This window comes from Streptopelia decaocto (genome assembly GCF_964273445.1).
Source record: "Streptopelia decaocto genome assembly, chromosome: 4".
Classification (NCBI taxonomy): Eukaryota; Metazoa; Chordata; class Aves; order Columbiformes; family Columbidae; genus Streptopelia; species Streptopelia decaocto.
This window is the reverse complement of record NC_138658.1, coordinates 73,204,991-73,277,079: the sequence shown is the minus strand read 5'-3', so window position 1 is coordinate 73,277,079 and position 72,089 is coordinate 73,204,991.

Genomic DNA, 72,089 nt, shown 5'->3' with positions numbered 1-72,089 from the left:
CTTTTGCTTATGAAGGCCATTTCCTGTAGTAATTTTGAATGTACTGATAAACCATACCCAGAAAGCATGGACTGTTTTTGTTCTGAGTGTTCATTACATGAAACATTATTGTCAATGTGATTTTATAACAATTGACAAAACCTTCAGAGGAAGAGCAGGATGAGAGAAATGAAGTTGAGGAATACATTAACCAATTTCCAAGAGCACAAAATTTGGAAGAAATGGAGTTTAATGGCTTAGATTCTCTCACTTGCTCAAAGATATGACCATCTTTAAGATGGCAAATTCGTGTTTGCTTTCCTTTAAATGCACAACTATATTTTAGAAAAAGCAATTTCATGAGCATTGAAATATTTTATGGTAATATACTTTTTAAAGAAATACAGCATTCCTGCAAAATATTACAAAATCATGTTAGCTTAATTGAAAAAAAAAAAAAATATTTGAAGTCATTCCCTTTGTTTTAACCTATTTATGTTTAAACGGTCAATAGCTCCTTAATTTATATTTTAACATTACCTAAAAATGTTGATATTGTTTTATGTGATTATAAAAATAGAAGGGCGAGTCACAAGTAAGTGTTATGGTTGTCTGGCGTTCTCCATGACACACTGTAAACTAACCCTATAACTTCCCCACTTTCCCGTTTCTTTGTTACGTGTTTCGCTTTTTCCTGAGCGTGCGTATTTGGATGGTGGAAATAACTAACCCCCTTCTTACAGCTTGAATTGCTCAATCTGAGCCTAGAAAAACTCTTGCCATATGTCGAGGGTTTTGATTGTGGGGTGACAATAAAACCACAGCAGGTGTATTGTTAACTTCTTTCTTTCTCCCCCCTTCCCACTCATGACAGGCGATCGGGAGGGAAAGAAGGACAGAGAGAAGAGAGTGGGAAAAATTAAAAATGTTTTACTAATGCCATTAATAAGAATAGAGAAAATAATACAAAATATACAAAACCAATCTTGAAAGTCTCAGCACCTGAGAGCCAGCACCCGAAGCCCTGGATTGGACTCTGCAGCCAACCAGAGCTGGATTCAGTCTGTCACTGGCCTCAGTTTGCAGGGATGACTCGCAAGGTCCTCTCCTAATGTCAGCTGTAAGGAAAAGGGATGAGATCCTTGTGATCTCTCACTTTTATATGATGTATTGACATTAATGGGATGTTATACTCCGTTGGTCAGTTTCTTGGTCACCTGTTTTCTTGTTGCCCCTCTCGCAAGAGGTGCATCCATGCTTATCAAGGACCTCACATTCCATTGCTGTGTTTACCAAAACATGTATCTGGTTCTCCAGGAAAATGCAGCTAATATGAAGCTTTAGCTGGCAGGCAAATTCACTAAAAGAGAAACTTGTTTTTAACAAAACCAGGACGCCATAATACTCTGCTTGTTCAAAGTATTTTTAAATACCGCAACTGTGTGCTTTTGGGCCCAGGCCAACGCTCTCTGGCAGTGGCTGAGAAACTCCCACCGACTTCAAGTGAATTTGATTCATGGCATGTAGCCCGCAGTGGAAGTAGCTGCTTCTTGTCGTGACTATGCAGCTACGCAAGGTTTTATTTTTGTATTTACTTTTCCTGTCTGTAAAGCCCATATCCACTAATCACTAGTGCTATGTAAAAGGACAGACAAAAAAGCCTGGACTAGACAGATATGCTCAGGTACATCTACCTGGCAATGCAATTGAACCCTTATGCCTGAAATTATTTGTGGTTTGTTTCTCTGAATACCAAATACATGTTCAAATTGGACCTGTTAACCAAGATGCAAACAAATTATGATCACAATCAAGTCACAAACCGGGAAGGCATTAAGCAAGAAGTTTACGATAATCACCTTTTAATTGTCGAAGTTCTTCTGGTTTATCTCAGTCTGAAGTAAAAGCTGCACAGATGAATAATGAGATAACTTTCTATCTTGGAACATTTGTGGAGGAAAGCTGTGTTAGCTTTTTGATAGGATTCTGTGTCAGTGTTCAAGAATGGCCTAGTGTGAGAAAAATCTTCCCTATGTAGATATTTTATAGCTGATCACTGCCTGGCATAGATAAAGATTAATGGGCATGCTTCAGGGCTCTCCTGACAACACAACCTGACACAGATCCTTTGGATTATTCTTTGAGGTATGCATATACTTGTTTTTAAAGAAAATTCGAAAAGAAAAAAACTAACGAAGCACTCACAAAACAAAGGAACAAAAATAGAACAAAAAATAAACCTCTAAGAAATCTGATTTTTAGGAGCCTGGTGCACGCTAGAATCTTTGTCATTTAGCTGGTGTATTTAATCTTTTTGCTGCAGGGGGAAAAACACACAAACAAAAACCACACACACAAAAAAAAAAAAAGAAAAAAAAAACGCCACCACCACCCCAAAACTGACAAAAACCCCCATCAAAGCAAACCAAACCAAAACCACCAACAGAACTGTGGAAGACAGATTTCCCCATGTTTTATCCTAAAAACGTGTCATCATCCACTGACTATCTCAGCCTGTTCTTTGGTAGTTTGTTGGTCAGAATATTTAATGAAACACAGATGTAAAGAAAAGGACAACAGCAAACCTAATATCTTCCAAGTCTCTCTTAAAAAAGTTATTAGCTATGCCCATCAGACTTTGAAGCCCTGAGGTAAAGGGGACATAAATATCATTATTTGCTGTTAGGTCTGTCTCAAATTACAGCAAGTCTCAAAGACCAAATACTAAGTCCTTGTTCATGTTTGAATCACCATAAACTATAATGGGATTCATATCTGCAAACATTTATTGCTTTTCATCACAAGGACATTTTTAGCTACTTTGGAGGCTGTTACCATGAAAAAATAATTTCTACAAGGGGAAAATGATGGCTGTTTTTAAATTAGATATTAATCTAGGAGCAACACTTAAACTAAACAGTATAATAAAGATAACTTTTCCGGGCATTTAAAACAAGAGCCTGTGATGTGCAATTAAAGCAAAGAGTCAAGTACTTAGGGTTTGCTTTCTGATTTTGTCCTTTGCTTGCTGAGTTGTGCTTTTTGAAAATTAACAATTGTGAGAGTTTGCTGCTTGCAAAGTCCACTTGGATAATTCAGCATGGAAGCAATAGCCTCTTAGGTAAAGAAGTATATAACATGGAGAAGGAGTAATGAACTCAGCTATGCTGAACATAGCATTTGCCTGTAAAAGGAGGAAAGAAGATAAGCAGGATGAAAATTTGAAAAAAAAAATGAAAATGTGTGGCTTCCCTTATATCAGAATCCAACCTTTTCAGTACTTTTGATGACTGCCTTTTTCCTGGGCAAACTGAACAGGTTCATAGAAGGACCTATTGTCATAGAATCACAGAATCATTTTGCTTGGAAAAGACCTTTAAGATCATAGAGTCCAACTATTAACGTAACACTTGTCATTGTGCATTGTCGTACCTGCCTCATAACATTGGCCAGAGAATTACTTGCAAGGAAAGAAAACATGGTCTTGAGCAATAGAATTTAAACTTAATTTAGAAAATCATCTGTGTGACAATGATGGGCAGTAGAAAAGCTATCCTGACCCTGAGGTAAATTGTACTGATTGATGGTCTGCTCAAGAGTAGAAATAACTTCTGGATTGAATAGGTCTGGTTTCCAACTCCAGCTGGTATACAGTCAGGGAACATTTCTGCTCTTTCCGTGATAATAAAATAAAGAATATAACCCCAATTTAAAAGCAGTGTAGATGTACGAAGAACTCCCTCTGCTTCCCTCATGATCCTTCATGACATGGATGGATGGACGGATGAGTCTACAATGAGCTGCTATTCTTCTGTGCCCTAATTTGTGTCATGTGGAAATAGCTGGGTTATCCCTGGGGGATGGAGAGTTTGTGGAGCTGTCAAGAACTGCTGGGTTGCAGGTTTGGTCTTATTTCTCATTCCCTGTCTTGGACTGAGCACTGTTAGAAAAAGGATATCTCCTATGCTTTTAGTCCTTTGCCAGTTTAATAGTGGTAGACAGAGTTCTTTATGCACAAACGGTAACACTTTTAGGCAAACATTTTTTTTGTGTAAAACAGAACAAAAAGCTAACACTCAGGGCCAAGCAGACAAATCATTCTGATGGCAGAAAGACAGCGGGGTCACTGTTCTTCTGCCTGGTCAACATTTAGTTCAGCTGATGTAGGCAAAGGATTGCTTCCAGCTCTGCATTTTAGGGCTGATTAGCAGAGTATTACTATTTAGGTCACAGCAAATATGTCCTGAGACACCTTCAAAATTACATCTTTTTGCGCCACCTTTGTATCACTGAGTAACTTCTAACAAGAGCGTAAAAGGGCTTATTTTGACAAGTGATTTGCCCATAGTTTAAAGGACTAAATTTGTCTGGTGAAAGATTGTTTCCTCCTGTCTTGTCTTTAATTTTTTTCCAAATCATGTGGTTACAAGATGGGACAGACTGAAGACAACCAGTTTCCCAGACAGTTCCCCTAGACGTTGCACAACAGACCATTCCACGGCATTGCGTGATGGTGTTCAAGATTCATTTTCACCGTGCCTCCCGAGTAATGGAAAGTATAGTTCTGCTGACTTTTCCTTGCTTAGAGAGCAGGAGTACGGAATTAGGCAGTGGAGCTGCTGCTTGAAATAGAATATTACCCAGCTCAAGGCAACAGTGAAGTTGCAAAGAGCTTCACCACTAAGAGCAGCACTAAGCTCTTCACAGCAGGGAGCAGGGCTGCTCAGAAGTCCTCTGAGACTGACTTGATTCCTTAGTAAGAAGCAAAGATAACATTTATCACAGACCAACAGACACATTCTTAAGCAACTTCTTTGAGGTAGACACAATCCTGTTATGTACATTTTTTTTTAAAGTTGATCTGTTTTCCCCATCTGCTTTTTCTTCTCAGCTATTTAAAAGAAAAAATCTATTCAACCTGATAATATTAAAGAATAGAATGGAGCAAAAAAAAAAAAGAATTAAATAAAATATAGAAGCAACTCCTGTGGTCTTTTAAAGTGAGTTCAAATGTTTAACTTGAGAATTCTCAGAAGCCTTGCATTTTAAAATAATGAAGGAAAACATCAAGAAGGGAAACATACAGAAAAAGGGAAGAAAAAACATAGATATTCCTAATACAGCATATTCCTTTAACAAAATTACAAAAATAGGAGGGTAAGAAATTATTTGAATATGAAGAATAATAATTTTCACATTTTCTGAAAGGCATCTAAAATTCAATTGTCTTTTTTTTTTCTTTAATTTTTCTTATTCGTTTGTTACTAGGTTGTTTTGAATGGTGCCAAATTTCCTTTCAAAACTTGTATTCAGATTTATTAGCCTGATGAACTTCTCCTTACATGACATTTGTTACGCTTTTATTTTCCATTTATTTTTAGCTGCGTGCCAAAACCCACCATTTCCTGTTAATCTGAAATATACGTGAATCATTCATTAATATTTGCTGAATGGCCAGTTCTTCCTCTTTCTTTTCCTCCATTTGCTTTCTAAAATTGAAAGAATTAGTTATTCCCTGGCCTCTTGCAACATTTTACTACAATGGATCAGAAAGGAACTTTTTGATACTTTTAAAATTATAAAACTATGAAGTTTTTAAAATAAAAAAGTTGTTAGGTTTTCTCTTTGGGTAGGGAGTGGAAATAGAAAGGCTTGTCTTAGAGCAATATAGAACAACTTTTTTCTTCTTTATAATATTTTGATTTTGACCAACATTTGAAGAGCTTTACCAACAACCTTTTAAGGTGACGTATAATTTGAACTATACATTACTAATGTAAGTTAATATATACTTAGAATGTTCACAGTGCCAAATTTTACACTTTTGTACATTCCCATAATTTTCGACAAAATTGTGGCTCCTAAAGTCCATATGTGCACATATATATATATATACATACATTTTTTGCTTGACACTGCTTCACTGGTATTTCTACAGACATCTTAATCATCAGCTAAACTTTCTCACAGTACAGGGTAGCCTCCTGAGTAGTCAGATATAGTGTACAACTGAAAATTAAATAACTGAATTAGGAAGATTTCATTACGTTTCATGTCTTTTGCTACAGTAGTACTACCTGTCTATCTGACTGGCACAGCAGTACTGCTTCTCTGGACTGACATTCTAGATAATCAACAGTCTAAGAAATAACCTGAGCCACCAAAAATATTGTGTTATGAGACTTTACATGTCCAGGACCATATGCAGTCTGAGTGTATTGCTACAAGGTCAGTTCAGGTCCATATGCCTAACCATAAACCGACAACCTTGAACACAAAAATGTCATGTTGTCTGTGGAGTTGGTCATGAACAACCTAGCCCAGATATGGTGAAAAATAATCAGATCTGGGAAATGAACTCTCACGATACTGCTGTGTGTGCAAATCCATCTATCCCCTGTCCTAACACTACTCTGAATTATCACAGGGAATGGGTTTTCCATTCAGAGCAGCAAAAAAACTCACTAATAAGTACCTTGGTCTCAATATCACTGCTTTTGTATTGAGAATTGTTCAGCTTCATCACTCTTCAGCCTCAATATTTCATAAAGATTGCCAATTTTGAATTCTGACGATTGCTGTCATTCAGATATATATTATGTCCTTCCAGTTGTGTGGATCTATCTGCAGGATCAGGACCTTGATTTATATATCTGAACAAGATAATTAGAAAGGATGTTATCTGGGTGAAAATGTGATGCTACCAATGTTGGATAATTTGCAAACAACATGGAGTTTCTGCCTTCTGAGCATTTTTTGAAAGGTAAGGGGAGCATCCAATAAATGATGAAGAGACTTCCCCATAGACAAACTAAACAAAAGGTAACAATTTATCCCAATGTTTTGGTTCACTGCTGATGAATTTTCTTAGCATCTGCTTAAGTGTTTGATTAAAGTATTCTACAAAGCCCATCTGTTTCCAACTGATACGAAACACTGTGTGAAGGGGGAATTTTTAAAAGCTTGCACACCTCATTTAGCAGAGAAGACATAAAATTAGTGCCCTGATCTGTTGAATTTTCTGAGGGTAAGCCCACTCTGATAACAGCATTAATCAATTCATTAGCTTCATGTTTTGTCAGCTAAGGCTTTACGGCACTACTGTGGGGTCTGTAATGTGCCAGTACCTTTCCATGTTTTGCTACGTTCCTCAGACAAGAAATTTGACTAAATGAGAGTTAATATTCAAATTAGATTTTCCTAATCTAGCAGCATGATGTGTTACAGGATATAAAATGGAGAGGGAATGTTTAGGATAGGAAGGGTCTTATTTTTTTCTAATCACATGCTTGAAGGTCAGACCAACACGATCACAATTTATGGGATTCACAGCTCACCTGACTTACATACCTGATCTATCTCATCCTCAACTTTATGACACGTAAACTATACTGTGAATTGGGTTCATCTTCTGACTGCCTTGCATTTCAAGGCTCCAGGCAAAATTGTCTTGTGGGGTGGATGCATCTTCTGTCAGTTGGCCATCTCTGCTATAAACAAGGAATGACAGCAGCAAAGTGGGTGTGTGTTGCTGCTTCCACAAACAGCAAGACACTGGAGAACTACACAGAAATATTATTCTGAAGCACTGAATGAGTTCAAAGATTGGGATACACATCAAGTCCCACAGAAAAGTCATGTCCAGTCTAGTTTAGAAAATCTCCATGGATGGGAATTCTGCCACATCTCTGGCCCCCTGCTCCCTATTGGAATAGTTTTAATTATAATGTCTAATAAGAATTTCTCTTACTGAAACTTGCCTGTTGAGTCTTGTCCTTTGAATGTGCACCTCCAGCTGAAGCTGCTGTGCATCTAACTGCAGGGCCAGCGAATGAGCTTAGTCCTACTTTATTTGCTGCTATAGATTAACTCCAGGAATTCTGTTCCTTTATCATGCACTCATTCTGCAGCCTTAGGCAAATTAATAAATCTCCCTCTGTTCCAGTTTCCTATCTGTAATGTCAACGTCATGGTACTACTACTTTTATAAAATCTCAGATACAAGATGCTTGGGCAAGTGATTTTTCCCTTGCAATAGTGGATTTTCAGGGGGTATAAAAGGTGACAGCTAACCCTGAGATTATCATGACCACAGGCCAATGTGTATTTCAGGCCACGCAGAAGTCGTGATCCTGTGCTGCTGTCTATCAGCAGGAGAGCTTTGTTCATCTCTTCCATTTGTACAGTTTCTACACAAAGGTCTCCATTTCAGGTGAAGCCCCTAGATACGGCTTTAATGTGAAGAAAAATCAGTAAAAACATTGTTGACGGGAGGTTCCTGTTGGGGAAAATCCTCCTCTCTGTGTATGCCAGTAAAAGGAAACCAAGTAGGATTTGCTCAAACCTGTCTTCAAAACTATACTAAAATATCCCCCTTGCTGAAGCGCCTCCTTCCCTCTGAAGCAGGTGGTGTGGCAAGGGCTCCACAACATTAGGATAAACTTTTCTGCCTGCTCAGATAGATTATGAATAGTGTAGCGGAAATCAAGGGCACATGCTGAGCTCACAGATTCCCTGGCAGGGTCTGAATTAGAGATGAGCTCAGCTTACTAAATCCTGATGCTGGACTGAAGCATATGAGCATCAGAGGGAACTGAGAAGTGGGTCTTTTTTTCTGGGGTCCTTCCTTTGTGCTGCCATCCAGAGACCTGGACAGGCTGGAGAGTTAGGTGGGGAAAAATTTAATGAAATATAACAAGGGCGAGTGTAGAGTCTTGTATCTGGGCAGGAACAACCCCAGGTTCCAGTATAAGTTGGGGAATGAGCTATTAGAGAGCAGCATAGGGGAAAGGGATCTGGGGGTTCTGGGGACAGCAGGGTGACCATGAGCCAGCACTGGGCCCTTGTGGCCAGGAAGGCCAATGGTACCTGGGGTAGATTAGAAGGGTCAGTAGGTCAGAGAGGTTCTCCTGCTCCTCTCCTCTGCCCTGGGGAGACCACACCTGGAATATTGTGTCCAGTTGTGGCCCCTCAGTTCCAGAAGGACAGGGAACTGCTGGAGAGAGTCCAGTGCAGCCACGAAGATGCTGAAGGGAGTGGAGCATCTCCCGTGTGAGGAAAGGCTGAGGGAGCTGGGGCTCTGGAGCTTGGAGGATACTGAGGGTTGACCTTATTATGTTTACAAATATGTAAAGGGTGAGTGTCATGAGGATGGAGCCAGGCTCTTCTCAGTGACAACCAGTGATAGGACAAGGGGTAATGGATACAAACTGGAACCCAAGAGGTTCCACTTAAATTTGAGGAGAAAATTCTTCTCAGTGGGGGTGACAGAGCCTGGAACAGGCTGCCCAGGGGAGTTGTGGAGTCCCCTAATCTGGAGACATTCAAGACCTGCCTGGACACCTTCCTGTGTAACCTCATCTGGGTGTTCCTGCTCCAGCGGGGGGATTGCGCTGGATGAGCCTTCAAGGTCCCTTCCAACCCCTGACATCCTGTGATTCTGTGATTCCTTAAGTACAAAAGGAGGCAGCAGCCCCATTTGCTTATGGCTTCTGTTCATGCACTTAGTCTTTCCACTACTGTAAACTTTACAGTATCAATCACATTTTTGCAATGAGTGGAAAGGATAAAAACAAATGGGAAGCGGACAATTTTTCTTCTCTCCTTACTGTGTTTCTAGTTACAGCGCACATGCCATTCAAGGTCTCTCTTTCACTTTTTCTGTCACACACACTGATATTTCCTGCAGTAATATATCATTTTGTACCTCTCCTTCTCATGGTGTGGCTTGTATGATTTCTTTTGTGCAGTCATCTGAAAGCAGCCCTAGCTTCCCTTCATTCATAGGGGTTAGTTAAAGCTCCCTTTTCTTGCAAAGAATAGTCTAAGATTAAATAGAAAGATTTTGGATTTTATTCCAGCCTACTGAATATTAAACTTCTACTAATGAAAATACAGATTTTTATTTTTTTTGCCTTTTTGTACTTTTACATTAATAAGAACAGGCAAAGGAAGGTAATCCCTATACTGAAATGATATACTCATTAAAATCATTAAAACCATTGTAGAATCTATCTTTTCTGAAGCTCAAAGTTTTTCCATATATATAAGAAATACTTTAGCTAATATTGCCAGCCTGAATAAAATTAATCAGAATCTTATTTCCTGTCATATGTCATGTGTGAATATTCACCTTTTGCTGTAGCCAGGAAAAATAAAAAAGGATAAAGGTTAAATTGGTAACTGAGCTGTAGTCATTGTGAATTGTCTTCTCTAACTGCAAACAAGTATGGATTTATCATCTTGAATCAGAAGAAGCACTGAGAGTCATTAACAGCTAAAGGATATTGCAAGACTACTATGTCTTTCAGACAATTATTTGTAGATACTTCCTCATCCTATCAGCATACTGTTAGTTGTTTCAATGTTCAGCTGAACAACTGACTTCTCAAAGGAGAAATAACGTTAACTTTCTCCACAACCAAGGACATTTTCTTGGCATTACAGATTACAAAAAAAAATAAAGAAAAATGATAATAAAACAATTGCTTCTTTAGGTGTTTGTGGGTTTCTCAGAATAAGTTCAGAATTTGCAGGTATTCCCTAAGTTTTGAAGGTTCCTAGATTTTAAGGCAATTCAATTTCTCCCTCAAAATCTGACATTCTGTGTTAAGGAGGGATAACACAGGATCACAAAACTTAAGTTTGGGGATCCAATATAGAAACATATCCCAAGTGTGACATCCATTTAGAAACCTTATTCTCTGCTTACTTATGGCATAAACATTTGCAGGTATATTTGGTTTAAAGTGGTGTGGCCGTAAGTTGTCAGTGTTATGCGGGAAGTACCAATGTTTTGAAGAGCACAGAAAATTTCTGAGTCAGTGAAGATCAGATGCATGTGACACCTTTGGAGAGAACTAATAAATTTACTAATTAATATTTTCAAGATCACCAGGACCACTGTGATCAACTGGTATGTTTTTCTGTGACAAAAAGTTGAAAGTATACAGTTGTCTTGTTCAAGAGAAAGAAAAGATGGAAGGAATAGAGTCTTCAAGGTCTTAATGAGTGCTTGTTATAAGTAACAATAGAACCACATATTCACATATTCACTGCCAATGAGCTTCAACTTGTGCCTTAGTTGTTAGGAGTTTAGAGACTGGGAAAACCTGTGCAAAAGTGTTGCAGCATTCTTAATTGGAGTTTTAAAGGACCATTTAGAAAAACAATTGTCAGGGATGATTTAGGTCTAGCTGATGCTGTTTGGTGGAGGGATCTGACTTCCAATGGTGGCCTTGTCTGTTTATCCATGTTTCTTTTCTGCAGATCATATGCTTTTTTTGTACTTATATTAACTCTATTATTATGATTGCACTAAAATATAAGTTTTAGACACACTTAAGGCAAGCGTGAAGGTAAGAAACTTTAATATGGTAGCAAGTATACACTGGAAACTGGTTAGTGTGAACATCAAATCATTGCAGAAAAAAGTCCTTGAAGTCTTTGCGCATAATTTACTATGTAGCTGCAATTAAAGAAACTAAACATAAGGGCATTTAAAGAAGGTCTGGAAAACAAACTGGAAGCTATAATAATGCTGTCCATTCACCATTATCTCACCTCAGAAATATACAGCATAAATGGAAGGGGTCCATGAAGCTCTTGAAGGCATGGAAAGACTGCTTAATTTTGAGGTGATTAAGGCAAGATGTTATAGAATCATACAGGGTAATGAAAGTCACAGAGATGGTAAATTAAGAATTCTTTGCTTGCTATTTCTTCTAATATAGCACAAGGGTATGTGCAAAAAATATGAAAATAAACCAGTATGAAACCAATACAATAAATGGGAGCTCTTACAGATTACATAATTAAACTGCTGAGCTCATTGTTATGGTACCTAATGGAGGATGAAGCCCTAGAAATCTGGATTTGCAAAAGAAAAGAAGGTCTGATTCTTTGCTGATGACAATGCTTACAGTTGCAAGAGAAAAGGCAGAGATTGGGCTTTGCTAACAGTCAGACAGAAATCTATTTGGGCAACAAGCTTGTCTGAATTTCAGTAAGGACAAGTTTTAAAGTCTGCCTTAGTATGTGGCTCTCACAACCCCAGAGTTCCTATTTCTCAGCACTTTTTTCTGGTAGATCTGGAAGTCAATGTATCTCAAGAGACTGTGGCTGAGAATCTCTTGAGTTGCTGTAAAAATTTAGCAGTTTCAGCATCATGCCATAGTGAGATAAAACACATAAAATCTCACAGGTTTCTTTGTGACATAAGCATCTGATTTCTTGGAAGTTCCCAGCATTTCTAAATGTGATACTTTGTCAACATCTGTGCTCGCACCAACTGTCACCAGTTCTCCACCAAGAACAAGAAGACTTAATATTTAAGCGTTATACTGCTCAGAGCAATGTAGTTTTGAGTCCAAAGCAAAGTGCTTATGTCTTTGAAGATTTTTGTACCTAGGGTGAGATTAATCGCAGCTGGCTTCATTTTTCTAGAAGTTTCTAGAATTTCCTATTCAAAGCCAAGCACCTTTGCAATCAGTGGCTAGAGGCATCTGCAGATAGAGGCTGTTATGACCTTTTCCCATACTCGTGCCTGAAACTTAGATTAATGTATTTGAGTTATATTCAGAGCTGAGCGCATGATAACAGCCCATCCCAGATATCAGAATTAGTCAACTTCATTTGGTCCTAGACAACTTTGAAATTAGTTCTTTGCACACCCAATCTCCTATACATGCTTCCAAAGTAACAGTAAAGATGTGTGCAGCCAGCAGTTTTTTAAGAAAACTGATTCTGCTACTCTGTAATAAAATATAATAAAAATAAAATAAATAAATATAATAATATAATAAAAATAAAAAAATATTACAGAGCACAAAAAAATAAAAACTGCAAAGCCAGCTGCTAAACATGTCCTCTTGGAAACACAGAAATGGAAGAAAAGCATTGGTTGTTCCCCAAAATGGGCTGTTCAGCTTGTAAAACTACATTTTTCAGCTTAAAGGCATTCTTTTGTAACTTTACTGCTTCAGATGATTGAAAATGAAATATTCAGTGGACTTCCACTAAAATCTCATAATGCATATTTCAGAAATATTGCAACTTCACTTTCTGGTGGATCAAAAAAAGAACCTGAATGTGTACTAAAATCTGCAGTTTATAAATTCATAGCTGATGAATTTTTGACCTCTTTTCTATGTGGTTCACAATTATATCATGATAATCTGCTGATCAACCTGCAAATACAGAACTCCAGAATGATGCTGCTATTACTAAGTTTGTCTGGCCTTTCACATTTCAAGACTCTGTTTATTACTTCTAACATCAAATTGTAATCATTTGGACTAAAGAGGCTTTTGTTCTCATTTTTTCCCATGCCATGAGTCTATCTCTTGTTTTGTTGCAAAGCTTTTCTTTACTGAAACAGAGTTTTAAACATAAATTTGCTCCAGTTGTTTTTGACAAAAATGTTAAGGACAAAATGCTTTACACTCACACAGTGTTAAATATAATTTCTTGTCTCATGTGTAAGTACCCCTGAAAGATAAATCATTTAACATCAAACATTTTAGGAAGGGGGAATCACCCTGTAGAGATGTCTGTGTCATCTTTGAACACAACGACAACCTATATGACTAAAGATTTACTACCTTTTGCCTGTATGTCTTGGGAAAAGACTTCAGACTTGACTTTGTGTCACTGACATGTTTGTTGTTGTTCCTGATGACACTGGTTCCAACTGGTCAATGAGTTTGGTTTTAGGAGAGGGATAGTTTGTTGTTTTCGATGAAGTCAGGCAAGTCCAGAGAGCCAACTGTGCTCAGAAACAAACGTCCAGGGGAAGTTTAGACTGCACATTTGGAAAAGGTTCCTCACCCACAGGGTGCTAGACCAGGAGTTCTGGAAGGACCCAGGAGATCGAGAGGGACCCAGGAGTTCTGGAAGGACCCAAGTATCCGGAAAGGACCCAAATGTTTGGAAAGGACACAGGTGTCTGGGAAGGACCCAGGAGTTTGGGAGGGACCCAGGAGATCGGGAGGGACCCAGGTGTCCAGGAGGGACCAAGGAGTTCCAGAGGGACACAGGTGTCTGGGAAGGACCCAGGAGTTTGGGAGGGAACCAGGATTTTGGGAGGGAACCAGGATTTTGGGAAGGACCCAGGAGTTCCAGAAGGACCCACGTGTCTGGGAAGGTCTCAGGAGGGGAGGGGAGAGGGAGAGGGAGAGGGAGATGGAGAGGGAGAGGGAGAGAAAGAGGAAGAGGGAGAGGAGAAGAAGAGAGAAGAGGAGAGAAGAGCAGGCAAGGCTCCGGGGAGACCTTACTGCAGCATTTCAGTTCTTAAAGGGGACTTGAAGAAAGATGGAGAGAGACATTTTACCAAGGCTTGTAGTGGTAGGACAAATGGTGATGGTCTTAAACTGAGAGGCAAATATAGATTTGACATAAAGAAGAAATCATTGACTATGAGGGTGATGAGACACTGGTACAGGTTGGCCAGGGAAGATTTTGTTGTCCCATCATTGGAAGTGTTCAAGGTCATATTGGACAGGACTTGGAGTCATCTGATCTAGTGAAAGATGTCCCTGCTCATTGCAGGGGGGTTAGACTAGATGATTTTTCATGGTTCCTTCTGACTCAAACTATTCTATGATTCTATGATCTTTAGTCTTAAATAAGTCAGAAATATGTTAGAAAAAAAAATAGCATTTGATTTTATAATTATCATCCTCCTTGTAATGCAAAATCATTACAGTGCCAATCTCTGGTAGCTGGACCAAAACTATTCCCTACATTTCATTGTATCTGTGTGGAATGTTTTGCAGGCTAGACTCCTTTCAATCTACTTTTCTGTTACTATGTTAAGCATGTGAGTGAATAATATGTCTGTATTAATGAGATTTCATAAATATTAATGTATTTTGTACTGCAGTGGTAAATATTTCACTGAGAGACTTAACACTTCATCTTCTATAGAAAACATAATGGCCAAAGACATTTGTGGGTGAAAAAATGAGAGGTAAAACCAAGCTTTCATGGTACAAGACTGGTTAGTCAAGGAAGAAAATGAAAGGATTTTTTGTCCTAAGTTGTTGGGTTTTGGTTTTGTTTTTTTTTCATCATAGTTATCTGTGATATTTTGTCACCTGTGGGAACTGCTGGTATGTCTTTGCAGACATATTTTCACCTCCTGTTTAACACTTATTGTTTGTTCTGGTTTCTAATGCGGTCAGTACTGTGCTGTGCTAGTCATCTTTTTTTGTCTGCCTTTTGGGATTTCTCTGATCTTTGGCAATTTTATCTCAGTGGTTTACCCATTGTCTAAGAATAGGAGTATAGCCATTGTTAGAACAGGTGATTTTGTAGTTTTTGTTTTATTGTTATATTCTTTCCTTTCTTGTATCCCCAGGGAAATATTATCTGGTGTTTTCCTCCAACTCTTCTCTTGGCATTGAATTGCCTTCCAAGTAACATATATTAACGGGATATCTGTCACCTTGATGCATGATATTTGCCAGGAGGTATGTAACTCATCCTATACACAAATAAGGATATATAACTCATTGTAGCTGTTTCTTGGATCAGTTTAATGTATCCAGCAGCTTGAATCATGTTCTCAGAGCGGATACATCAAGATGAACAGCTAAAAATGCATAACAAATATAGACTGGAAATGTAAATCTTATAGTAGTTACTTCATTCAGCACTGTGCATCATACCAGTGCACTTGCCAGGAGTGTTGGAGATTCAGGTTCAGAAATTCATTTTATGGAGTTCTGTGTCAGGACAATTTATCATCTAGTATTTCAGCTTAGATTGTACTAGAACCTGAATTTCATTCATTCAGGTCTGAGATGAGTACTCTAAGTATGTAGCTATGAAAGCAGTCTCTTAGCAACCTTTAGAGAGCAAACGAGTTTGCTATTTGAGGCAGCTCCATATTGCTGGCTTCATGACTTGGGTGTTTTCTACATTGCACTTGTAAGAAGCCAAAGGAGATTCATAGTATAGAGATAGATGGGTTTAGGAGGTTTAGATTGGATATTAGGAAAATCTTCACAGAAAGGGTTGTTGGGCATTGGGACAGGCTGCCCAGGGAGGTGGTGGAGTCACCATCCCTGCAGGTGTTTAAAAGGGGTTTAGAAGAGGTTCTTAGGGACATAGTTCAGTGCTAAAGTTAGGTTAGGTTATGGTTGGACTTGATGATCCTGAGGGTCTCTTCCAACTGAAATGATTCTATGATTCTATGAAGGGGCTCAGCATTTGCTCAATAGTTGGTATCCCAGTGACATGAGGGCATCACTGAGAGCTGGCAACATCATTGTGAGGTTAGATTGTTATCCTAACCAATCTATAGGGTTTTTGTCTGGCTCTAGAAAAATCTGGTTGGTTCAAAAAAATTTCTACATCAAGACAACTTGTTTTCTCTCAGCCATGTAGTCCCTCTCCAGGAGTCTCCTACTTCTTCACTATGTAAAGGAACTTCGTGTTGTCACACTGTTAAAAGGTCGTCCCTGCAGGGGTGCCCTCTAGAGTTATTAGCTCCAGATGACAATTTATTCTGTATATTTTAGCAACAAAGTGTTGGAAGGAGCTGCTTTTTCTTTACTGTAAAGGGATATACAAAATAAAAGCTCTGACTAGTTACTGAACTCTTAAATGGCTCAAATAAACAGACAAATCCCACCATTTGGCTTCTACCTCTGGTCCTTGACCATCCCATGTAAACAGTGTCTCTAGATGGTTTATGGCAAGACAAATCTTATAAGAATAGTAAAGAAACTTAGGAGTACAATGTCTGGTTCATTTGTTAATCAGAGCCTGTCAACAGATCAACAACTTGCTTTCAAACTCCTCACATCTTGCCTGGATGTTGTTTGGGCTTGGTAATGTTGGCTGCTCCATATGAAGCAGATGGTTTCACTAAATCTTTCCACTGGGATATTTAAATGTATGAAAAGTTAGCATTTAATCAGGTTTGCTGATACTTGAGTATATGAAATTCTCGCCATGCTATACTGCCTGAATAATATTAAGCTCACTTTAGATGTAGAGAATCTGGATAATTAAATCATTCGCATTACTGAAAAACAGCAAAACCAGCAACAAAACAGAACACCACAATGAAAAATAAATAATCCCACAACATCAACCAAACAAAAAAACTTCTTCCAGCTTCCCAAAACTTTACATCCAGACAAAAATGAATAAAGATATTAATCATAAATAGTTTTAAGTCACTTAAACACATCCAAACAACAAAAAAAGAAAATGGAAGTTATTCTCCAAGTCCCAACACATTCTTCACAAAGAAAATATTGCTTAAATTTTATTGAGAAATAACTTACAAATGTATGCAGTACTTTTCACATTCTCTGCATAATCAGGGCTCTTAAAAATTTAATCAAACCACCACCTGCCTCAAAAATTCATCATAAAAGTATTTAAACTTTAAAACACAATTATCTTTCAAAAGCACTTGAGCACTTCCAAATCCATTATAAGAAATGGTTAAAAAAGTGCTGAGTATGGTCTCATTAACACACTTATTCAGTGAATGAACGAACGAGCAATACTTACCTATTCTTCCCAACTTCAGGAAACAAAAACCTATATCAGTAACAGTGTTTCTGAAAATATATGTAGTATACTTTGATCTGGGATGTATTTGAGGCTATGTATCCCAGTGTATTTTAAGTTTCTCCATTGCAACCAAGCTACATATCTTAAAAGGTTTAATTTGTCTTCCTTAGCTCTAATTCCTGCAGCCATGTATCGATCCTGACTCTACAGATTTAATGCTTTTCACCTAAAGCCAAATTTTACACTGGAATTTTGCTGTCAATAAAACCGTAAGCAATGGTGAGTCCTGCTTAGAAGTCTCAAATACATCAACTGGCGCTTTCTAAAGATGACAGCCAATTTCACCCCTGTTTTAACCATTCATGGTAACCATAAATGAACCATAAAAAGCTGTAATCCCATTTGAAGGGAGGTTTGTCAAATTAAAAATGAGTCATAGTCTCAGATGGTGAAAATGTGCAGCTCTTTTCACTCTCTGCTTTTAAACAGGTTACACCATTGATGTTCCAACAGTTTTACGTGGCTTCAGGTTGCTGTGAAAACCTCTGAAATAGAGGGTTGATTTCAGTGAGGCCAGAGGAACAGATTTTTCTCACTGTTTTCAGATGTTATCCAGTAGAGAGACATACTGAAGGAATATTCTCCTATGGAATGCATTTAAGTGCCCAGCCTAAATTGTGCCTATTGCTTCCTTCTATAGCTAAAAAAATGGTGGTTCTCTTTGTCATTAAAGAACAATAGGAGGATAAAAGGGCCGTTGCTTTGCCCAAAATTTTAACTAAATATTAATTTGAGAAGCTATTATTTTTTCCTTTTCATATGGTGAGGATATGGTCTGTAATACTAATTAACATTTGCTTCTTTTTCTGATGGATTTTAAGTGAACATGATTGTGCTACATGTAAATTAGAAGCCATTGATCAAAAGTGTCAGAGGCACATAAAAAGCAGTAAGAAATAAACATACTTACAAGGATATAATAAAAAATTACATGCCATGACCTACATAATATATATTAGCTGTCAAGTAAAGTATAACTAGCATGAAGACACTTTTTGGGAAACTGGAAATCTGCCTTTTAGTATAAAACTGAGGGTATGAACATTTAATGGGCAACAAAAAGCAAATATAAAATCCTCAAAAATATTCAGTGTAAATATTTATTTTCTGTTTCTGCTGATAGGAATTGAGAGCCAAATCTCCTGCTGCATGAATAAGTGAAGGAAATGAACTGTAGCGAATTACTAAATAACCTGGAGGTACCTTATGGAAAAATCTAAATACTGAGCACAGGGATTTTGCCTCTGTCAACAGCAGGAAGCCACTTTAGTTTCTAACATACTGCAAAAGTGTTCTAATTTCCACAGTACACAGGATTCTGTGTTAACCTCGCAGTGTTACCAGAGCACAAGAGAAAATACATCAGTGTGTCATAAGGGACAGTGCATTTGAATGAGCTGAAATTTTATACGTGTAAATACGAGTGTGAATATTTCAAAAATATACCTTAAAATATAAAATGCAGTTTTTATAAATATACTTTATTTGGGATTTCTCTGTTTAAAACCAATAAATATGCATTTTACCTGACGTAAAATGTTAATCAAAATATTTAATTAACAGTCACTATATTAATATGGCAGCATGTAAAGTTGCAGAACATTGTACACATATATTAAAAACTTGTCATCAAGTATCAGGGTAGGTGGATGTAATGTTGACCATTCTACGGTGATTCTACAGGCTTCACCCTGACTTAAAATCTCTTGAAGTACTGCCTAGACCCGAGCCAGAATTTTGCACATAAAAATGCAGTATAAATCTTATTAATATTGATAATCATAATACTGCTTTTCTTATACTTTGCACAGATGGTATCACTCGTATAGGTCCCTTGAAGCTTGAAAACACAGAGAAGTCCATTAGAAATGTGCATGTTTAGTCTACTCCAGTGTCCTTGATAGTCCTGCTGTGGTGGCATATAAAGGGTCTGTTTCTAATTATCTAACGGCTTAATAAAGACTGCCTAATTCTGCAAAGAGAGGGGCTTAATGGCTGCATTAAGCAAATTGTGCCTGACAAATTGGGTGGCCTTCTATGACAGGTGTACAGTGTCAGTGGATAAGGGAAGAGTAACTGATGTAATCTACCTGGATATGTGCCAAGCATTTGCCACGGTCCTGCACAACATCCTTGTCTCTAAATTGGAGAGAACTGGATTTGATGAATGGACTGCTTCGTGGACAAGGAATTGGCTGGATGGTTGTGCTCAAAGGTCCAAGTGGAGACCAGTGACGAGTGGCGTTATTCAAATACATCAACTGGCGCTTTCTAAAGATGACAGCCAATTTCGCCCCTGTTTAAACCATTCATGGTAACCACAAATGAACCATACAGAGCTGTAATCCCATTTGATGGGAGGTTTGTCAAATTAAAAATAAGTCATAGTCTCAGCTGGTGAAAATGTGCAGAAAGGGACCTGGGGGTCCTGGTGTACAGAAGGATGACCATGAGCCAGCACTGGGCCCCTGTGGCCAGGAAGCCAATGGGACCTGGGATGGATTAGAAGGGGGGTGGTCAGTAGGCCAGAGAGGTTCTCCTGCCCCTCTACTCTGCCCTGGGGAGACCACATCTGGAATATTGTGTCCAGTTCTGGGCCCCTCAGTTCCAGCAGGACAGGGAACTGCTGGAGAGAGTCCAGTGCAGCCACAGAGATGCTGAAGGGAGTGGAGCATCTCCCGTGTGAGGAAAGGCTGAGGGAGCTGGGGCTCTGGAGCTTGGAGAAGAGGAGGCTGAGGGGTGACCTTATTAATGTTTACAAATACATAAAGGGTGAGTGTCAGGAGGATGGAGCCAGGCTCTTCTCGGTGACAACCAACAGTAGGACAAGGGGTAATGGGTTCAAACTGGAACACAGGAGGTTCCACTTAAATTTGAGAAGAAACTTCTTCTCAGTGAGGGTAACAGAACACTGGAATAGGCTGCCCAGGGAGGTTGTGGAGTCTCCTTCTCTGCAGACATTCAAAACCCACCTGGACACCTTCCTGTGTAACCTCACCTGGGTGTTCCTGCTCCAGCGGGGGGATTGGACTGGATGATCTCTTGAGGTCCCTTCCAATCCCTGATATTCTGTGATTCTGTGTGATTCTGTGATTCAGGGACCGGCACTGTTTAATATCTTTGTGGGTGACATGGACAGTGGGACTGAATGCACCCTTAGCAAATTAGCACAGAATGGATTGAGACCAATCCTGAGGAGAAGGACTTGGGGGTGTTGGTTGATGAGAAGTTCAATATAACCCAGCAATGTGCTCTTGCAGCCCAGAAAGCCAACTGTATCCTGGGCAGTATCAAAAGAAGCATGATGAGGGAGGTGGTTCTCCCCTTCTGCTCCATTCTCATGAGACCCCGCTTGCAGTACTGTGTTCAGCCCTGGAGCCCCCAGTATAAGAAGGGAATGGACATGTAGGAACAAGTCTAGGGCAGGCCAAGAAGATGATCTTAGGGCTTAAGCACCTCTGCTATAAAGGCAAGCTGAGACATTTGGGGTTGTTCAGACTAGAGAATAGAAGCTTCCAGGGAGAACTTGTAGCAGCCTTCTAGTACCTAAAGGGGACCTACAAAAAAGCAGGAGAGGGACTTTTTACAAGGGAATGTAGTGATACAACAATGGATGATGCCTTTAAACTGAAGGAAGGTAGATTAGCATTAGATATAAGGAAGAAATTCTTCTTTGTGTGGGTGGTGAGTCAGTGGAACAGGCTGTCCGGAGAAGCTGTGGATGCCCCATCTCTGGAAGGGTTCAAGGCCAGGATGGACGGGGCTTTGAGAAAGCTGGTCTAGTGGAAGGTGTCCTTGCCCATGGCAGTGGGATTGGAACTAGATAATCTGTAGACCCACTTCCAACCCAAATTATTCTATGATTTTATGATCTTACAATTCTATAACTGAGAATAAGTTGACTAAGCTCCCCACTCCTGCTGAGATTGAATGGAGTTATATTTGGGCATAGGCACAATAGCTCATATTAATACTGCAGCTCTGCTACAGCATGACCCTCTGAAATTGCTGTGTGACAGTTGGTAATGGCACAAGGTTTTGCACAGGGTAGTCCACAGCTGTTAACTCATGTTCTCTGCTTTACACAAAATGGTATTTTCAGTGACTTCTGAGACAAATCCAGGCTCTACGTTTTTGATACTGTATTAGTAGCAGTACTGTGCAGGCTATTTTGTCTAGGAAAATGGAGTTCCAGGTCTTTTTGATTGTCACACATCAGCTTTAATGTTAGAAATCTCAGCTGTCAGCATCATCTCATTTTCCCACTTTGAAATTATTAAAATTTAGAAGAATATATATTTGAATCCATGATATCTATTCAGAACTCAACAAAGACTCACCAAATTCTTAGCAAAAGTATCCTTCCATGCTCCAAAGACGTATACTTACTCCAGATGTGTGTAAACTAATAGAACTGAAATCTTTAATTCCCTTCAGTCCACCTTGAATATGAAGTAAACCTGCAGGTCTTTGAAAAAGAGGGAGAAAAGTCTATGGATTTATCAGAATTTTCTAAAACAGAAAACTAATCCAATTACGTATTATTTTCTTTCCACACTATTTAATTAAATTGATTACATTCTGCCTAATTTAAGGGCTCAAAACTTAGACGAAAGTCAATAAGAATTAATCTCTGTCTAGAAATGAATCTGTGTGAATATATAAACACTGATGTGAGTATTCTTACTTATTATGAATATTCATAAGAACTGAATGTAAACCAACTGTACAGTAACTGTAGAATCACAGAATCACAGACTAAGATGAAGAATCTTTACATTTCATGTCTAAACTATATCCTTGTTCCTGACGATGGATCTGTCTACAAAGAGAAAGGAATGTTAGAAGACATTGCTGCATTTCTAATGCACAGGGCAAACACTGTCCTAGGAAGAAAATCTGGTTTTAGTGAGTTACAAATGGAATCACTCTTGTTATCGGAATTTTCTTTCTAGAATATAAGCATTGTCTGCTCCAATTAGAGCTTGATTGTCACAAGTATTCAGTTTGTTCACTGTTGAGCATCACACTGGCTGCCCAGTTTTCTAGTGAATTCACAGCCTTGAATTGGTCCCTGAGGGTCCCCTTTTGGGAGTACAGAGTTAGTCACCCGAAGCAAAGAACACTTGCTAAATAATAATAATAGAGTTAAGCAGTGAATTCTATGAACTAGTCAGGAGGAAAACACAAAGAAAGAGGCGAGATTGGCCACTTCAGCAGCTAAGAAACTGTCTTGCTCCTTTTTATTTTTATATTTATTTATTTTTTTTTCTCAAGGTAGGTACTTAGAGCTTTTTATTTTTAATATGAAAGAACTTGCAAAAAAACCCAGTGTACTTGCTACACGCCCTTGATATGTGAGAGACATCAGTCAAGTCACACAGATTTTTGCAGAAAGAACTTGTACCTGCATAACAAGGCATGTTTTAATCAAGCTAGACATTGTAGCAAGAGATAAATTGAAAACTTTTCCACTGGGAATAGTGGATTAAATATTTATTTGGACAAAGATAAGCAAATTCTACTGAGCTATTTAAGAGGCCAGGTACCTCACCCAGGCATCAAGTAAAGCAGCTGACCTGAAGAAGAAAGTGTCTCCTATCCACAAGGACAAATTTTTAAACAACACTATAATCTCTTCAAGTTACAGCCTTTTAAAGATAGCCTGATTAGTGGGAAAAGGGGAGGTTTCCCTGGTAACAGCATTTATTAGCATAAAGTAAATATAGTAGTTGTGGAAAATATTCTAATGTGCTGGAGACATAGGGTGAATTGGATTTTTTGTTGCAGCAGAGAATGGATATTTAAGGTCAAATTATCCCTCCTGCAATGCCACTGTAGTGCCTTGGGTAATTTTCCCTAAACCCTTCACAGCTCCAGAGTGTCATGCTTTAACACAGTTGCCATGCTAAAGTCAGAACTGTTGAAAACATAAGAAATAAAAATAAAACAAACAAGGACTAGTGAACAAATAGTTCAGCAAATAAGTTAGGAAATCAGACACATCATTTACAAAAGGAAGAATGAATCAATTTAAAAATAGCCACCTGACTGAAATCTTATTTTCACATCAATAGCTCTGGTCTCAAATCTGATTTCGGTGCTGCACAAGGGGCAGACATTCATATTTTGAAATACAAGGGGCAGACATTTGAATTTTGAAATAAAATGAGACTTTGGTTATTCTAAGAAAATCCTGACTGTCTTTAGGGGCACATTGATGTATGTGAAAATCTATACAGTGTGTTGACTTACCTAGTATGACTTAATCACTTTTTGTAGCTAGCAAAAAGCAGTTTGGATTAAACATTTGATCAGAACAGAGACCTTGAAGGAAAGACCATGACTTTGTTACATTTCCTCACTGAAAAAGTGTTAGCTTTTTGTTTGTTTGTTTGTTTGTTTGTTTGTTTGTTTGTTTGTTTGTTTTCAATTGTTAATATTCCCTTTGAAATACTGAAATTCACAATGGAAACATTCACAATAAAGCCAAGGTTCAGCAACAAGTTTCGTCTTGCTTTTCACAAACAGGTTAATATAGATGTCAAATTAAGTCAGGAGAGAAGTATTTTGATTTCTTTAGAAAGCAGGAACCTCTTTAGGACATGTAAAGGCTATGTACCTTGACCATAAACATTTGAATATATTTGCACGTGCTAACCTATAGATTTGTACACATGTATGGGTAATACATATGGGGGTAAAGCTATAGTTAAAATTTCCCTCTTGGATTAGGCAAATGTCACTCCAGTCTTCAAAAAGGGCAGGAAGGAGGACCTGAGTAACCATAGACTGGTCAGCCTCCTCCATCCCTGGGAAACTGAAGGAACAACTTATCCTTGGTGCCATCTCAAAGCATATTAGGGATAAGAGGGTCATTAGGGGCAGTCAACATGGCTTCACCAAGGAGAAGTTGTGCTTGACCAACCTCATTGACTTTTATGAGGACATAACAAGATGGATGGATGATTGCAGAGAGATGAACGTGATCTACCTTGACTTGAGTAAGGCATTTGACACAGTCTCCCACAGCATCCTTACAGCTAAACTGAGGGAGTGTGGTCTAGACGACCGAGTAGCGAGGTGGACTGTGAACTGACTGAAGGGAAGAAGCCAGAGAGTCGTGGTCAATGGGACAGAATCCAGTTGGAGGCCTGGATCTAGTGGAGTGCATCAGGGGTCAGTATTGGGGCCAGTATTGTTCAATATATTCATCAATGATTTGGACAAGGGAATAGAGTAACTGTCAGCAAGTTTGCTGATGGCACCAAGCTGGGAGGAGTGGTGACACTGGAAGCTGTGCTGCCATCCAGAGACCTGGACAGGCTGGAGAGTTGGGTGGGGAAAAATTTAATGAAATATAACAAGGGCAAGAGTAGGGTCTTGCATCTGGGTAGGAACAACCCCAGGTTCCAGTATAAGTTGGGGAATGACCTATTAGAGAGCAGCGTAGGGGAAAGGGACCTGGGGACAGCAGGATGACCATGAGCCAGCACTGGGCCCCTGTGGCCAGGAAGCCAATGGGACCTGGGGTGGATTAGAAGGGGGGTGGTCAGTAGGTCAGAGAGGTTCTCCTCACCCTCTGCTCTGCCGTGGTGAGACCCCATCTGGAATATTGTGTCCAGTTGTGGCCCCTCAGTTCCAGAAGGACACGGAACTGCTGGAGAGAGTCCAGCGCAGCCACCAAGATGTCGAAGGGAGTGGAGCATCTCCCATGTGAGGAAAGGCTGAGGGAACTGGGGCGCTTGAGCTTGGCGGAGACTGAGGAATGACCTCATTTATGGTGATCAATATGGAAAGGGTGAGGGTCATGAGGATGGAGCCAGGCTCTTCTGCGTGACAACCAACAGTAGGACAAGGGGTAATGGGTTCAAACTGGAACACAAGAGGTTCCACTTAAATATGAGAAGAAACTTCTTCTTAGTGTGGCTGACAGAGCCTGGCCCAGGCTGCCCAGGGGGGTTGTGGAGTCTCCTTCTCTGCAGTCATTCAAACCCACCTGGACACCTTCCTGTGTAACCTCATCTGGGTGTTCCTGCTCCGGTGGGGGGATTGCACTGGATGAGCTTCTGAGGTCCCTTCCAACCCCTGACATTCTGTGATTCTGTGATTTCCACATCTCTTCAATCCTGCCAGAGTCTGACATGTGCTGGTCCTATGTGACTCCTAATGTTCAAGTGCTCTGACTAACTCATTAGGTTGGTCAAGCACTTGATCTCGTCATAGCTACTTTCCAAAGGGAGGCAGTTGTCAACACCAGAGGTCTAGCTGGTACTAATTAATCCTTTTCTTACTGGGAGCTCAGCTGGGCCAGGAGGAGGAAGGAAGGTCTGTGGGGATGGGAAAATGCTGTACCTTGATTTCCCGCAGCAAGAAGAATTTCTCACGGCCTTGCATGACCTTAGATTTCAACAGTGCAGGGCTGTAGATTCCAGTTTAATATATAGACTCCATCCGGAGGCCACTCAAATCCTCTTTGGGTGTTAACTCTAGAGATAAGCACAGGCAAAATTTTGGTTAATCAGAGCTGACTGCAGACGTGGGTAATGCTTGCAATGGATTGCTTGGGGTAGGGAAGAATAAAAGAGCAGTGTCCCTGTTGCCCATTTTATCTCTTTCAGAGCCAAACTGGCAGCAGCTGATGTTGCTGTGGAGGAACTGGGAGAGAGCAGAAAGGAGGCTGAAGCTGGGGGGCTGCGTGGCCGTACCCCTGGAAGTGGCTGCACTGGGCCTCTGTGCCAAACCTTGTCTGCTTGGAGAGGGCTCAAAACTGATTTTTGCATGCACCCATGAGAAACCCCAAGCCAGATTTGATTCAAAAAATGCTTAGAAAATGTGAAACAGAAGAAGTAACGTAAAAGTTACAGAAAGATGCTGCTTTTCTTCATGTCATAAAGTTCTCAGGAGGAGAAGATGAACATGTAGTCTTAAAAAAGCTTGTATCATGGGACATAGGCAGAAGGGTGGGATGCAAAAATAATTTTATTGACTAGAACAGGTAATCTACAACCTGATAAGATAGTACATTGATTTTATAAGTTACTATTTTGCATTGTAGTTTCTCTTTTCAGATTTTCTTTATTTCACTCAGAATGCTACAGGAAATAGATACGTATAAAAGCAATTACTTGTTTGGCCGTGACATGTATGCTTCTGACCACGCCATATTACAATGGACTTCCCTTTCCATTGTATTTAAAGCAAATTATTAGACAGATGAAAAAGAACAGTTTATCTTCAAAATTTTGCTGTGTTTTAGTTTTGCTGAACTAAAACCATGATACAGGGAGACTTTGTTCCAAAAAACTTTTCTATTTGAACATGCATTTTGGAACTGAGAAAGCCAAGCATGGTTACATTTTTCTACAAAATAAATCCAAATGTATCCTGTTAGTTGAAGATGCTACTTCATCAAAATGGGTATTTAGATATAAACATTTAACTAAGGTACTAGAAAAAACATGTCGAATGAGTTCTGTTTTAAAATAATTTATTTGTGGTTTTAATGTTTTGGGGTGGTTTTTTTTTTGTTTTTTTTTTTTTATTTTCATGCTTTCCTTGATTCTAGGTTTTTGTCTTCTGCTTCTCTATTATGCAGTCAATATGTTTGGAAGGGTTCACCGGTTATTCCAAAGTACCATTATCCGGAAAAGGTTGCACGATGCCTTCATAAGAATTCTGTACTTTGGTAGCGTATAATTTCTCTGATTGGAAGCATTGTTGTCAAACTAAAGCTCTCTGAGATGCAGCTTCAAGGCTTGTTGAATTTTCTCCTGAAATAAACATTTTTAGATGAAGTAATTTATTCTCTCAAAAGTTTTATTCCATACCATCCTCTGAGGAGATCTGGGAGAATGTAAAAGGGCCAGGTAAAAGTGTTTTTTATTCATGAAGTAGAAACTTGGTTTCTTTAAATAATAGACACTAGAATAAAGCAGCAGTCTACAAATAAACAATAGTGTTTTGAGCAGCCACATCATCTCAGCACAAAGCACTGAGAGCTGTGTCTGTCTGAGTTAATTAAACAACTTAGCTACTCCGTAGCACATAAAGTAGGAAGGTATTATTCACCTCATGAAAGGCTGCTGGATCTTGGGCAGATGTTTGAAGCAAATCAGAGCAGTCACTGCTGCCCAAAGATCTGCTCAGCCTCCCTCAGACAAGATAAAGCAAAGTCACTTTGTGTCATTTACATATGTTGCCACTTCTTTCTCATTAAAAATAGATCTTTGAAGGAGAAGGAGGTAAAGGTGAAAATATCCACTTTGCTGAGTCCCATGATCACATGAAACATCTGAGATCCATGCTAAAGGCAGCTTTGGGTGCTCTCCACAATTTCTTTGTGCTCATAGATACTTCTATTGTGATTTCAACAAGGATTTTTGTTCCCAAGTGACATGGTTGTTCACTGTGTCTGTGGAGTCTGAAATAGTCATGACATCCACTCTTAAAGCTGGCTGTGTTTCACTGGAGGGATGGTGAAGTTCAATCCTGTGGTTTTGTATTCTTTTCTAATTGTTATTGTTCACACAATCAAGCATTATGTACATATATCATATTTGTAACCATAATTTATGGGCTGATTAGATAGTGTATCTTTTAATTTTGCATCAGGCGTATTTCTGTTTTGGTATTTATTTTTTGTGAATAAAACATATATGTAAATAGCTGTAAAACCTTCTGCCTGGCCTACTTAATACAAAAGGCCATGGAAGTGATTTGTCAATCTGAAAGGCTAAATGGTTTATACTACATCACTACTAACAATACTGTATTTGTTTGCTGTCTCTATATCTACAGCACAGTGTTAATTCTAGTTCTTTCAATGGGACTATCAATTTGAAGGTTTCATGGCTAGGATTCACAGGACTGACTTGGTGAATTCATGCCCTTGGTGGCCTAGGACCAAAATCATCTGCTATAATGTACAAGTTTCTGGAGCATGTAGAATAGTTTGAGTTGGAAGGGACCTTCAAAGTTCATCTAGTCCAACTCCTCTGCAATAGATTGGCCTCTTGCACTGAATTTCCCCTGGTGATTATACTATACTCCAGCACATTTTCACTATAACGGGTAAAAGTATGAAGTTGAGGACTATTGAACACTTTTAATTTCCCCTGTGTATTGTAATGACTGAAGCATCTGTTCTAAATAACTTTGTCAATACCTGGAATGGAGTTGTTCATATTCACCGATTGTATTAGTAAACTCTAGCGGGATGCTTTGCCACCATCTATGGGGAAAATGCAGTGATAAATGGCTGTAGTAAATTGATCCCTGTTTTTCTGTTGAATTAATCACTTGTGAACAATTTATAGAACATGTTCATCAACAACCCTTTCTGATGAATGTGGTGAAGGCTGCGAAATGATGATCAGCTCTTCACAGGAAGGACTGAGTAAGGATGGTTCAATAGTTCAGCATTAAACCCATGTCAAGCATTGGTCCTTCAAATCATATAGTAGTGTTTGTTCTTTAAATAGATGATGTTTTAACCATAAACATGCATTGTTGCCTCTAGATAGCACATAGACGTATTAAGAGTAAAAAGTCATCAACATATTTGTTTTTGTGCTGATGATAGCATAGGTTTGTTTTTTTTTTTTTTCTTACAGAAGCTTTTCCCATCAATCAATAGAGTTTTACTTGAACAAGCATATGTGGGTGTTCACTTTAGCTTTGTCTCCTCTGTTCTGAATTTTAGGTATTAGGTTATTTTAACAGATGACTCATCACAACAGGATTAATATGTTGAGGAAACTTGGCATCAAACACAGAAAGATAATATAAGCATTTTCTAAGATTGTTCTAGATGTTATGAAACGCGACTGTTAGGAGGACATGTTCAAATTTTGCTATGTGCAGTTTCCATACAAATCATCATAATTCAAGGCATATAACCTAAAACATATTTATCTGCTTTAGTTATCAAAAATAGTGTTGATAGAGGAATTGAGGCATTGGATATAGGAGACTGAATGTGGTCAAAATCGTTGAAATTTGTTGAACATCAACAAGATAAAATCACAGATGTTGTTCTTAGATATCTTGGGAGAATAATTCATTAAAAAGTAAAAACTATTCATTAAAAAGTAAAAACAGCCATGACGTTTGTTACTCCTGTAATGTTTCCTGCAATTCAGGAATCCATGCTTTGCAGTCAGGTCTTTTTGTGCTGATCTGGAGTAATATGATGTGTTTACCAGACCATGGGAATCAAATGATGCAGATTTTCCTAGTAGTAAACTGAATTCTGACCTCCACCTGGAACAAAAGGTGGGTTCACAATGCCACAGCGCTCTCTTGCAGGGCTTTTTCTATCCTAGTTCCTTCCCATTTTGTCTCCTGCCCAAGTACATTTTGGTCGGCAAGGGCAGTTACACCTTTCCAGTGTTTCTGTGGATGAATGAACACAGACACAGGTAGAATAAGCATCTTAGTAAGAGGGCAGAGGAAATTTATCAACTTGTGGAATATCTGATGAGCACTTTGACAGAAAAGCGGGAAAGAAAGGAACAAAGGATCCCATCCTTGTTCTACCTCAGACAAATTGGTGTGTTGGCTCTCGTACCTGATGCAAGGGGCACTTTGTCACATAAAACAGGGAGTTTGGCTGGGTGATTGACTGACTTGTTCACTCAGAGTGAGCATTAAGCAAGCAGTCAGCTAACATCACTAGTCAGCCCTGAAGGATGTCCTGTCGACCTACCTGTTTGAAGGTCACTTTTCTGTGCTCTCCTCCATATTGAAGAATATTTCTTTATAAAGTTATCAATATCCTCTCTTAGTAATTAAGCACCTGAAGCCCTTTTGCTTGTGATGCTAGTCTACAGCATTTCATTGTCTTCCTTATGCTCATATCTCTGTTGATATCTGTTTGTGGACAGTTTTCTCATGTTTGACTTACTGCTTTTTAGAGCAAAGAAGACCATGTTCCTTTTCTTTTGTTGTTCTTGTATAGTGAAGTCCTGGTTCAGGGCTTCCAAGAACTGCTAAGATCACGTTGATGAAAACATGACAAAATTTAAAACAAACAAACAAACAACAAAAACACCTTCAGTAATTTCTTAAATGTAAACTGTCTCATTCTTTCATTCTACTTGAAGGTATATTCCTAAATAACTCTATAAATCAAAGTCCCGCTGAGGAAGGTGATGAAGTTCAGCATAGGTCAGAAGCTGCGGTCTGATTCTTTAAGAATGTATGAACTCTTGGTTTTGTGAAAAGATGGCAAAACTCAGATGAAGAAACTTAGGAAGGCACCTTTATAAATTAGACATCCATATAATTGTCTAAATCCTGTCTAATATTTTTATTGCATTTCTAAGTGATGAAAAATTGAAGCTCTTCCGGCTCCACTCCTCTTTCTTTTTCTCATAACATAAAAGAAAATATTTTGATTTTTCTCAGGACTTTTTTTCTATTATGAAAGATTTGTTTTTGTAAGAATAGTATTGGAAACAAAGGAAAAACAGTTGCTTTCAAGAACTTAATATGAACAATTAAGAAATAGTGTGAATACTTTCCCAAAGAGAAAACAAATACTTAAATAATGGAAAGATAAAATTAAAGTGCTGCAGCAATGTAAATACCTATTTTTGTGTCCCAGTATACATAGCCTTTAAGAGAAAAATACCATATTATTGTTTCCATTACATTCCTGTTAGGAGACTGGTTCAGGACAATGAGATGTAAGGAAGATCAAACTGTCCAGGTTTGGAATTTCTTTCTGTTTTGCTGACTGTTTCTGATATTGCTATAATGAAGCACCTTAGTTTTCCTTGTTGATAGATGTTACATATAGCAGAATATCCACCAGTCCCATGTAGGAAACCCAGCTCATGCACAAGCTCTTGAATGTTTTCTCCAGACTAAGACCTATTCCAAATAGTCTTTTATCACATCAGAGAAAGCTCTCAACTCTGTGGATCATGCACACTGAAAAAAACTCCCTTTTTTTTTTTTCTATATTATAAGTGATAATTTTTTTTTTCTTTCTTTTTGCAAACTGTTGTGATCTACATGAAATTTAGCATTTATTTAAAATCACCTGGCAAGAAAGTGAAAATTGCAACAAATAATACTCATCATTGAAATACAAATATTATCTGGTTTGGAAAACAAAAGCTCAGAAAATGGTCATTACATTCATCATACTCTGACTTACATTTACATAGATGATCATGAACCTGGTATTGCTATATGTAACTCATCCAGTGCAAGTACTAGTGGTCTTTGCTGGCACAGCAATATAGTTTATAAAACATTTAGCAGTATGGCGTATAAAACAGTTAGCAAGATGCATTCACTTTTATTTGAAGAAGCAGCCAGTTTTCTATACTGTACTTGGAAACTTTTTATCTCCCTCTTTAAGGTAAAGATGCCCTTTCCCTTGTCTAAAATGAGCTGACATGTAATTTGTTATTCTGCTAGTTAACCCAGGAGGCAGTCAATTTCTGTCATTTCAAATATATCTGAACCCAATGAAGCATGAATGGGATTTTTGTAGTTAGCTGGTGGCAGTTCTGCATTGCACATTTATACTGGAGTTTACTTCTGAAATACTCATCTTGCCCAAATGATTTACAGTAATAGCTACACCTGTTCATGTACATTGCTTACATGCAATTTACTGCAAAACTACAGTAATCGTATTAATTACAAATTATGGTTTATTTAATTTTTGTACACTCTTTTTTGACTTCCCTTCTTCACCATATTATGAATAAATCCAGCATTACAGACTATATGTTTTTGTCAGAGCATGTGTTCTCATGTCCACACAAAATAATTTTTTACACAGTATCCTTACACTAGCGGATGTGTCGTTTGCTTTTCACTGTAAATTTATGTGCACCATTTAAAACCAGAGAAACATAAAACGGGCAGAAGAGGAGGATCACTAAAAGGTAGTGAAAGGTATTGTGGCTGGGAAGAGACATAAGTGAAAAGTCAGTTCAATGATTTTATAAAAACAGGTTCTTATGGGACATGGAATCCTTGGGCAGCTGAGAAGAGCATATCAGTGTGGCAAGACCAAACAAGACAGTGTGGCAATCATATCCACAGTGGGATTAAACAAGATGATCCCTAATTAATTTCCATTTTAGGATAAATTAAGTGGTTATGTGTGTTAGGGTTTTTTTTGTTTGGTTTTGTGGTTTTTGTTTGGTTGTTGTTGTTGTTTTCTGTTTGTATTTTCACTTAGTTTCAGCTCAAAAATTCATTTCTGTGGGAAGATTCAACTATTTACATACCCAGCTAGGAATGTGAAAGATGTTACATATCTTATGAAATGACACGTTCACGGATCAGTTTGTGATATAAACTGTGCTATTAAGTCGAAACAAAGTACTTCGATCAATTTGCCAGAAAGTGTTCAACCACCACAGAAATGCTATAATACAGCCTCAACTCAGTGAAATATTTGGGCATTTTTTTTTTATAATACTTGTGATTAAAGTGATATTTTCACAAAACTTTTAGCTGTTGTTGACTATTTAAGTGGAAAATTTCTTTCTTCAAGGCACATTGTTGTATAATAATTTCTGGCCAGTTCCAGAGGTAACCTTTTCCTTAAAGAAATTGTGTCATATATAACTGCAGTGACAAAGAAATTACCTTCACCGTCATGCACACAACAGTTTCAACAAGGCTGTGTATTTCAGGATGTCAGTAATAAGTCCTGAAGCGTCACAAAATAACCAGTTTGAATGTAGTCCAGGTCATCTGTGATGGAAAGTTATTGCCGTCAGATAGTTGTTTGATTGCCTGTGTGAACTGAGTTGATGGGATTGATGTAACACATAGCGGGCAGTGCTAAAATACACTGCCATTGCTAAGGAATATTTCTTAAGAAAAGAGGTAAAGACTGCGGGAAAGAGAGTGGGGAAGACCTTGAAACAGCTTAGGAGACGTGTGGCAAAGCAACATGCACACTGAATAACTAAAGTCATCATAGCGACTGCTTTGGGTCTTGGGTATATGACTGCGGTAAGTGACACAAACAGATTTGTTGTTGGGAGAGGAACTGAACAGGATACTAAGACAGTCCAAGTTGGTGTCTTATCTAGGAACCATCCATCCCAATTAATTTTCTGGATTTAAAGGTCAGATCTTGCTCTAATACTTCTGTGTGAAGCCAAAAAGCATACAGACTCCAACAACGTCAAGATATAATGATTAAATCACTGCAGCATCTATCACCAAATCTCTAACAGGAAAGAACAACAAAAGAAGGGAACCAATATGTATGTCTGCATGCATCCCTGAGAAGAAAAATGTAATAAATAGTCTCCCTGTAAAGGTGACACATTTTTTCAATTATGGGAGGGTAGACTTAAAGGCTCTTATTGATAGCATTCTGCAGATTATTATATTACACCTGGGCACTTTCCAATGTGAAGTGTTCTTTGCGTATGTACAGTTCAGTAAAAAACATCTTTGAATCAATAACAATTTCAGAACTCTCTGAAATATATTCAGTGATCTCATTCCGAAGCTTTTCTTGGAATATAGATTTATTACATTATACCATGGACAATTAAACATAGGATGATAGACTTGTCTCCTCATCTATTCATATTATCTGACTGGAAATGCTCCCTTAGCTAATTGCACAAGGAAGATAAGCAACAATTGTTAGTCTCACAAGCATCATGTTCTTTTTCCTTTCACATGTGACTAAACGTGTTCTTAGCTTCTTTGTTTAGGTGACTGATTTCTTTCTTTAATATATAATCGACAGTTTGTAAACATCAAATATAGAGGCTTTCAATGTGTTTTCGCTTCAATGAAAAGTAAATGTAAAATGTTTTTAGGGCAGAATATAACACTTTGCCTAAAAGTAAATAATTACCCAAGGATAGCAGAGAATAAAACCTTTGAATTACAGTCTTTAAAACTTGCATAGCTGGGGCTGGGTCAAATGCCAGAAAATAAATTTTAAGAAAACAACAAACTGAACTGGTTAACTTAGTCTCTAGAAGGAATAAACTCCAGCTGATAGTCGTGAGACCATGACGTACTTTTATCTGTGGCTGCTACAGATCAATGGAATGTGAGGACCTGGACCTGGAGGCTGGGTGATTAGAGAGGAAAAAAAGATAGCAGAGACATATTCATACTGGGAATTAAGACCCAGGTACCACTTTGCGAGACTATTGTTACAGATGCTCTGAAAAGCTTGAAAGGCTGAAAATATTCAGCTGGCAGAAAACTTTTCCAGGAAACAACGATTAATTATTTCCATCAGATTGTATTCCTTATAAATCTCCAGTGAATCCTAGACATAATTCCAATGTAATCCTACCTGGATTACTGATGGATAACTTTCTGGCCGTAATTTTGGGCTACTAGACAGAGCCATGAGCAGAGTGACCTGGAAAAGGGACTCTGAGTTTGTGAATCTTAGTGGGGCTGTCCCTGGAAGATCTGGACACCACGGCTTTCCAGGGTCCATGGTGCCAAGAGAGCAAATTATAACAGGACTTCCAGGCTTCCCCCCCATCATATTGGAAGTCTCAGAGCCCCAGGCTCGGAGTCTCTAATCAGATTTCTAAATCCAGGGATTTGAGGCTTCCCTGGTTTTGTTAAAAACAAGTTTCTCTTTTAGTGAATTTGCCTGTCAGTTAAAGCCTTCATATTAACTGCATTTTCCTGGAGAACCAGATACATGTTTGGGTAAACATAGCAATGGAATGCAAAGTTATTGATAAGCATGGATGGACATCTCGCGAGAGGGGCAACGAGAAAACAGGTGACCAAGAAACTGACCAATGGAGTATAACATCCCATTAATGTGAATACTTCGTATAAAAGTGGGAGATCATGAGGATCTTGTCCTTTTTTGCTTGTGGCCGACATTAGGAGAGGACCTTGCTAGTCGTCCCTGCGAACTGAGGCCTAGTGAGAGACTGAATCCAGCTCCGGTTGGCTGCTGAGTCCAATCCAGGACTTTGGGTGCCGGCTCTGCAGTTGCTGGAACTTCCAAGATTGGTTTTGTATATTTTGTATTATTTTCTCTATTCTTATCAGTAGCATTAGTAAAACATTTTTAATTTTTCCCACTCTCTTCTCTCTGTCCTTCTTTCCCTCCTGATCACCTGTCGTTAGTGGGAAGCAGGGAGAGGAGGTTAACAATACATCTGCCATGGTTTTACTGTCACCCCGCAATCAAAACCCTCGACAGAGGCATATTTTTATCAATCTCACTGAATAACCACAGTTACAATGAAAGGAAAGCCTACTTGGCTGGGCTTCTGCAACAGTAGTTTTGCTCAGAATTTCATTTTCTCAAAATATATAATTTCCTGAGTTCAGCTAAAACTCAATTAAAAAAAAAAAAAATCCTAAGAAGTACTGGAAAACCTCATTAACAACTGTAACCAATGACCTCATATAAATTATGAAGGGAAGGAGTAGTGTAAACCATAATCTCTTTCCCTCAGAGAAGTGCTGCTTGCTCTCCACAGTTCCCTCATTAGCCCTACACACTGTTCAAAATGTTTAAAATTGGACTCATGGCAATTCCAGCTGTTCCCTCTTTCCCAAGAAACAGGCTGAATGTTGCAGGCACTGAAGCAGGATGTGATTGTCCTTGTCCGCTCCACGTGAAAACCTTGATCATCCTTCACTCTCCGTGCACCAACACTGCAACCATCAGCTCAATTGTCTTCTTTGAACTTCATGGAGAGGCACAGTTTGCAACTGCAAAATGCAGATAGATGGAGGAAAACGGAGATAGATTGGAGGTAGGTGTAACTGCAATCTGGATAACGAGCCTATGCAGGCTCTTCTGTATGTCATGACAAGTAGCATGGGCTACTCCAGTTGGCAAGTATGATCATGCCTGGGAGTGTCAGAACAGGGGTTTATATTCTACCAGTGCGAGACTAATTTTATTTAAAAAAGAAAAAAATTGGTACTATCACCCATAGATTCTCTACCTGCTTTTCAACACCTACTTTTTTGACACAGATCACTCTGTAATCAGTAAAAAGCACTTTTCATAGTCTGTCAAAAGCACTTTTTACTACAATTTTAGGATACTTTTAGCTTTGCAATACTATTCCCTTCACTCCCCTGATAATACGTTTCTTTATAGGTTTCTTTAAACAAACAAAAAACAGCAAAAAAAAACCCACCAAAACTTTTGTATTTTTAAATCTATGAAATGCTGGCCTTGTCAGATTGGAAGAGAAAAATGGAAAATGAAAGTTGGAATTTCTGAAGTTATTTTCAGGTACTTTAAACAAAAGTGTCTACTATGTTGTGCATTGCATGCTGTGAGGACCAGTGGGAGCTCCCAATATTTCTCTATCTCGTCTCCTTGCACAGCAGGTGTTATGCTATATGTATATAAAGTAGTAATTTTCAGCGCACAAAAACACAGGACCCTGTCTTTCTCTCTTGACAGCAGGAATTTAGAAAATAGCACAGACATTGTACCTGAATGTAACAAACATGCAACACTGACCTTTGTCTTTTCAAATCAAAAGGTGATATTGCACTGTTAGCAAGAGGCAACTTACAATTTTTATGCATGTGTAGAAGAAATATATAGGAAGAAATTTTGAAAGGAAAAGCAAGATCTGGCAAATTCCCAAGCTGCAATTACTTTTGAAATTGAGCAAAAAATTATTAAAAGTGGATGCGTTGGTGCTCAGAGATTAGTATATATTTACTCTAAGGAGAAAAGAATATTCCCTTTAGTTTAAATAAGACTTCAGAAACATTAATAGATTGCAATCTCCAGGAACAACTGATGATTTAGAGGAATCTTCCCTTATGATTGTAACAATCGACTATGTTTGTGCAACACTTACAGGACTTAGAGAGGTGTCTTTCAGTGCTCTGTCTCTCCATTATTTAATGTTGCATGTGCTCCTTTTCCCAGCAGTTAAATTCCTATGAATTGGCTATAAATCAAGCTAAAAAAATTATTTGTCAAATTTAATACTTCTGGGGAAAAAAAAAAAAAAATAAAGAAGAGTACTTTGCAACATCAAGACTGTGTGTCCATACAAATAGGAATCCAGAAACATACATCTGGACATTGTCCAAAGAAATACAGTTGTATTTGTTACTTCAGTCAACCAGTGCTCTGTTACCTGCCTGAGATGGAAAGGGAAAAAGAGCAAAAATAACTTCAGTCCTTTATTGAATCTCATTAAAGCCTTTGTTGTCCTAATCCCCAGCAGTATGAAGATTGGCCTCATCCCTGCTCTTAAAAGATTTTTTGGGGTCATTCTAACAGTCAGTTATGGTGAGATGCAAGCATGTTTAGGTTGATAGATGAGTCTTTTGGGGAATAACCTTGATTTGCTGTTGCATGTGCTGAATTTGGACCTCATTACTCAAACCTCAGAAATGAGCAGCTGTAATAATTATATTTTTTCATGTTGCAGATAATAACAACAGAAAAAAATTTCTAAATAGCCCTTCAGGCCAGAGATAAGATAATATACTTCATCTTTTAGGACTCTAAATGTAAATACTGGGAATAGCTTTGCCACACTCAGGCTATTTTACCTGAACTAAAAACATTGTAATGGATTTCTACCAGCAACGAACTTGTAAAAATCTCCTTTATTAATATAGTATGCTGCCCTCTACCTACACTTTTATAGTATCATGTAACATCTATTGCTGCAGTGTAATCTAATACAAATTCAGATAAGACATTAATTCTTTCATTCTGCTTGTGTCTAAGCTGACACTCAGTGGCGAAATGCTATTCTGTGTATACAGCTCTGAAACATCCTTTAACAAAGAATAAATTGCTTAAAGAGAAAACATCCTTGCAAGGTTCAAAGGTCATTTATGTTTTTGCTTCACCAGCATTAAAGAGTTTTAAATGGCTTATTAACTTCTGAAAATCTCAGCTGGAAGACAGCTCATATACATGTATATTTGCTGACGATTTATGAAAGGAACATGAGGGAGAATAACTTTGTTTCATTACCATATAACCTCCTTAAGAGAGAGCTCTCAATAACTTTACAGCAGTAACTGTGATTAATTGCACCTATTGAGAAGATCAATCTGACAGTTAAAATAACATTTGTTTTCCATCCTTTAATATTTCCCTGTGAAGAAGTCATCCCAGATATCAGAGCAATGCCATAGATGTGTATTCTACTCTCCTCTGAGCAAATAAATGTGAAGGGCCACTTCACAGCTCTTTCATTACTTCTATTCCCTTAATGCTTAAAACAAACAAACAAACAGCAACAACAACAAACCAAACATGAAAGTTAATGGTATGTTTCGGTTTTCCTTGAGATTCATATATTTATCCTAAATAGATTTAGAATTAAGCCTGGCAAACCGTGGCTGCTTTTCTCAAGTGTTACTCATCCCTTCGAATACAGTTGAGAACAAGTTAAAACTAAAGAAAAGCAAACAACAAGCTAAGAAGGACAATTAGATTAATTTCATTGCCAGCTGAAAATACTGAGTCTTCTGGGGAAACTTTGCAAAATATAACCACCCCCAGGTCTGAAGTTCTGCTATTGATGGAAGTCGCTGGCACTAAAGTGAATCCAGCTACATCTGTAACGTCAGTTCATCAGGAAGAATTTCTGTCTTTGCACTGTGATGATGCCAAATAACTCTTTCACAAGGTGGAAATGGTAGAAAATAATTCTATGACAATTTCTTCTGGCATAGAAAAAAGTTGATGGATTCCAAGTGAATCTGTCCTCATTTACTTCATTCAGTTCATCTAGTCTTTGTTGTCCTCCACATTTTACTCCTGGTTTATGCAGCTTTTCACCCAGCATATTTTTGAAGACTCACAATGCATCCAAATTTTGTCTTGCAATTTGGGTGGGAATTCTGAGCACACAAATCATAACTGATACCCAGAAGTCACCTATGAGGAGATCATCCCAGTCTCCTCTTGGGATGAAGCAACTGGATGCTCTTTTTTATTTTGTTACTGCAGTGTTTAACACAGTGAGGAAAAACTGGCACAACATTTATGCATGGGTTAAACGGATACACATTTTTTGTCATCTGCATGTCAATGTTTCTCTTGTGACGTGAAAGTCTTCCTTGAAGGTAGAGATTTGCTAGACTTTGCTGCCTTCTGAAAAGCTCAGAGTCAATAGCAGATTACAGGTTAAACACACTGTAATTGCAGATCATTTGGCGTCAATCTGAGCAGCAGGCAGACTGTGAAATGTTCAGGTGAGAGACAGCTGGCAGAAAATACATTTGGAAAGGATTTCCACAGCCTCAGAGATGGGGTGGTTTGTAATTTTGTCATCTGGCATCTGAAAGTTCAAAAGAGTCTGGCAGGGCCTTCATTTGGGATTCAAGCGGAAAGTTTGAAATTCCTCAAATAAATAGCATTGGAAAAAAGTATTTTATTTTCTTTTATCTTTTTGCAGGTGGACCACAAATAATTTGTTTGTTTGTTTTAACTTAATTCTATAAAATAACCAAAGTTAAAACAGTTAACTCTTTCCAGATAAAAAACACAATACACCCTTCAGACTGTGTGACATGATCCAGTGAAGCACTGAGAGCTGGAATAAGTTTTAAGGAGACTTTAAATGAGTGTTAAGTTCTTTTGTGGGTGGAGTTTAGAAGGCCATAGTCAGAGCTTGAATTTCTGCTTCAGGATTTGCCTGTTCCTGCTGTTTCTTGTTACCTGATCCTTGTATGCCCAAAGTATGCTCTTCTGTGCTAAATCTTTCAATTCAGAGTACATGGATTTAATGAAAATTTAAGTGGAATACAGCCAGAGTGCTCAGCAATTTGAAGGATTAAGGCTTTTTCATTTACTCATACTTCTCTTTATTAAAGCACCACCACTTCTTTTCTCTCATTTTCTTTGAATATTCATGTTCTGGAAGGATGATGCAAAAAATTGAATGATTTTTGGCCAAATTTCTATTCTAAGTGATGTCTGCCTCTGAAAAAAAAAATTCCTTATAATTCACACAACAGCAGAATGTGGATTCTTAGTGGTTTTTATTCTTCTGAGTTTCCCAAACCACTTACCCGTGTTTTGACATCATATAATTTAACGTTTTCTTCCTTTTAACAGCTAAAATCACAAATGCTTTTAAAGTCATCAAACCAGAAACTTTTGTTTTTCAGTGAATCATTCTTCCAAATCACAGCCCTAGAACCCTGAACCAACATTTTTACATTCCTTATTTGTCAAATAACATATCATAACTCTCAAAAGGAACTAGCAGGACATTTGGGATCACAAAAGATTGTAAAAATATCGGTAAGGGGGTGGTAAATCGGTGGTTTCCCTTACAGAAATAAAGAATAAACATAAAGAATAAGCACAACTGTGAGGGAAAAGAGCAGACTTGTGTGGTGGGTTTAGAAGTACCATGTGGCTGCTGACATGTGCATGTGAGGTACAAATTGTCATACAACCCTTGTCCTCACATGCTTGGATAAGATAGCTGAGCAGAAGCTTGCTCCAGCCCATAGGCTGCACAGTGCGGTGTGCTACATAATATAGAACTAAATTCAGATTGTTGTTGCCAAGGAATTCAAGATGGAGAGGCTCTGCATGTTCAGCTTGCAATAAAGCCACAGTCACTGGTGTGAGAGTAGATTGACATCATCAACATCAAGCTTGTCGGGCATTGGAATAGGCTACCCAGGGCAGTGATGGAGTCACCATCCCTGTAGGGGTTTAAAAGATGTTTAGACGAGGTTCTTAGGGACATGGTTTAGTGCTAGAGTTAGGTTATGGTTGGGCTTGATGGTCCTGAGGGTCTCTTCCAACCAAAATGATTCTATGATTCTAATCCTTGTGGTTGGAGACCAGTGGGAATCCTGGTGACCACGGACTTGCACAAGGATATTCAGGATCTCGGCAACATCAAAATGATAGATCAAGGCATTCAGAGAGAGGTGTGGATACCCAACATCTTTGCAGATCTAGATGCAGAGTGCACACTCTTCAATAAACAAGTGACTGGTCTGATGACTACCAGCTTCATGAAAGCTAAGTTTTAACCTTGACCTCTCTATGTCAAACTGTTGGCATTGCCCATTGTATGGATTCTTTACAGCTCAGCATGGAGAACAGTGGTACAGACATGCCTTAAATGGGACATTTGGGAGGAGCAGTTCTTTTAGGACAAGAACCCACATGCAAGGTATTACAGAATCACCGAATCCCAGAATGTTAGGGATTGGAAGGGACCCCAAAAAAAGAGCAGTCAAGGAAGCCAATTGCCAATGGCGGTAATACACTAATTCAAATAATTTGTGGATGAAAGTTGATTTAAAGTATTTTAATGAAACTTTCTCAGGAATAATTTGTTAATTTGTAGTGATAAAGTGATGGACTTCTTTTTTTTTTTTTTTTTTTTTTTTTTTTTGCTATTAGACAAAAACAGCACTATGATTCTTTTTAATAGGTTTTTCGAAACATCTGTTATGATACCAAAACAGGTAGTTAATCTTCAATGACACAGTATTTTCCATTTAGAATGCAGTCTGCAAAATGAATACTAATCTCTCAGTAAAGAATATGCCACCTTTACCTTATTTATTGCAGACATATTGGCATTGATCTTATCAGCTATGCTGAATCACTGCAACATAATATGGAGCATAACAACTGTTTGTTGTGTGAAGCATATTCCTTTGGATTATTACAACATGTTGAAGTAAACAACAGCTCCAAAAATGATATTTCATTTCAGATTGGTGGACATAGAAAAAACGCTGTCTTTAATTCATTTGTGCAGTTGAATGGAGACATTTATACAGACTTATTTTTTTTATAATCATTCTTTCATTGAGTGCATTAAAGAGGATTGAAAATTCTCCTGAAAATAGAGAGTTCAACAGTTATTTATTGGGACGTTGTTTGGTTTGTAAAGAAACTCTGTAAAAGAACTAAAGATGCTTAAAATGGCTTCACATGGAGTTAGTGAAAGTACAGCTGGGCTTACTAGCTTAAGCCCAGGATCAGTAAAACTGACTTTTTGTGCTTACATTGAAAGGAGTTCGCAGAGCATAAGGAAAAAACAGCTTACCTAACCACTAAGTGTATAGTTACTCTGAAAGGAAAATTAATTTTATACTGCAATTTAATTATTTTTTTCTACTACGCAGGGAATCTCCCTTACTGAAGAGGTGATTGTTCTGAACGAAAATCCTGGCTGCCTCCTTGATTGTACAGGAAACTTACGACATTCCAAATACCCTCTCTGACCTCCTGGATTGGAGCCTTTTGAGTCTTAAGCAAATTTTTTATGAAGCTTTAATGTACTATGTTACTGTTTTATCAGACTATTTTATCCGCATTGTAGGGTGGGAAACATTATGTTGCATCCAACACTTGCATTTAATTCCCAGCACTTGGGGAATAGGAACTTTTACAACCAATGAGTGAGACCCAGATCTAATTCCTCTTACATTCAACTTTTTTATCAGTACAGTTCCACTGGGTCTAACTCCTTTCTCTGAGCAGTGCAATTGCATAAACTTTAATACCATTCCTTCTGCTCTATAGCAAAGCTGAAAACATCAAGTATGGTCAGAGAAAAACCTTCTCTCTTCCCTCCCTTCTCCATTTCACTGTCATTAGCTCATGAAGGCTGATGAGCACTGTGCCAGATGACAGCTACACATGGCACATTTCTTCCTAGTGTTTACTATTTCTGAAAGCCATTTGGACCACAGGTCCAAATCAGAGCTTTTAGCTAACCCTGATTTGCTTGCGGAGGATTTCCAGGTGATGTGGTATCCAGCTACCGAAAAATCAGGACACTTCAGCTTCCAAGATCTGCAAATATCCAGTGCATTCAACTCAAGGTATTTTCAGAAGCCCTTGTACATTAGTGGTCCCTTACTGCTGTCTAGTGGCTCCTCCAGTGGTGTGTAACTCCTCACTACACTCTCACCATTTTCCTTTGCACAAGCAATAGCATTTAAAGTTGAAAACAAGCCCAAAACAGCAATATCTCCCCCTGCATAAAACTATGCTTTTTGACTTTCAAGACTAATTACTTTCTGTCCATTCAGTAGCACCAGGATCTGCATTAAAATGTCATCCTAAGTTAAAATGTCATTCTAGGTAGCATGAGATATGTGATGATATGAAATGCTTCTAACCTTCCTTAACACACAGGCCTGTGTCTTGTACAGTCCTTTAAAAAAATATTCTGACTTTATTCAGCAGGATTACCTTTATTTATATGTTAAATATTGGATAAAGAAAGTTGAATGTGATGTAATAAATAGTATCTGTGAACTGTCTGAACCACAGCTCTTGTGGCACATTGAACATGAGGAAAAAATGTGAGAAATAGGAATGAGCTACTGGGTTTGTGATTAATGTGACATTCCTAGAATTTAAATACCCACTGGAGCCCACTGAAAGTGAGAAGCAACTAAAATGGATGAAGCTGAATATCATCAACTGTGACCGTTCTGTGCTGGATCCCCCAACACTACAGAGATTTGTGAACACTCAGAGCAGTAACATTTCACATATAGCCATGTCAAAGGAGGAGTTACCTTTGCAAGACATCTATGCCTAAAATTTCTTCTGGTTTTCATCACAAAGATTCAAAATCCTCATTAGGTGAGCAATTATGATTGGTTTTACGGATAAGGAGTCCACATGTTTTGATCCCAGAACCACATTTCTGGGATTCATGGACATAGGCTAGCTCACGAAGTAAATACATACACTGTTTTTTCATGTTTAGAGGATGATCAGTTTATACACAGACTTATTTTTTTTTCTGTGATTCTGTGTTATCTAAGTTAAAGCCACAGCATAGAGAAGTTATAAAATATGTTAATAAGAGTTTTACAATACTGTCCATAGTCTCCTTTTGTTGTACTGCCTGCTGAAATATCTAATATATAAGTATTCCTGAAAGCATCTCCCTCTCAGAAAGAAAAAATATGGTGTTTGAAAGTAGACCTAAAGTACACAGAGAAATAAGAAATGGCAAGAGGACCTCTTCGTAGATACAGATTTTATATATATATATGTGTGTGTGTGTGTGTATATACATACTGTGTATGCCATTCTTGCTTTGAGCAAGTACTCTTATTGGATTATAAATAGATATATAAATGTCAGTACATATATATGAATGTATATGAAATGACCAGAATTCCTGCATTGTGTTGCATGTGTCTTTGCTATTACAAACTGACTGGTACATTCTATTTATTAAAAATCAATATGCCTTTTACAGATACATCCCCTAGACATTGCTGTCTTAATGTTCTACCTTTAAAGAATAAGACTCTCTCATTCAATGAAAAGGCAATTTTCTAGCTTGAACTCTTAGACTCAATTTGCTTTAAAAGGCAAGTCATCCATAACAGTAACAGATATGAAAAAAGTCTTCTTTTGAGATTTAAGGTACAGAGAAGATTAGAAAAAGTGCAGGAGTAGTGCACGTAAGCTTATTTTGCTTATTTAATTTCTAAGCAGCTGTTTTCATTATAGTTAGATATAGCATAACTAAATGAAGTACCCAGAACTGATATAATCCTGACTCTTGCACAGACTGCAACATTGGTTATAAATAAAAATAGAAATAGGTGTATGTGAGTAAAACCAGGGTCCTGACGAAAGTGTGTAGATTTTTGTTTTGTTTTATTTTGTTTTCTCTCAGGACTGTTGTTAAAGGCATGTATATAGAAATATCTTTGCTTTTCTGCCCTTGATCTGCTTTGGTCATATGAAAATCCCTTCTGGTCTGGAAGCCACATGGGGCAGGTCTACAGTCCAGGGTGTTTTCTATTTCAAGATACACATCCAGACACCTTGGGGAGCATCGTGCAAAGAGCATCGTGCACTTTGTCATTGGGAGTAGAGTGCTTCTGGGGTGCTGTGCCTGTGTTCACCAGGGCTTTGGCATCAGACATATATAGCTTATTTGTTCATTTATATGATCAAATATGATCAAATATTAGTGCTACGTAAATGAAGCAGTGCTGCTTCAGACCTTGGAGATTTGTTCAGTGGGTCCAGCTCAGAACTCATTTGTGGATGAGACTATAACACCTCCTGTATCGCATCAGTTCATTTAACACAATCTCACAAAATGAGCAGTAGCAGACACTTGAATGCAAGTGTAAGGACAAAGTAAATGTACAGAGATACTTTCCCCAAAGCATTCTGGTTTCCAGCAGTTTATGTTTCAAGGGCATCTTCTTATGGATTTTTCTTCTATGAATTTTTCCTATTTTTTTTTAATTTTTGCATGCATTCAGCATCCACACTACTTGAGGAAAAGATTTTCTCAGCTTACCTGTGTATTAAATTTAGAAATTTGTATATTTAATTTAGACACAGCATTAAGCTAAAGTTGTCAGGTTTTGAATGGCATTAGGGTTATCAACTTGAAGCCCAGGCAGACAAGTTCTTAAGGTTCAGTTATTCTTTGTAGTCGGAATTGCAAGTTTTTAAAATGTGCTAGTTTGAGAGGTTGACTCTCTCTTTTTAATTCTTGCAACAGCTATCCCACATGCAATTGGGTTAGTAGTTCATCTGTCCCAATCTACCCATTGTCTTCAGTTTGGTATTTGTAAGAAAAAATTCCCTAGCACAACAGGAGCCTGGTTGGAAAATGAGGCTCTTACATACTATCACAAATTGAGTACTAAAAGGCTGGCTGAGTAATCAGTCCCCAGCTTCTCTGCTGAAAATCCCAGTGTGTCTGTTGTCACGTTGGAAATTGGATTGCATGACTTGGACTTAAAGAAGTAGTTGGAAGAAAATAAATTTTAGATGTTATTGCCAATTCTCAAAGGTTTCCCAACTGCTTTGTACCAACAGAGCACTCCAACTTCTAAGTTTTCTAGTGGACCCCTGCTTATCATGTCATAGTGTTAACTAAGTAGTCTAGAAAAGCAGTAAGGTTGTAGTATCTGTACAAAATTATTGGAGATTGAGGATATAAAAGAACCCAAACAGAAGATACATTGAAGGAAAACAGGTGAGGAAAGATTGCAAATATCAGTCCACACAACCCTTTGCAAATGTATTTACAACACTTCTATGAGTATTTTTATTTGTATTGCTGTTATAAAGATGGGGAAAATACTGTCTTGGGAGTTCTCAGTGCCAAGAACTGAGACTTGTTTAGTTCTTTGTCCTAGGTGGAAGTTTCCACTGTCGTGAAATAGGAATACAAAGACAGCAAGAATTCATCTGCTCCGCAACCCAATAAACAAATATACACTTGGGCCCATGAGTAGCTGAAAAAGAAAAACAGCAACAAAAAAGCTCCTGCAAACTACTGACTGCTAATAAAATATACAGCAAAACAAACTTTTGTGCCAGAGGGTTCTTTCCAGTACTCAAAGCATCTACAGTAAATTTCCTACATGCTGCTGAGTTAAGTTCAAATCATCTGAATTATTGAGTATGACAGAGAAAACCATCCCCATCTTAAAAAGAGCTGCACACTCCTAGGGGCTGTTGAATTCAGGGAACAGAAGTAGTGCCAGGTCCTTCTGGTGCCATCCCACTGGTGCCAGCAGACTTGCATCAGCATGTCCGTCAGCAGAATTTAAGTCTTCATTTTTATGTAAAAGAAGCCTTTATGGTAGTATTAAGAAGCCAGGCCATTGCACGCCGAAGTTGAAAATGTCAGTGCCCTGAGAACTGACTGTGGACAAAATAATAAAATATGCATATAAAAGAAAAGCCATGTTTAAGCCTTACACTCATTTCAGACATTTAAAAACATGTTATGTCGTCTAACAAGATACTTGTAATTTAGTAAAAATGTAGGAAATCTCTTAAGGCAAAAATAAAATCAACAAAATATTTCTGGATATAGCTTTCATATACATGTTAAAAATGCTGGATATATACAGTTTATTGTGTTAGGAACCCTTCATTGCACTGAGTGATTGTTAGTGTAGCTTTATGTGACAGACACTTTATTCAGTCACAGACACTATATCCTCAGCCGGGATTAGAGATCTATAACAATAATCACTAAATAAATGTCTTGTAGGAGAAACCTTTTCATCCATCCCGCCTTGGGGAGTTTGCAGCCTGGATGGAGAAGGCAAACAGGACCACAGAGGAGATCCATAAAATGCAGAGTGAGGACATCAGGTAGACGTTACGGTTCCTTCTTGGGATCTGACCTGCAGATATGCCAATTTTTGGTCTTTCCAGTCCTTAACATCAAGCACATGGACCCATCTTCATATTACATCATTTAATAATTTCTTAAAAAAAAAAATAGTTAATCAGATATTAGGGACCTAGTGTTTTCTCAATAAAACATGGCAGTTTTGATGCCGTTGGACTGAAAATAGCTGGCTTCTAAAACAGTATGAGAACATGTCCTTGTCTGATGTATTCAACTGTAGCAGCAATTGAAAGCGTATTCTGTAAACCACAGCAAATATTTTTAAATAAGGTTTAAAAAAACCCCTCAAAAGCTGGACATATAATAGATGGAAACTATTATGACTGTAACATTTTTATTAAAAATATACTGTATTTAACAATTACTTTAATCAAAACCAGCTTTTCTTTAATATTTCATTAGGTATTTTATTTTTAATTGCACTGTTAGCATAGAAATCCTGTGTCAAAGTTTTGTCTGATATTTAGGGTGATGAATACTTCTGGAAAAGATGCAGTTAGTAACAAATAGCTGGTATCCTGTAGTCTCATGTAACAATTTAAGGCAAACATAGTTCTCAAACACATTTGATTAAGTACTATTTCTGTCTTGCATACGTACTTCTTAGATATGGTGGAAATGTTGAATTGCCTACTTCCAGAATATTTCATCAACTGTTTTAATTCAGAATGAGGATATATTTTTCCAAAATTTACTGCAAAATATGAATAATCAAAGAAAGATATTACTTAGAAATAATATTTTATAAAGGGTATTACTTAGAAATTATGTAGTTTGTTTCTGGATCCTATTTCATGTTTTCACTTGTTGTGTGTTGTGTATGATTAACAAAATGTTCCGTTATTATGCTACGCTACAAAACCCCGATATTGTTATGATCATATTTATTTTTAATCACTGACAGGACACTATTATTCTCTTGGGTTGAGTGCAAACCTCTTCAGTAAATCAAAATGTCTCCTCTTTATTTTTTTGTTACAATGGGTTTGGTTTTATACTGAGTTTTCTTTGTCTACTCTAATGACTCTGAGGATGTCCTTTGTCTGTCATGGCTCACATTCCATCTGCTTTTTATTTTCAGATTAGCTTCATCAGCCATATTTCAAACTTGGGGGCACATTCTGGAAAATGGGTAGGCAATGTGCCTGGAGGAGAAGCCTTCGTAAACAGCATAAATTTTGGTTTTGAGAAAGAATCATAGGACCAAAGAATAATTCATGATGGAGAGGAAATGAAGAGGTCTCTAGTCCAACATTCTGCTCGAAGTGCGGTCATCTCTGAGGTCAGACCAGATTGCTGAGGTCTTATCCAGTCAGGGCTTGGAAACCTCTAAGGGCAGAATTTGTAAAACCTTCCCAGGCAACCTGCACCTCTATGTGATTGTTCATATAGTGAAAAAAAAACTTTTCCTTATATTTAGTCTGAATCTCTTGCTTTAGTTTATGCCTGTTATCTCTCATCTGCCCACCAGGCAGCTCTATGATGAGTCTGACCTGTGTCTTCTCATTGACTCAGCTGCTATCTGATCCCACAAAGCCTCCTTTTCTCCAGGCTTGACAAAACCACTTTCCTCTGTTTCTCTTCCTGCGCCACATGCTTCAGTCCCCAGCCATCTTGATGGCCTTTTGCTGAGGACCAATATGGGCTTAAAAATACTTTTTAAATTAACATTTCTAAAGAGAAAATCCCTTTATAGATCATGCCTTTTTTTTTAATAGAAAGTTGTATCATTCTACCCATAGATGATATTGCTGTGAATAAATCAAAGATGATAACTGCCTCCTCTTGTATATGTTTGAAAGCACCTCATTTGTGCACTCTAGATCAAGTGTTACTCCACATCCCTTTCTAATTTTCCTGGAGATTCCTTCTTTGAGGTTGTAAATTCAGTGCACAAAGAGTAAATTTACAAGTATTGCTTTCATGGGGAAAAATGTTTTCATGTTCACAGAAATTGTAGTAATTACGCTCACTTTAACCTCCATTACATTAAATAATCCTCACTTATATTTCATGAGGCTGCTATCCTCTAAACTGAGTAGTCCCTCCCAAATCAAGAATGCTGTTGAGTATATGTCTGCAACCTGAAGGCAACTATGAGCATGCCAAAGATTTCCTAAGCAGATTGCTATGCCCTTTCCTGAGCTGAGCATTAAGGACACCTCTGGTTGTTCATCTGCCCACTCTTTTTTTTTTTTTTTTTTGTAAAATATTAGCAGCAAACATTGTTCTCTATGTGCACCTTGAAGCCACAAGAAGTACAGGAGAAAACTCGCCCACTGATCCAATGAATCGAATCTTTCATCCTTGGAGCCATTATAATTGAATTGGCTGTTATGGTGGGCTGTTTTCAATTATTGCTTCAGAATTTATTGGCTTGTCTTTCTGCTGGGGACCTTGAGAGTTAGGCAGGGAGTTCTATCAGTGACTCCCTTTCAGGAAACTGTTGCAGTAAGTAGTCTTAGTTACATTTTAATAATTAATTTAATTGTAGTTAAAAGTATACCTTGGCCTGTTGCCATTCCTGAGCAGCAGCTGAAGCAGCAGTCAGGTAGGATGCTCCACAGAACCTAAAATGACAGTAGATAACTACTTTCGAGCTATTGACTCATATCCCTGATGAATAAAATTCTTTAAGTCTAGGAAGTTATTCTTCCCATCCTAAGGTCAGATACCTCAAGATGCAATCTGTTTCTTGCTTCTAGTGGTGATGAAACATCACTACTGAATCATGGGTTAGCAAGGAAAAAACAAGAGGAAAGTCGCAGTAGGGAAATTTCAGGGAATTTGTGGCAAGTCTATACAAAGTAAACCTGGACTTTACTACAAATAATGGGCATCTGATTTTGGTACATCCATGGAAATCCAGGATGAATTTTGGTAATGATAGCTATAGAACTAACAGGAGCTCAACACATGTCAGTATCCGAATGCAATTCAAGGATGGCAAGAGAGCTTTGTAACCTCAGCTGCACAATCCACTGCAGGGATTTAAGCCAACTGATTTAAAGCTAGCTTGGGCATCTCGCAAACCCTAGTCACACATCTGAGCACAGGACACACAGACTTTTCACAGAAACCACCTGTTCCAACATTCTTTTCCTGCTGATGGCAAGATTGGAGGAGAAATCCATTCTGTGCATCCAGAGCAGTGTGTGACCTTTGCTAAGAAGAGAAGTTGTGAGGGAGGCAGGGTGTGAAATTGGAGTTACCTGCTGCAGTTTTGTAAAATTAAAACGAGATGAGTAGACAGTGTTCCTAGCCAGGTTCTCACAGATCAAAGACCGGCTTCTCTGTCCCAGCAGCTAACAGGCATGTTGGTAATGAAAGAGACTCACAAGATGACATCGCTTTCCTTGTGAAACGCCATCCTTTTGTAAATCTGTTGCCGTTGATAAAAGGGATCTGAGGCTCATACTCTTCTCCCTGATGGAAGTTTATTACACAGAAAGATGCTCAAGCAAAACTTATTAAGGGGATTGCTTCGTCGGGCATCCATCTCCTGCCAAATGTCCGGTTTGATTTGCCACCTAAATTGGCATGTGTTGAAGCTCTCTTCTTTAAAATTAAAAAATCCTTTTTTTTTTCTTTTTTTTTTTAAATACTGCACTGTGCACTTTTGACTACTTCATCAGCTCTCTCTTAAATGCTGATCTTTAATCTCTCTCTTTTGACCTCTACTAGCTTACCCCTCACTAACATCCTGACACTCACAGCTAGTATGATGTGCAGTGATGTGAAAGCAACTCTAAAGGGCAATGCCTTGTGCTTGTCAGATTACTACTCTGGACTCTGCTTAAATTGCGTCCGTAAAGTACAATATTTGCACTTAAAAGCCAAAAGGACTAAAAAACACAAGTGAAGTTACACCAAAATTTCAATGAAATTGTCTTTATGAGTATGATTACATTCTCTTCTAATACATAAGAAGGTAGCAGCAGGCCCAGGGTGGATTCAGTGTTTCTTGCTGACCTGGTGTAATCTGATTTTGGCCCCATGCACTGCTGTGACAAAAGTGAGGACTGTTCAGAAGTGCTCAACAATATTGATCAATTATAAATGATGAATTTGTAGTGTGTGACAGTGCAAATCCATGTGGTGCTAGATCTTTGTGTAGCTAACGGGGTAAATTTATGTGAGCCAGCCAGCCGAGTCTCCCATTGTTCTGCCAACACGATGCAATTAATTCTGTACTAATAGGTTATAGTGATTTCCAAGTTACCACATGAAGATATATTCCTAAATTAGATGTTTTATAGACTTTAATTCTCCCTCTGTTTTACCCATACATACACACATTTTTCATATATATATATCTATATCAAGAAGTGGAGCTTCAGTATATCATATGGACAGAATCTATAATTAATATGAATATGGCAACAAAATTCACACTAGGTGATTCTTTCTTTTGCTGAGAACAAGTAATAAATTCTTATTTCCAGTTTGCTTCTGATTCAAAACCAATCCAAATCAGAGATGAGAGATACCCCAGGCCAGGGTAGATGGGGCTCTGAACAACCTGATCTTGGTGAAGATGTCCCTGTTCATGGCAGAGGGGTTGGACTAGATGAGCTTTGAAGGTCCTTTCTAACCCAAACTATTCTATGATTCTATGACATAGAATCTTTAGTAGTCTACATATACTTAGAAATTAGTATCTGTATAGTTATTTAATTGCTAGAACAGTCCAGTTGGGAGGCTGCCTTGGAAAAACTTATGTAGTCCTACAGCTGATGGGACCTTCCAGAGCTCACCTAATTTAAGAATGTACAGTCACAAAACAGTAAAGCTATTTAACTTGGTTTAATTCCAGCTACAGATGGGAACTGCAAAGCACTGGAATTTGTGATGAGCACTGAGCACCTTAGGAGAACTTTCCAGGATGGGAAAGAAGAGCTCAAATGCCTCAAATTTCTTGAAAGGTACAATGATTTATTTTTCTCTTCTCTATTTGTATCTCACCTAAGGAGCTGTTATTTGACATCTCATTTTCTCCCATACCTATGGCTAACCCATTAGATTCTTCATTTCAATTAGTTTAATTTTCCTTTACTCCTCCAGGTATGCTACATGGTGGATTTAACCTAGTCTCATTTATCAAGTGCCACAGCTGTCTTGCCTTTCTGATTCTTTACCCTAAATACAACTACGCCTTGTTCCAAAAAATAATTTAATTTACTCTTTAACCAAATTTGGAGTGAGAGGACCAATCAGTCATTTGAAATGTGAGTTTATTTCTAACTTGTTGTTTCAGTCACTTGGAAAGGTGGATGAAGCCTGGTCTGGCTCTCTCCTCTCTCTGGCTCTCAGCAATGTTGTGCTCTTTGTTAAGACACTGACTCTAAGAGATATGTAGAATCATTTATCTAATGTATAACATGATCATCTAGATCATGAAGGCAAATTATTGTTTCAAATCAAAATTCACTTTTAGTGAACACGAAAGGCTGTTTGTTTGAGATACTCAGTAGTTGAAACAAAGAATAAATATGCCTGAGGAAGATCAGAATTCTCCATGTAGAGTAAATTCCTACAACTATCCTTTGCATTAATTGATTTTTATGAAATATGGGGTCCACACTTACTGTAACTCTGTCATTTAGTAACATGAAAATTAACCTTGTATTTATTTGGGAAGTAGAAACCATCCCAATGTGATTATTTTATTCCAGTAAGAGTCTTCATTTGGAAACTAAAGAGAAGTAACAGTTCTTGACATTTGTCATGAACTTTGTCTGTGACATTTCCATAGTAATGAATTCTACAGTGAGCCATAAACTCTGTGGATGATTTCATCCATATTATCTCAACTCAGAGGATTAGATTAAAAAAAAAAAAAAAAAAAATCTTTGAAGAGATCAGGAATTAATATTGAAGGGAAATTGTTTAACACAATGCCTTCTGGAATTTTCAGCTGCTGAAGGACAATTTGATTTCTAGATAAACCAGAATCTTTGCTGTTCTTTACAATTCAGGATAGATTCTGATCTCTTCCCATGCAGCCTAATTATTCTGAACAATATGTGGGTTCACTTCATTCCTTACAGAAGTATAATATTACTCAGCATGAGGATATTTTCCTAACATTCCAAAATCTGGTGAAAATTAAATAAAAGAAAGTAATTCACTATACACTATAGTAAATTAAAGAATGATGACTACATATTGAAAAGCATAAAATTGAGTCTATGCAGTCAAATAGAATATATCAATATGAAAAAAAAAAGTAGGTGTTTCTTAGACTGACTGTTCTGTGTAAGTAATAGATGAGTAGGGTTATTCAGTTAGCTTACTGATAAAGGGCTGGATTTTTTTTTTAATTATTATTTTTTTTATTATTATTTTCAAAACACCAGTTCAAACTTCATTATCCACCCAAGTAATTCTTAAATCTTCCATTAGGTTTTTTACTGAATTTTCTGGGACTTCCAGGAGCTGGCTAAGATGTAACATAGTTTCTTTTTTATCTGTCCTAATGAGACTATTGAAATGTCGTTATGCACATGAAAGAAGTGGTAGGGAAGTGTGAATGCCCCTCTGAAAGGGAAATCCATCCATCTATACCAGGAGAAAACACACAGGAATAAAAAAACACTTATTGGGAAAGAAATAGCCCAATGTCCTTTCCTGAGTGAATATTTTTCAAAGATCTTTAGACACTAGTGCTGAAAAGATGGCATTGAATTTAGAAATGTGCAACTCGTGTAATACCAAAGAAGAAAGGAAACTGCGAAAAGCAAAATCAAAACTACATCACTTCCCATTTTTTATGTTGTTGAAGGAAGCCTGGTTCCTCGTGGATATAAAATAACTAACTAAATGCATGATGTATTCAACTTGTAAAAGAGGGGGACAAGCAGAAAGGGCAGAGCAGGAAGGCTCAAAGCCTTCTCTGGGAGTACTGAGGGCAGCTGCTGTAGATTTTATACCTCCTGTTCTGCCTCCTGGTTCCCTTTGATTCCTTGGGAACTTCACATCAGCTACTGCTCCTGCCACTTAACGATAAGCCTCTCATTATTAGCTTATCTCTTTTGGGGGAGGAAGAAACTCTAGTACATATTTCTTTTTCAGAGCTAGTGGTTACCCATGTAACACCAAAGTGAAACAGCAAAGAGACAATTATGCCAGGTGGAGGAGGGATGCTGAGCCATGGAATGAGATGGAAATTGTAATTTCATAGAGCGAATGGGTTATGAGAGGGTCATTAAGGGAAGAAGCGAAATGAAGAGTATCATGGAAACTGGGGAAGTAGAAAGAAAGAAAAAAAACACTTTTTTTTTTAATTATATTTTTTTCCTGTACAACCAGCTAGACCATGCCAGAGGGGTTATTCTTGCAGTAAGTCTTTGAATATTAAGAAGAGATCAAAAAGAAGATCCCAGAAAGGCGCATTAGAGAAAAGTAACACTGAGAAATATTAGACTATGGATTTGTAGGTTTGACTTCTATGTTAGACTAATAGGCTCAATTAACAATTTAGTAAATTTTTAAAATGCATTTAAAATAATAGAATTAATAGTCATGTGTTTAACTATGATACAGTGGAAAAGAATTTAAAAAGATTTTAGAAGTAAGGTATTTCTCGCATGGCTATCAGTATTAAATCAGTATTCAAAACCAAAAACAAAGCTCCACCCTCCACCTCTCAGAAAAACCCAAACAAAATTCAAAACAAAAGCTATGGTGGTTTCTATAGTACAGGTGGAAATTAAAAACAAACCAAACCTGCTTACTTGAGTATATCCAAACAAAAAAAAAGGTGTCAGGAATAAGGGCGGAAGAATAATAACTGTTCCAAGATTTGAGAACAAAAGCCCAGTAGCCACAGTTGTCACCAAAGGAATCTGTGCAAGACTTATGTTGTTTGAAATATTCATAAGTGATCCACAGAGGGGAACAAGCAGCAAAGTGACAAAATTTGCAGATGCCAGAGAATGATTTAGGACATTCCAAACTGAAATACATTGTGAAAAGCTGCGGAAAGTTTTCATGAGGCTGAGTTACAGGGAGACACAATCACAGATGAAAGACAATTCTTGTTAAATACAAAGTAATACACATGGGAGAGAAATTCTCACTGTACACAAGTAGAGGCAACCTCTAAATTGGCTTTTGCCAAGTCACTGTTCCTGGTCTATTCAGAAATTCTGCTCAGCAATAAAGAGCTGTCATAACGGCAAATAGAGCTTTATTTTTAAAAACAGTAGAGAATATAATATAAAAAATATTAAGCCAAAGTAAAAACAAACAAACAAACAAACAAACAAACAAACTACTGTGCTTGTGTCTTTGTGCCCATATACAAATAATTTTATCTTCATCAAAAAGGAGGTAGAATGAAAAAAAGACAAGTAAGAGCAAAGTCATGAAGAACCTTCTCTAAAAAAAAAAAAAAACAGCAAGTAGTTTAGGACTTTTCAGATGAGAAAAGCGAGGGAGACTATGACAGGCATGCAAAATCATGAGCTGCATGGAGAAAGGGAATGAGGAATAGTCAGGAGAAAGTTCTTACATTATTCACTCTAAGAAACAGAAAATCGAGCGAGCTGGTCTGAAAGTAACAAAATGAAGCACTTTTTCATCCAGTATATGATTACACTGTGGAATTCAATGCCACAGGATTTTCAGAAGGTCAGACGCATAAATGGGTTCAAAAGCAGACACATTTGTGGAAGAAAGTTCCCTTAGCAGCTATGAAGCACAACGCTCTAAATCCATCCTGCATCACAGATTTCAACAGATGAGAGAAGGTACGAAGGCTTGGGGGATGAATGTACCACTCTGAACACTACTTTGCTGTTGAGCAGATGTTTTCTGTATCAGCTTAGGACCACAAACATCACTCCAGAGCCATTTGCAAAACTTTCAGCTTTTGTAGAGTTGACTTAGGCGATGCTGTCGCAGAACTTCTGAAATACTGGCCTGTGTCTTTGAAGCAACAGCCACCTGCACAATTATTCATGGTTTGTTTGTTTACTTATTTAAGGTGTGTGAAAGCAGCCTTTAATTGGCGAAGGGACACAACAGATGCTTTTCAAATCCATTAAGCGCCCTTCACCAAATTCTGCTTCTCAATATGGTGCCAATGGCCTGGAACTGAAAGTAAATTGCTGCAAGTTGTTTTCTTTCTATTTCAATTGACTGATTAGATGTGCTAAACAGCTAAAAAGCTCTCCTGGCAAAAAGTGTGTTCTGGTTTCACTATCTGCTGCTATCTAATTTATCTATCCAAATATCTACTTACAGCTTTTATTTCACGTACAACTGAAAAGCTTTAAAAATTATAGTAGTGAGTATTGTGTTTTTCCCTGGCCTGCCCTTTCTGGCTGCTTGGATAGACATTAATCCTACATTTCGTCACAGTCAGACTAAAGGTAAGTGGACAAAATGTATTTTGCAATATAAAAATGCAATGCCTATTGCCTTGTATCCCTCATAAGCACTTGTAAACTGTGATTTAATACCCTCTTAACTGCCTCGCACTAGTCCAAACATGTTCAGCTCTTGAATCCCTTCCCTGTAAGAATCCTCTTATTTGGAGGAAGCTGGGACATCATTTAGATGAGCAAGCAAATCTCGCAATGTTGTCTCAGTGAACTTAGTCTTTGGAAAGTTGCCAAATTCCAGTTTCAAGTAAAGGGCACCAGACTGAGCGGAGGAGGGTAGAGAAGGGAATTCAAAACACTAATTCAACTGCAACCACAAATGCAGGTCTGACCCAGGATTTAGCTTTGGCAGGGCCCTCCAAATAGACTTTCCTTAAACAGGTTATGGAGGAACAGTTTATTTTAACACATCCAAGTGATGAAATATCTAAACACAGGGGTTGTTTATTGTACTTACCAGGCACAGAGAAACACTGATTTAGTAGATGTGGCACCTAATGTTTTGTGTGTGATATGCTACAGTCACACACTTTAATACTTTCTATGCTGCAGTCAGTTTTGCATACAACAAATGTTCCCTACCAGCTTTCATTTCTGTTCTTCCCTCTCACACCCCCCACTCCATGCTATTCCAGGAACAAATGTTCTGTTACTTCTTTAGTAAGCTAAAGAAGATTTATCTTTTTTTTTTTTTTTTGGTGCTTCTTTTGCTTTAATTTTGGCTAGTGTAAGCAGGAATGCTGCAAAATATTATATTCATCCTAAATCTGCTTTCTTAGTATTTAAATTTGCAGCAAATCAACCCTTGGCTTCAGACTACCTTGTAAAGGTTTAAAGACGTACACAGCTGGCTATATATAACCATCAACTCTGTGTTTTCTGTCAGCAAAAGTCTTGGCTAACCTTTATTTCAACTTCATTCCAAAGTGCCTATTAATTTAGAAGATTCAGATCTGTAGCTTTCCATTCTCCTTGGAAATAGTATAACTGTTTTCTAAATTGTAGCCAAACTGCTTTCATCATTACCTACGGTTCTTGTCACCAGCACTAGGAGCTGGTCTTCCAAGAAAGAAATCCCAGATACCACTGAAATGAATGGGACTGAACCTGTTCTAAGTAAAGACAAGAGGAATTTGCTTCCAATACAGCAAATCAGAGGTGCTCAGAAGATCGGCAACATTGAGTTTTGGTCTCTAATTTGGTGTGACCTTCTCTCACTTCTTTCAGCTGTTCCATAAATTGAATCTCAGCTGGTAATTACTGAATGGCTCAGTTCTTTTGTGCTCATTTTTCTCTCTCTCCCATTTCACAAATGGAATCGATTGTTGCCAAATGCTGCAGGGCTGTTTGGAGTAAGAGTCTTGGCATTAACAGTCCTGTTAGAATTGTTTAGTTTCCCTTCTAATCTCTGTACCCAATCCCAACTTCACAATTTGCCAGTCCAGAAATCTTCAAAAAACTCAAACAAAAAATACCCAACAGTGAAATGGTGCCATTTCTTTAACTCAATAGATATTTTTTTTCATTTATTCTAACTCATTCACTTATTTTATTTTCCTAGATGGTTAAGCCACCTGTGTTACCTATGATCTGCCTTCTCCATGCATCTTTCATGTGTCACCAAGTACACACTTCATGAGGCGGCAGCAAGGCTTTGAGATACCATTCCGCTTGTTGTGCCTGTTAATCTGCCCCAGGAAAAGGAAGACCATGTCAAATTATTGTGTCTAAGCGAGAGTTTAACTCCTTGGACACCTTTCTTGAAAAAGACCTGGCACTGAGATTAAAGCCCTGGCATCTACCAGGGTCTGATGTTCCCCAGTGCAACTGCTGCAGGGGAAAATGGTGAGAATGATAAGACCCAACTGGACAAATCACAATGTCTGCAAACTTCAGTGAACAATCTGGATAATGTTTGAAATTTGTCCTCTTTACAGGGGTGTCATGTGTTTTAATTGTGTCAAAAGCACAATTAAATTATTGCTTTATTAAACTATTTTGAATAGGCTTCTATCTTCACTGGGTCATTTAATCAGCTAAATGTGCATAATTTCTCTCCAGAAAGAAAACAATAAAAATCAAAACAAAAGAAAAGCAAGGATTTGGGATTAAACTGTTAGAAAATTTGGGACTAATTCAGAAGAGATTTTAAAGTGGCCATTTCTATTTATCTGGTCGGGTATTCAGCTCTGTGGAAATCTGTGCAAGATCTCTGCCAATCTAGGATTTAGCAAGGTTAACCTGCTTTCAGTCCAACATTATTTGAGACTGACAGCTCCTTTTTATCTCCCAAAGTTATTACTGCCTGTTAATAGAATCTTTCTCAAACAGAAAATAACAGCTTATTTTAATCCTGATTCAGGAAAAGTTAACTTTATACACTCATTCAAGTTCCACTGGGATATAACCACATTCTTAAAAGCTACTCCAAGTAGAAATCCTGAGTCGTGGTCTTCATAAACATTTTATAAACTAAGTGTAATCTCCCAATCTGCTTAATAACATGCTGAAGGAAACAGAAACACTGTAATCTTAAATAATGACATTTTGCAGTTAAACATTAAAAGAAAGTAAATGAATATCTTGGTCAGTTTATTTCAATTGCATCCCTTTTACTTGACACTAGTGATTTACATCTGATTTGGATTTTAATGATATGTATTTGTAAGTGTCACGGAGGGACCCCAAAAGTCAGTTTTAGGTGGACAAGTTCCAAAACAGATTTTATTCTAGATGGAAAAGTGTAGCAAATAAATTGACTAGAAACAGGGATTATACAATTATTTAGCACTCTGACAACATAAAATACAGGTTTGGATATCATTTGAGGAAATTGTTGGGGAACGACAACATAAGAATAATGAGGATCCACAGTGTGCACACACTCACTCACAAGAAACAAAAACCAGTGGCCCCTCACTCCAGGGCACCCACAAGAAATAATCACTCGCCTGGGTTAGACAAGGGCTCATTCAAGGATATATCCAGTAAGTAACCACTCACCCAAACGAGGAGGTGAGGCGCTCTCAGTCCCGGGAAGTCTCCTTAGATAGCATCCCAGTCTAAGGGGAGGGCTTCGGTTCACAGTTCTCGCTGCTCTGAGAAGACAACTCCAAGGGGGTCTTCAGCGGGGACCCCGTTTTATAGCCTGGTCAGAACTGCTGTGGGTGTTACAACATAGTCCAGAAGCTTCTCAGCTCCTCTGGGCACGTCATTTGTTGAGGACCCTGTCAAAGACTGAGGGTCCCACCCCTCCCGCCCCCCTAGCTGGGTGGAGGTGAAGTCACCTTGCCCCAGGGTAGGGGACCTTGGGCCGCCTCAGTTGTGTATGTTGGGACAGGCACAATGAGGCACAAAAGGTGCTAAGGAGCCATCAACCACCCTATTGAAGGCTGCAGATCTCAGGAGGATGTGCAACTGCCACAGTAAGTGTTGGAGTAAATTTCTTAGCACATATCTGAGATAAAGGCTGTTCAATTATTTCGGATTCTTCTGCTGACAAGCCATTTTGATTTGACTATTTTAGCTTGTCCAACTAGGATCAGCCATGGTTAAAGCAAGGTGACATTCCACTGTTAAAGACAGTAGTCATGATTCAGGAGACTTGTCAGTAACTACAGGAAAGCAGACCTACACGTGTTGAACAAGAAATCCAAGGGATCCAAAGCAGTAAAGCAAGCAAGGTAGGGGGTTCTAGGCAGTATTTTATGTATTTCTGATCTGTGCATATCTTACTCTATCAAGCTAACATACAGAATATATTTTTCATCTATGGAACTTCCCTCAGCTATTTCATCTCATTCCAGCCTCAGCTGCTATTTTTTTTCCTTCTTATTTCTTTTATTTCCTTTTATTTCATTTTTTTTTCCTTTTTTTTTCTTTTTTTTTTCTTTCCCCTTTCTTTTTTCTCTCTTGAGGTAGCAACAGCCATAATAGTAGGCAGAACTGATAGAACTTGTCTAAGCTCATCTCCATTTTGAATATCTTGCTTACACTGGAATTTTTTAATGAGTACAGATATTTTATTTTATGCTTGCTCTCGTAGAGGAAGAAAGGAGAGGTGAGCTGTCATGTTGTGGAAAGTTTTATTTCTGGTATATTTTCCATGGTTATCTTTGGTCCTTCATGACCTCAAGCACACCGTATGCCTTTAACTCAGTCTTGTGTTTGTATCATACAGCTATAAAATTTTCTCATACTGCAGTAGTTGCCTAAATCCTATTCTATCAGCTGTCTAAAATCTGATAGGCAGAAGCTTGAAACATAAAGAAGAAAGTAAGAAAACAAAGCAGTTCACGTGTTATTAATTTGCTACACAATTAACCTGCAAAAGCTTCTAGACACTTGTAGGACTACATTTCAGCAACTGTAATTAACTAATGTTTAATGTAAATTGATTTATTTCATTGTTTGAACACTCTAGTACTGGAGTATGATGCTTCAGTTAAATAACACTGAACTTCAGGTTTTGCTAGTGATTACAGCTGTTGTGCATTTTTTTCTTTTTGGAATTCTTTAAGTATTAAGTCCCTTTTGCTTATCTCCAGTTCCTTAGACATGAAAGTAAATACATGTGGGACAAGAACTATAGAGGAGAAATTTACAGACTACAATAGAGGTAAAAGGAATGGAAATAGGAAATTAAAGAGAAAGCTGAGTAATACTGAAACAAATATTCTTTATAAATCACACAAAATTCAGGTCCATATGAAATTACCTCATTCAGATTGTCTTCTCATGTTTCCTCACCTTGAATAGTGATTTGCTGTTCTGACACTAAGAGAGCGATATTGGGCTGAATTTCACCAAAGTGTTTGGTGAAACAATATTCAGTTCTGATTTCTCTCCTTCAATTCAGGTAACCAGCCGAGGAAGCAAATAAATACATAAAGGTGATTAGATTAAAAATGGCATTGAGAAGCAGTAAAATCTAGAGTTATATGAGTAATTTCACACCAAACAAAAGATTGTCAAATTTTATCAGCTTGCTTTCTGTAAAATGAAAATAGCATTTTTTGACAAGTCAAGAAGCATACATAGGCTAAGAGGGCAATTTCTCCATTCTGTTGTGTAAATACACTTGGAAAGAAAAATGATGGGGGAAAATACTGTAAGGAACTTCATGTAAAGCTTAAATCCAGAGTAGCGTTCATCTCTATTACTGTTGTTTCAAAGTTAGATGTATGATTCCATGCTAGTAATCAGGTTTCCCCAGTGAATTGTCCATCACACATTAACACATACATTTTACATATTCTGGATTAATTTCTTTCTGAGGATTCTTTATATTTTTTCCGATGGTTATGAAAGAAATATAAGCTAACTAGCTCAGATTTAGGCATCTAACTTTTAGATGACTCTGGGTTAGATTAATTTCTCCCTTCACTCTTTAAAAACTGTTTCCGGATAATTCACAGTATTTATAACTGTATTCAGACTCTGACCACAAAACTATTTATTGTCAGAGAAAAACAACGCCACACCACTACTTGCTTTCTTGGTGTGTGTTTCTGCTCCCCAATTTATGGTTTCTTCCGTAATATCATACTGCCATAAGTGTGATAAAGGCTGATAAGGGATTGGTTACTGTGTTAAGGAAAATATCCCAGTTTGTATCCCTCCATTCTAGGTGGACCACATCACTATTATTTCTATGTGACCCAGAATCCCAATGTTATTTCTCTTCTCAACATTGCAATGAGGAGAGAAAGATCTGTTGTTGCTGAAGATAACAGGAATCATTTTAGGAACTGAAACATGGAGTTCAAAAGGGCATAGTCTGTTCCAAATCACCAAATATTTCCTGCTTTATGCAGGTGGCCTGTATTGTGCATGAACCATGGTTATGAGGTACCAGCTTAGACTTAGCCTAGAAGCTGTAAGTTAGTAAAGAGGTGTCCCAAAGCATCCCTTGCTCTGGGGTTGTAGACTGTAGCCTGCACACAACCTTCAGCTTCTTTGGTTCATAAAGATCGAAGCGCTCTCAAAAATGCCATGTGTTCACCTTGCACAACACAGAATCCCCAACAATCCTGAATTTAGTTACTGCCCATGGATTTATTTGAGTCCTGTCTGTGGTCCTCGGTTAGTAAAGACAGTCTAACGTACAGGTCAGTAATGACATACACATTTTGTCCCTTATTAAAGGTTAATATTCAGATTCACAGAGAAATTAAAACAATGTGTACTATTAAAAAAACAGTTTTTAACTACAAGTATTTCAACCAGAGTTGGAAAGAAAAATATTGTAGAGATTGAGAATGATTAAAAACCAGGAGAACCATTTTCTCTTGACCATACATTAAACAAGAATATAGCAGAGGCTTTGCTTTACTTTATGTGGAGTACCAAATATATGTTCAAGTGTATTGGAGAAAAAAAAAAAAAAAGAAAAGAAAAAAGCTTTTTAACAAGGAGAAAAAGGCAGAGAGTAAAAAACCATGCTCAGGAAGGAAGACTTGAAGACTTGTTGAAGTATGAAAGGACAATTTGCCAAAAGAATTATTCTTCTGAAGGAAGCAGTGCATGCCAATTTTCAGTCCAAAGCAAAATGTCTGTAGCTGAGGTCTTAACTCCTGGAACAAAAGGATTGTATGCTACATAATGTTTGTAAAACAAGAAGTAATCTGTGCACACGCCTCTGTTAGAAATGAACAGAACATTTAGAAATGAACAGAACATTTCAATCTTATAAATGGGTAATAGTGAGTCCTGAATATTTTTAATTGTTTAGTTCAGTTACACTACAAGGAGACCAGAAAAGGAACAAGAATGGCATCGTAATAAAACCCTGTAAACTAAAACAAATGAAAATAAATAAATAAACCAAACCAAAACAGAAAGGAAAAAAATCAACCAAAAAAAAAAAAAAAAACACCAACAACAAACCAAAACAAACCAAAAAAACAAAACAACCCAAAAACTGGCAGAAAACTGTCTACATTCTGCAGCAGAGTAAATCTGAAATTATATAATTCCTAGATCTGTGTAGGTATCAAACTTCCATTCATGTTCTTGGATGCTTCACAGTTGCCTCTTTTAGAGCATGTGGGAACCAGACTAGGTCACTTGGTGCTTTGCAAGACCCAGAGAGCTGAGACAGACACAAGACAGAAAATGCTATTTTGCAACCTCTCTTGGACTGCCATCTTCAAAGGGGATAGACATTGTTAATGGCTTGCTGCAGAAGACTTTAATTGTATGGTCTAGAGAACAACCGACATAAATAATCAGACACTGTTATGTACAGAGCAGGAATTAATAAAGAAACTAGTGTGATTACAAGTTGCCTGGTTATTACAGTAGTTTGAGGAGTCATGCAGTCCCTCTTCTTCCACAAGGTTATTGAAATGCTTGTAACCTCGGAGAGCTTTAGAGCAAATCTGAATTGTTTAATGAAGATAGTGTTGGACCATAGTATGCTGCCCAGGAGCTCTGTTCATTGCACATCATTCCTGCTCCAGGCAGAGATGCTCCCTGTACTCTATAATACTGACTCAGCATATTTCCCCACAGATGCTCACATTTCAGGCCCCGAATCTCTTTCAAAGTGACCATGGTGTACCAGTATTACCTAGCCATTGTCACAGCCTTGGCCACAAATGTTTCCATGTCCCTTTGAGAAAATCTGTGTGGTCTCTCATGTGTTAGTGTCATAAAGAAACATTTTTTCAGATACTGCATAACAACAACTTAGTCCAGTCCAGCCCTTATTAACAGTGCTAGCTTTATGAACTGGCCTTATGGTGATCCTATACTAAGAAAGAAGTGGGACAGGCACCACTCCATGTTGAGGGGTCTGTAGAACCTCTACAATGGAATGCTCTGTTTCTCCTATGGGCGCAGTGGCTGGATACTCATTTTCACATCCTGACAACTTCACCTGGGCTTTCAAGTGAACTCTGCTGAGCATTCACCGCTTAATCAAAACCCTCAGCTGAGTATGATGATCGCTAAAAATTATAGACCAGGTATCTCTTAGCGGCTGTAAAGGGCAATCAGCAATTATGTGGTGGTGAAAGTGTATGATTCTTGAGATGGGGTGTATTTATCTATTTGTTGACTCCTACACACTGATGATGCACAAATTTCATAAAAACAAGCCTCCTGTTAAGGGGATCACTGTGGATCCTAGCTATGTTATCACAAAGTGTGTTCATATGTCTACTGTGGGGTTGGTATATATGTTCTTCCCCTCTGGTCCATCATACTGCCTGAAAATAAATCAGTTAAATACTTAAGTCCTGCAGATAGGGTGTTTAAATGGCAGGGCTGCTATGGTACGCTGTCAACACTGGGATGTCATGTGGGGCTGTGAGAACTTCAAATGAGTCACTGAATTTGCCGGGATATTTATTGGAGAATTTGAGATAATCCATAATTATCCACATAGATTTAAGAGAGTGTGCCAAACTGGAAGGTGTATACACTGGGTCATTTGAATCCCAAGCCCAGGGCTTAGAGTAGCCTGAATACAACCTTAGAGCTGCTCTGAAATTTGCTGAATGAACGGTGTGGTCACAAACCTTGTGGTTGGTGTGAAAAGAACAACCCAGCAACCTAATATCTTTCTCTGATGCCAATTTTAAAAGAGTGTTCTCTTTTCCAAATGCAGCGGTTCCACATTTTTCTTTGGTGGAAAACTTAAGGGCCATTTTTGTACTTCTGAAGAAAACAGCTTAGAGTTAACTGGCAATTCAAGTCCTTCAGGGCATTTGTTTTGCCGGCAGCAGTTTAATAAAGAGTCTTGGCTTATCTTCCCTTCACCTCCACAGTGTATGCTCTTATTGCCAGTCCACAGATAAACTCAGGTTTGTCTCAGGAGGCTGGAGTCTGCACCTGAGTCATGGATAAAAGGAAAAGAAAATTCTTTTTGAGAGTTATATGTGATTAATCACTGGCTGATATTCCCTCGCCTTCTTTATAGGTTTATTGCATAAGAGGCCTGACTAATCCCCCTAAAGGGCTGTAATTTGTAACGAAGTTGAAGTTAACAATATTATTTGAAAACAAAACAATGTAGCATAAAGGAACACAAGCCAATAAATACACACAGGGTGGTTTCTGTGGAAGCAAATAGATAAAATTTCAATTTGATGAGGTTAATTATGCTCAGAAGGGCTTTTCTTGCCTTTAACAAAATCTGTTTCAATTCCCTGTAGATATGGATAATGCTTAATGGAGGCCTATGGGTAATGGAATATAGTTACTTCATGGCTGTCTATGCTTCTCAGTAGCCTAGTCATAGGTGTGGAAAACTCCTAAAATAAAACAAAATGAAGTTCTTCAAAGGCATAAGTACTTTCCAGGGCCTACCTCTCCCTTTTCAATAAGAGAAAAAAATACCAGTCTGTCAAAATTATGGCATTGCATTCATGACATACACAGCTGGCTATCTACAAAGCATCTGCATAACTCAGATTGGAAAAAAATTTCCACCATTTTAAAATGTACTTATAAACTTTAAAACTTATTCTTAAGGAAAAAATCTTGATCACCTGATTGAGAGAAATCCAGGAATCTATTCAGTTTTGGTTTGACAAACTTTTAGCTCTGTAAAAGTAGTTGCTTTCTAGAGGTCATGTCCTTGCGACATGCCTTGCTATACTTAGCATGTATCTCAACATCAGCTGAGAGCAAGTTTCATTAGTTATGATTGCTCATAGATGACATAGGCATGCAAAGGAATATAGTTTGTGACAATAGTTCAGCCACCTTTGTAAGTTCAGATAGTTCCATCACATGCCACATATAGGACAACCAGGTGATCAGGCCCAGTCAACATGTGTTTATGAAAGGCAGGTCCTGCTTGACCAACCTGATCTCCTCCTGTGACAAGGTGGATGAGGGAAAGGCTGTGGATGTTGTGTACTTGGACTTCAGTAAGGCCTTTGATACCGTTTACCACAGCATTCTCCTGGAGAAGCTGCAGCTCATGGCCTGGATGGGTGTATGATGGATGGATGAAGAACTGGCTGGAGGGCTGGGCCCAAAGAGTTGTGGTGAATGGAGCCAAATCCAGTTGGCGGCTGGTCACGAGTGGTGTTCCCCAGGGCTCAGTATTGGTGCCAGTCCTGTTTAATCTCTTTATCAATGATCTGGGGAGGGGATTGAATGAATCCTTAGTAAGTTTTCAGATGACACCCAGTTGGGTGGAAGTGTTGGCCTGCTCGAGGGTAGGAAAGTTCTGCAAAGGGATCTGGACCATCTGGATCAATGTACCAAAACCAATTGTATGGGGTTTAACAAGGCCAAATGCTGGCAACAATCCCAGGCAGCACTACAAGCTTGGGGAAGAGTGCCTGGAAAGCTGCCTGGCAGAGAGGGATCTGGGGGTGTTGATTGACAGTGGCTGAACATGAGCCAGTGTGTGCCCAGGTGGCCAAAAAGGCCAACAGCATCCTGGCTTGTATCAGGAATAGTGTGGCCAGCAGGACCAGGGCAATGATCATGCCACTATATTCGGTACTGATGAGGCCGCACCTTGAATCTCATGATCAGTTTTGGGCCCCTCACTACAGGAAAGACATTGAGGTGCTGGAGAGCGATCAGAGGAGGGCAACGAAGCTGGTGAAGGGTCTGCAGAAAAAGTCTGATAGGGAGTGGCTGATGTTTAAAAGACAAATAGATGTGGTACTTAGGGACATGGCTTAGTGGTGCACTTGGCAGTGTTGGGATAATGACTGGACTCGATCTTAAAGGTCTTTTCCAACTCACATGGTTCTATATGCAGAGGCCAGCTATGTGTCTAAACTCGATGGCCTTCAGATAAGACATAAAGAGATCAGTGAGATAAACAGCAGAAGTCTGTACTTATTTGCTTAGCTGTCAGGAATACACAGAAGAGAAATCCTGATGAACTAGAATGACTTTATGACAGTTGATGTGTAAAAGATAATTTACAGGGATAACTGATTGGTAGAAATTGATGAAGCAGTATTTTGCAAAAATCTGCTTCCATGAAAATGCTGATGAAGTTCTTCTTTCTCCTGAAAAATAGATCTTAATGCAGAGAAATGAAGGAGACAGCAGGGAGAGAGGATTTGCAAATGGAATGGAATATACAATTTTAATATTTTTGAAGGAATGTTTTGATTTTTTACTTCAAAATTATTTTTATGCTAGGTCTTTTTTTAAGTTTCTGTAATAAAATACATGTTCTAATATGTAGGAAAGTCAAAGTCAATTTTTTTAATCTGCCCTTCTATATATATATCTTTAAAACTGGAGGAACTGTTGATCACAGAATATCTGAATCTTGAAATGTTCACTGTTTTGTTGTGAACTCATTAGAGAAATATCTAACATTTCCTTCTGTGGAGGGAAAGAATTATCTGCAGAAGTCACCAATCCTGTTTCCTGTAGGTGCCTGCCTAGTCTAGAATGGAACAAATCTCCTTTTGGAGATATCTGTATTCAACAAGTTTTGATGGACAATAAACTAAACTTCTAACTTTTAGGGAGCTAATCTTAGATGAAATAAATTCCCTAAAGGACCTGAGAAATACTTGCATTGGTTTCAAATCAGTTTTAACTCAGAATACCCAGACTTTAACAAAAATGTTTGTAAGGAAACATAGGGTAGTGAACTTAGACCCATACCCCGAGGAGTAAGAAATGAAAAAAAAAATAATGATGAACTTCAATAATGGAAAGGAAATAGTTTTTAAAATTATTGCAGTGTGTATTCCAACTCAAATATATTTTTCAGGTACAAGGGAAGAAAGCATCTTTAGCCTTAAGACACTGCACATAGCTTATGGGACTAAATTTGACAGTCTAATTTCTTGTTAAATTCAGTTTAAGTGCCCTGAGTTGCTAAATAAATTGCAGATAAAATATTCAAGCTTTTATCTGAGACCTTGACACCTAACTGAAGACTTTCCCTATGATCCAAAGGAGATTTGCGCTTGCCCAGCTCAAAATGGTCCTTCCTCACAAACTGCGCATCTTCTGCCATCACAAGTTTCTTTCTGCATCTTCTATACCTCTTCCTTCTACATTTCCACATTCACTTTCCATATTCTCTTCCTTTCTTCCCTGATATTTATCCCAGTGCATGTGTTTTATTTACACAGAGTAGCACCCAGGTGGTTTAATAATTTGAAACTTTTAACATTAAAGTAAGTTATCCTTAAGATTTTTCAGCACATTAAAACTGAATACAGATTCAAGCTGTAGGATATCAGTTTTTCTAGACTGCATGCTTTATTTGGTTTGGGTTTTTTTCAGGTGTGTTTAATGTAAATTCATTCCTAACATAAGTCTGCTTCCACTGACAAATTTTTATCAGAAATAGATTTGGTCTGTTTGTGCAAAAATAGACCCATTTTCTCCAATAATCCTGTGTGAAGTAGATGCTTCTCCCATGACTTTAACACAGTTACATTTATAACACATTTGAAAACAGGAAAGATCACTGTGTTTCAATTTTCTTCTGTAAAAGGAGGTCTTAATTGAGAATTGGATCCCTCTTACCTGATCGTAGTCCTCCAAAAGATAAGAGTCTTAGTCTAACCCATCATCTAGGCTCCTCTATAAAGTGACAACCACAGCAAGCAATTAATCCCGTCTTAAATATAACAGCTGTTTGGCTGGAATAAATCATCCACAGAAATGGCAGCATCTCTTTTTTTCCTTTGACTATGCAGCTTGATCTCAATCACTAAGCTTCAAAACAGAGGTGACACAAACCTTTGCTGAGCCTGCAGAGCTTGTCCCTGAGCAGAGATGAGGAGCACGTAGGAGTGGGTCCACTGTCCTCCCCAACACATGGATTCACTCAGCATAGAGGTCAGGGACAGGTGATCAAGGATGACAGATGCCTAAAATTGTCTCTGTCCTTGTGTTTTGAGGCATCAGGTAACCTGAGACACACCAGGACTGCTGCAACCACAGTCATCGCTCACACTTGACCATAAGCGGGACAAGGGATGTTCTTAATTTTTCATGCTTTTCTCTGGCCAATATTCCCCCTTCTTTCACTATGCAGTTTCTATTATATATTTATATTTTCATTATTTTTTTTTCATCTCCTGCTTGTTGTTCATGCAAGAAATACATTTAGCACATTACCATTTGAGATCACTCTTTAAAATGACGTACCATAATTCTTACAAGTCTACATAAATTGCTTTTGCCGTTGCTGGATTTATGATGCCTCATAAATCATCTGCAGCTTTAGATATTTTTAGTTCTTCCTGTCAATACCTGGCCATAAATCCTTTACCATTGTCATTAGAGTCCCAGTTCAACTCCTTAAGGAACTTGTTTCATTGCATGAAGACAAGTTTAACATAGTGATGAATGGTTAAGAAAGAGACTGTTTCTCAGGGTAATCTCCCCTTTCCATTTTTATATATTCACACGGCAGCATAGCAGAGGTTACAAAAACAACCTGCTTTTCTTACCTGATTTACTGAGTGATCTGAAAGAGGCTGTATGGGAAACATGGGAAGACTCAGTTATAACAGTGGTTTGGCTGTCCAGGAACAACTTTCCTTCTGTTTCAAGCAATGTCCTCTAGGGGGTGCTGCAGGGTGCTCTGGGCTCTTTTTTTAATTAATAATTTTTATTATTATTATTATTATTTATTTCTTGTTTTAGTTTGTTTATCTTCATTTTCTTTTTCTATTTCTCATTTTATTACTTAGAGCAGCAATGAAAAATGAGACAGGAACTAAATCATGTTTAGAGATTTTTTCCAGTTCCCATGACCGGAGTATCTGTCTATTGCACCCCTCAATAGATTCACTAATTCAGAGCTCAGGGCTGTAAAATGCTCATAACTGTGACTTTAATCCATAAAAAAAAAAAAAACAACCAACAAACAAACAATCAAAGAACAACAAAGGCTCCTCTGGGACTATTCATGTGCTTAAAGATAAGTGCATGCTTAACATTCAAAGTGCTTTGTGGCAGCAAATTGCAGGATCAGCCGTCTCGATATTAGAAAAACCTTTGAAAGAGTTTCCTGTTTTCATTTCTACAAACAATTCTATTTTACTCTGTTCTCGTCTGAGGAAATGACTCTACTATATAAGGAAATGATCACTTGTTTATGCTTCCTCTAGCCAATGTGGTTTTATATAGCCATATTATTCAGAAGACATAAGGATAAAGAAAAGCCAAGTTAGAAAGCTGAGTATTGAGAATTTGACAATTTTTTAAAATTTCAGTACTATAGTTAGACAAAGTCCTAACAGCTCCAAATATCCCAACATTACAATACTGAAGTTATATCTGCGGTTTTAATTTACTCTCTAATGAAATACGTATAACATGCCATCATTTCAACCTAGGTTTGCAAGGGAAATATGCTGGCAGGGCTTATTACGTCTGTCCATTTCCAGAGAGTTTCTTGTACATTTTAAATGCATTCCCCAATTTCCAATATTTCTTTTTTACTTGTTAAGTTTCTACTTGTTTTCAGAAAATTTTAAGAAAATTGATGTGAAATTCATGTTAATTCCCCTATTGAGGGAATGCAAGTAGAAAACAAATCTCACACATTATGTTTGACTATTCAGTTAGCATGTTAGTAATTCCAGCTGGTTCTTACACATATAGTTTCCTTCACAGCTTTTTCTCTACAAGTTGTCATTGGAGTGCAGAGGGCAGGTTGAAGAAGAGCTGAGGTTGTTTCGTTCTTTTTAATTTGTAACTTGACCAAATTGTCTTGGGTTTTGCAAGAGCCACAATGCCACATCTAAACTCATGCCATTGATAGAGTTTCTCAAAGAATAGTTATAAAAAGGACAAAGTGGTTTCTCTCCTGTTTTCGCCTCTGATATGATTATGCACTGTTTGCATATTCTTTCCATATAAAGTCTTGGATAGAAAATTTCAGCTCCAGTGGCTAAAGTTGAATAGGACCATAAATATCTGAAAGGAGAATTTTATAACAGAATGCACTAGGTAACCTTATGAATGCATAATGCTAAATAGAAACAGAGAATATGATGTGGAATGTGAGACTGTCTCATTTCATATATAT